This window comes from Populus trichocarpa, chromosome 1 (genome assembly GCF_000002775.5).
Source record: "Populus trichocarpa isolate Nisqually-1 chromosome 1, P.trichocarpa_v4.1, whole genome shotgun sequence".
In the NCBI taxonomy this organism is placed as follows: domain Eukaryota; kingdom Viridiplantae; phylum Streptophyta; class Magnoliopsida; order Malpighiales; family Salicaceae; genus Populus; species Populus trichocarpa.
The window spans coordinates 48936600-48998111 of record NC_037285.2 but is presented as its reverse complement, the minus strand read 5'-3'; the positions used below and the strand labels follow the sequence as shown (position 1 = coordinate 48998111).

The following is a 61512-nucleotide window of genomic DNA, read 5'->3' as shown; positions in this document are numbered from 1 at the left end:
ATTGACAAAGTTTCCACACAATTTATTGCCTCGTCCTTTCTTTTTTTGGGAAAGATAAATCCACACTCTAATTTCTAACATCTCTCACTTGTCACAAATGTGGTCACTAGCCAATGAGGCCATACTTCCTTATTTCTCACTTTCTCAAGCTTTTCATGCTTCAATCTCAATCACGAAGGCTTCTATATTAATCACTCACCGAGAAACAATGAAGAATCCAGGCAACCCCACCAATTCATGAGATCAAGCTTGCTTGGAGAGAGCATAGTAAGGCAGCACAGAGAAGAAATCATTGGATCTGCAAATCACAATTGAGCAAACTCATGCCATGGTGTGAGGACATGGATAGAACTTTTTCTGATATTGCTAGAAAGCTTGGTTGGGCTTAGTAGTTTATAATGGCCCCATACACAGATTCTGTTGGATTATTGTGTAATGTTCTTCAAGAATGACTGATTTGGGCCAAATCCCGGGTAAAACATGATGAACAAGAATAAGTTGGGTAGCATTTATCAATGGACTAGGCCTGGCCTAGGCGATAGAGCCTTAGGATGGTAGATGAAAATCTCGGGTCAGCTCCTCCCGCTTCTGTGAGGTTCAATCTTTTCTCAAAGAAATTTGAGAGAAGTGCTAGAATATCATCAATAAACAGTGAATCTATAGCACATGCCATGAGTTTCATCTCACTAATTTAGTTGACGAAATAACCTGATTAAATCCTGGATTTTATTCAAACATTACTAGCTTTGAATAATTTGTTTCAGGATTCTCTATATTTCTTTGATCCACAATTACAAAATCCTGCTCGTGATCTAGAGCCTGATTCAAGACCGATCCAAGACCGGGTTTGTTTTATGTGTGTGTGTGTATATATATATATATATATATATATATATATATATATATATATATATACCACCATCGTTTAGTTTAAAGAAACAAATGATATTTCTATTTTCTAACCTAAAACAACTCGGATTAACGCAAACAACATATGATTTGAATCAGTGTTACATTACCATTCCAAGTTTAATTGTATTTCTTAAGAAGCAACAGTGGTGTTGAAAGTTAAGCCGGTTACTTGTTTTTAAAGCTTCAGAGGTAAAGCCTGAGGTTATAACGAGAAGAATGAAGAATGAAGTAATGGAAGAAGTTTCTGTTAAAAGCAGTTATAGCAGTTAAAAAAACAGTTAAAGCAGTTATAGCAGTTATAGCAGTTTTTTCTGTTAATTTCTGTTACAAACCGTTTCTTACATGTGTAAGAATCGTAGCCCTCAATTGATGAATGGTTAAGATGAATTGATTCCTAAAATCTAGGATTCTGTTATTAATTACATGTAATGTGTATAAAAGCAGGATTCTTGCATTGGAAAATATATAGAAAATATATACAAGAATTTCTTCTCATCTTCTCTGCAAAACTCTTCTACAAACTCTTCTTTAGAAACCTGAAAATCAAACATGGTATCAGAGCTCTAAAACTGATTCCTAAGAGGGGCGTAAACTGTGAAAACAGATTGATTAAACTGTTGCTTACTCAAAATGGTAGGATCAAGCTCTGCTGGAGGAGATCTAAGAACTCCACAGTTCAATGGCACAAATTATGATTTTTGGGCTGTAAAAATGGAGACAATCCTCATAGCATTCGATCTATAGGACGTAATAGAAGATGAAATACAATCTAAACAATCACTTGAGGTTGCAGATGGATCAGGCAATGAAGAGAGTGATGCTGAGCAAACCACTTTGCAAACATCCACTACCTCCAGAGAAAACAAAATTAAGAATGCAGAGGCATTAAGCCTCATACAAGGAGCATTAACAGATGACCTTTTCCCACGCATAAGAAACGAGAAGACTGCAAAAGGAGCTTGGGACATTTTGAGAAGAGAATTCAGAGGAGATAAAAAGGTTAGAGCTGTGAAACTTCAAGCAATTAGAGCAGATTTTGAATACATGAGAATGTCAGAAGGTGAAAGTTTAGATGGTTATCTAGCAAAATTATTTGCAACTGTGAATAATCTGAAATCATTAAGAGAAGATGTATCAGAAACCAGAATTGTGCAAAAATTGCTAATGAGTTTAAGCAGAAGATATAAGTCCATCGTGTCTATCATTGAAGAGACACGAGACCTTGATGTTCTAAGAGCAGAAGAGGTCATTGCATCTGTCAAAGTTTATGATAAGAGGGAGGATCTGCATGATGAAAGGGACAAGTTAACAGGAACAGAAAAAGCCTTTAGCAGTTTAAAGGTTGGAAACAATCAAGCCTACAGCTCACATAAGGGTTTCCAAGGCAGATCTACTCAAAAATAGCAATCACAAGACAGGAGGGGATCAAATTGGACTCCAAACAGAAACCTGAATAGCTATAACAATTCAAGCTGGAATAACACTGTTGGGGGGAGCAGTCAAGCAGGTGTAAAACCACAGTGTCAGGTCTGCCAGAAGCATCATCATGGATTGTGCAGGCACAAAGAAAAACCAAGATGTGGAAGATGCAATCGATTTGGCCATATTGCAAAGGACTGTGATAGTCACAGTCACAAACAATTAGCCAACTATGCAAAGGAAGAAGGAGTAACCACAGGAACCATGTTCTATGCTTGTCATTCTGCAAGTCTGCAAGACAGAAATATATGGTTCGTGGACAGTGCCTGCAGCAACCATATGACATCTCAAGAATCTGAACTAATCAACATTGATAGAACTGTAACCTGCAAAGTAAAGATGGGCTCTGGAGATCTTATGCAAGCAACTGGAAAAGGCACACTGGTGGTGAAGACTCAGCATGGGAAGAGATACATACAAGAGGTGCTGCTTGTTCCAGGATTGGATGAAAGCCTATTGAGTGTAGGCCAGATGATGGAGCATGGTTATTACATCCTGTTTGGAGGTAACAAAGCAGTGATATTTGATGATGAAAGCCTCAACAATATTGTAGCAATAGTAACCATGGGAGGAAATCGATGCTTTCCCCTTTCACTTGAGTCCATGACACCTGCAGCAAGGAAAGCATCAGTGATTGAAGATTCATGGATATGGCATAGAAGACTGGGACACTTGAACTTTGCTAGCATGAAAAAGATGCAGCAGAAGGAGATGGTATGTGGACTTCCTGTATTGACAGAAGTGGAAGATGTGTGTGCAGGCTGTGCTTCAGGAAAACATCACAGGGAGAAATTTAACAAAAAACAAACGTGGAGAGCAAGCTATCCACTGGAGCTGATACACACAGACCTGTGTGGACCAATGCAGAACGAATCAGTTGGGGGGGGGAACAGATACTTCATCACATTCATTGACGACTACTCAAGAATGTGCTGGGTATACTTCCTCCGAAATAAATCTGATACACTTAATGTGTTCAAGAAATTTAAAGCTCTTGTTGAACTACAAAGTGGGTATAAATTGAAGAAGTTGAGGAGTGACAGAGGTGGTGAATATACCTCAAATGAGTTTCAAGAATTCTGTGTAAAATAAAGAATGGAGAGGCAGCTGACAATTGCATACTCTCCTCAACAGAATGGAGTTGCAGAGAGGAGAAACAGGACAATCTATGAGATGGCAAGGTCCATGTTGATAGAGAAAGAAATGCTAGTGAGATTCTGGGCAGAAGCTGTGAGTACAGCCGTTTATCTTCAAAACAGATGTTATACAACATCAGTTATGGAAAAAACACCATTTGAAGCCTTCACAGGAAGAAAGCCAGGAGTCAAGCACCTGAAAGTGTTCGGGTGTTTATGCTACACACATATCCCATCATCCCTAAGGCAGAAATGGGATAGCAAAGCTGGAAAAGAAGTCTTTGTTGGATATGGCAGTTGTGAAAAGGGATATAGAGTGTATGATCTGAAATCTGAGAAGATTATACTCTCAAGAAGTGTGATCTTCAGTGAGGACAAGTCATGGAATTGGGGAAGAAATCAGATGAATCAAATGCAAATGCCTCTCAACCTTGAAGGAGATGAAGCTGAAGGTGAAAATCCTGAAGAACATTCTGCTGCAATCCAACCCGATAATGTTGAATGTTCTTATCCAAACTCTACAGTTGAAGAGTTAGTTGAGAATACTGACAGTGATAACAATCAACAATCAACACCTAGCTCTACTCCAGTAAAGTTAAAATCCTTGGAAGATATATATGCAAGGTGCCACATGTGCATCATAGAACCTGAGAGTTATCAAGAAGCAGCTGGAGATAAAGCCTGGCAGGAGGCTATGAAGGAAGAACTGGAAATGATAGAGAAGAACAATACTTGGGAATTGGTGGAGAGACCGACTGACAAACCTGTTATAGGAGTGAAATGGGTGTACAAAACCAAACTTCATCTTGATGGAACAATACAGAAAAACAAGGCTCGACTTGTGGCAAAAGGATATGCACAGAAATCTGGAATTGACTACAATGAAACCTTTACACTAGTAGCAAGGTTAGATACAATTTGAACTCTTATTGCACTTGCAGCACAAAAGGGTTGGAAGTTGTTCCAATTGGATGTTAAGTCAGCATTCCTAAATGGTGTGCTTAAAGAAGATGTATATGTAGAGCAGCCTGAGGGGTTAGAAGTAAAGAATGCAGGACACAAAATCTACAAACTCAGGAAGGCTTTATATGGATTAAAACAGGCACCAAGGGCCTGGTACAGTGAGATTGATGCGTATCTCTCCATGTGCAAATTCAAAAGGAGCACAAGTGAAGCTACTTTGTATACAAGGTCTGATCGTAAAGGTAATTTGATCATTGTCTCAATCTATGTTGATGACATTGTATATACTGGTAATAGCGAGAGGATGCTGAGTGAGTTCAAAAAGGAAATGATGCAGAGATATGAGATGACTGATCTTGGACTTCTTCACCATTTTCTTGGCATGGGAACACTGCAAACCAATCAAGGAGTATTCATTCATCAAAGCAAGTATGCCAAATCCTTGCTTAGCAAGTTTGGACTTGAGGACTGCAAACCAGTCTCTATTCCTTTGGCCACTGGTGAGAAACTAAAGAAGGTGGATGGGAGTGAGTTGGCTGATGAAGGTCTTTACAGAAAAATAGTAGGAAGTTTACTATATTTGACAGCAACAAGACCTGATCTGATGTATGCTACCAGTTTGCTGTCACGGTTCATGAATGGACCTACCAAAATTCATATGGGAGTTGCAAAACGGGTTCTAAGATATGTGCAAGGAACTCTCAGCTATGGCATTGAATACGTTATAGATCAGTCAGCAACTCTTATTGGATTTTGTGATGCAGATTGGGCAGGAAGTGAAGATGACAGCAGGAGCACCTCTGGTTATGCATTCAGTTTTGGAAGTGGAGCATTCTCTTGGGCTTCTGTGAAACAGAACACAGTGGCATTATCAACTGCAGAAGCTGAGTATGTCTCAGCATCTGAAGCAACAGCTCAGGCAATTTGGTTAAGATTTGTTCTTGATGATTTTGGTGAAATGCAAGCCGAAGCAACACCTTTGTTCTGTGATAACATGTCAGCAATTTCAATGGCCAAGAATCCTGTTTTTCATCAAAGAACCAGACACATAAACAGGAAGTATCATTTCATAAGAGAAGCCCTACAAGAGGGAGTGATAAATATGCAATTCTGCAGAAGTGAAGAGCAACTTGCAGACATCTTCACGAAAGCATTGCCTAAAGACAGATTCAAGCAACTAAGATTGAATCTTGGATTTAAACCAGTAAGCAGCTTAGGAGAAGCTGTTGAAAGTTAAGCTGGTTACTTGTTTTTAAAGCTTCAGAAGTAAAGCCTGAGGTTATAACGAGAAGAATGAAGAATGAAGTAATGGAAGAAGTTTCTGTTAAAAGCAGTTACATCAGTTAAAAAAACAGTTATAGCAGTTTTTTCTGTTAATTTCTGTTACAAACCGTTTCTTACATGTGTAAGAATCGTAGCCCTCAATTGATGAATGGTTGAGATGAATTGATTCCTAAAATCTAGGATTCTGTTATTAATTACATGTAATGTGTATAAAAGCAGGATTCTTGCATTGGAAAATATACAGAAAATATATACAAGAATTTATTGTCATCTTCTCTGCAAAACTCTTCTACAAACTCTTTTTTAGAAACCTGAAAATCAAACAAGTGGTAGAGGAGCATGTTCCACAGCTGGAAACAAGTTTCTAAGAGCACGTTTTAGTACAGAGAGAAAGCAAGCAAAAGGAGCAGAAGGGAGTGAGTCAAGCATAATGAATACCATGTGCTTCTCATTTTAACTTCGGTTTCACGCCTGCGTCTTTTGTATTCTTTTTATAATATCACAAAAACCCCACTAGACTGCTGCTGGCTGCCTTCATAAGTGACTGGGGCATGCCTTGTCTCTCCCCACCTTCTCTCATTCTCCCTCGAGGGAGTGCCCATCTCCCATTACTCGGCATTTCCCATGTACTTTTCCACTTTTCAAAAACTAGGGGCGTTTAAAAAACCATATTGTTGTATTATTAACAAAAACTCCAAAATCCTTGCGTGTTTCATTGCAGCTCGAGACACCATTTATTCTTGATTGTTATACTGAAATTACCATGTTAATTTTTAATGGAAAAAATTGAAGTACCTGAGGATTGAGGTGTTTTGAACCATTACTCATTAAAAGATTTTATAAGAATATTTATATTTTTTTTAATTTTCCAACACGGTAAAAATATTTTTTTACCTTTAAAATCAATGAAATTTAAAAATGTTAACTAAAAGGTTTCTTGACTTTTCACATGATTCTTAATAACAAAAATAGTTATTTGCCCTATGGTCAAAACATTGTTATACAGTAAAAGTATATCTTTAACCTTGAAAAAATTTTAAAAAAAAAACTTTGCATTTGAGGGTATTTTTATATTTTCACATGAGTATTTTGTGTAATTGCCAAGGTTATAAGGTGCATTCTGATATTTCACATTGAATTTTTTAATGAAAAAAGCGGGTGGTGCGTGTTAACATGCGTCAGCAAGTGGGTGGCGTTTGCTCTATTTAAGTGGCACGCATGACGCCACTCGGTGGGTAAAATTGAATTTTCATTATTTTCCTAGGTGCGCCACCATGTCCTCTCCCATGTGGAGTAGCACGTGACAATTTACGGTGGTCGAATTATCACCGGTGATTATTTGATTTTTCCCCTTTCTTTTCTCTCTCTTGACAAGTGAATGCCTCCTTTTATCTTTATTACAAGTCAAGTGGCGGATTTAGATTTTTAAAACCCGATCAAACCGACTCAAACTCGTATACTTTATACTATATTTATCTTTATATTGATAGTTTGTGGATTAAATATTTATTTTTATTTTGTTTACAAATGTTTTAGCTTTAAAATTCTTGATAATAAGCTTTCTATTAGATTTTTTTAATGTAAAAAAAAATGGTTTGTTTTTTTTGTTGGAGGGAAAGGGAAAGTTACTAGAATTTAATGGTAATATAAAATATAAAAATTAGATCTAATATTGGAGATATTATAATACCTACATTACATGTTAGAGGTCTACCTCTAATGTGAACATGTGAAGAACAATGATATAAGTCTAATCGTGATATAAAAATTTATTCCAACCTAATATATCAAATTCATTTAAATCTAAAAACATTAAATTAATTAAGTTTATAATTTATAAAATATAAAAAAATAAATTAGATATAATTACATAATCAAATCGGATCCAACTAAATCCAATCTCACAGTGTCTGTTTGGAAGTGTGGTTGTGGTTGCTTTTTAAATTATTTTTCATGCCAAAATACATTAAAATAATATTTTTTTATTATTTTTAAATTATTTTTGAGATCAGTGTATCAAAATGATTTAAAATATATAAATAAATTAATTTTTAACAAATAAATAAATTAATTTTTATAAAACACGAATTAAACCGTGTTTCAAAACAGTGACATCTATCTATCAACTCCCTTCTAAAATCCAAAAAATTCCCGCTTTTTTCTATCCCATCTTGATTTTTCCACCAATGATTCTAATAATCAAAATGGGATTTGGGTCCCATTTAGGAAATATCCTAGTATGGATCCATTGATTGGAACTAGCCGTGTTAAATGTGGATTAGATCTTCACCTTTTGGGGCGGCTTCGATTGATTGATGGCCAAGAATGCTGGGTTCCATAATTTATAATTTATAATTTTTGGATTCATTGCATTATAATATTTTAAATTAATATTATTTGATATTTTTAAATTATTTTAATATATTGATATCAAAATTAATTTTTAAAAATAAAAAAATATATTTTTAATGTATTTTCAAGTAAAAACACTTTAAAATACAACCGCAATCACAATCCTGAACATTCCCTTATTATTATTATTTTTTTAATGGAATCCAATCATGGCCCTAAGGGAGGAATGCGTTTTATTCCTTTTTCTTAAACATTTTCTCCTGAATTGATCATCTCTACCAACACACATGATGCTTATTCTCAGATTTATAACTCCATCATTGTATTGTATTCATGCTTCAAGTTTTGAAATTTGTTTAAAATTAATTTTTTTCTTCTTTTTATCATATATACAAAGTCTAATAAGTCTTGCCTTGCATCCCGATAGAAGTTATTCCTTTTTCAATTTCCTAATTTTAGACCCATCATTTCTAAGATTTGAATCTATAAACTTTTTTAATAGAATTTTAAGTCTTAATTTGACTTTTTTTTATTGGGACATGTGCATGTTTGATATTATAAGTGTATTTTAAAAATATATTTGTATTGAAAAAATATTAATTTAATATTTTTTAATTATTTTTATGTGTTGATATTAAAAAAAATTATAAAAAAAATATTTTAATGTATTTTTAAATAAAAACATCATGCAAAATAAACTCTAAAACAACCAAAATCAATTATTAAAAAAACTTAAACAATCAATGGTAACCGTTCAAAGCACTTTTTTCTTAAAAAGTTATAAAATAGGCAATCAATGAATTTCAAGCACAGAGTTACAAAAATTAACTAAATTTAGCAAATAACTACCACCTATCATAAGGTTTTAACTAGTTAATTCAAGTTTATTAAAAACAAATTGTAAATAAAATTACAAAAATAAATTAAATTTAGCAAATAACCACAACAATCATGGTTTGAGTCATTAATTGAGCTAGTTAACCATATTTATTAAAAAGAAATAAACAAAACAATGTTTTTTGGGATAATTAAAAAAAAATGATGTTATTTTAAATAAAAATCATTGATTGAATCATTTAGATCTAACAATGTCAACTCCTTGAGTGATTTAAAAACAAAATTGACCTTAATTAGACATCAAATCCAAAAATTATATCAAATTAATATATTTTTTAATATATTAATATAAAAAATTAAAAAAAATATTTTAATATATTTTCAAATAAAAATATTATTTTAAAAAAATATTTTTAAAACACCTGCTGCACATTACCCTACACTATAAAAAATTTATAACAAATCCGCTTGTCGAGCTTTATTCTCCCCTGTAGCAGCCTCTTATTACACGTAAATACAAAGGACAAACCCTCCGAAACTCCAAAATCACCGCTCATGGAACAACACAAAAGACAGCAAAACAGAAACAAATCTTTGAAGTTCAACAAAGCTTTGATGTTCAACAACTCCAACAGTTCACACGCGCCAGCACAGTAATTTCTTAACATTTTCCACCGCGTTTCCTCTCACTATCCTTTTCTCTCTCTTGCTTTTGTCTCTCTTGTAGTTATAACTTATAATCCCCCTGGGTTTTTCTCCCTTGTTCAGAAAAATAAAGACTTTCATAGGATGCTTATAAGAGAACTAGAACACACTTATTCTCTTCGAATTCTTCACTTTTAGTGAAAATCCCCATCCGGGCATCCTTCAAAATCCAATCTTTTCTAACCCCAACATGCCTTTGCCATGGAAAAAGACCAGAGTTTCAAGATTTTCACGTCTTGTGGCAGATCTTCAGTCACCAAAAAGAGGGAATTCTCTTGTTGTTGAGACTGGTTTCCCTACTTCTCTTATTGATCTCTTTCACAAGAACCGTGAAAGGTTAAAGAAACCAACTGCCAAGAAGAAAAAGAGGAGACAACAGCAGTTGCAAGAGGTGGAGGAGGAACTTGTAATCTCTGATCCAATTCCTTTATCAAGTTCTCGAGACTTGGTGGATGTACCAGAGCCTATTCAGAATTTGGAGAATGTGGAAAGTTTTGACGCTTGTGAATTGGTGAGTCAGTTATTGCCTGTTGTTGAAGGTGTTGATGATGTTGATAATGTTACGGTTACTGATAAGAAATGTTGGGATGAGAAAGAGAAACGTTTGTTATTTGTGGTTTTGAAGATGTTTTTGGTGTTGGTTTTGGGTTTAAGTACTAAAGGGCTTGTTGTTGGGATAACAATGTCTGCTTTTGTGCTTATTTTTCTTGAATATGTGGGAAAACATGTGTTATGTTTCTTGAAACTATGTTTGAGTGTAGAGCTAGTCTTAGAACCTTTTGTCGAAAGGGTTTCTTCAGCATTTTTTATGTTGAAAGGGGTAAGGAAATGTGAAGATTCGAGTAAAGGATTGATCATTCAAGAAATAGATCAAGAAGAAGCTGTTAGTGGGGTTGATTCATGTGATTTGATTGAGACTCTTGAAATGAAGTCTTCTGTTGAGGAAATTCAAGCTGTAGAAGTTAATTTTGATATGATTGTGCCAGTCGAAGAAAATAGGGGAGCCGAATCAAGAATGGATTTACTCAGTTGTGATGGGAAAAAGATGAGGATAGTGGAGATAGAGGAAGATAGAAGTGGAGTTTTGGTATGTGAAAAAGAGAAGAGCCGAAACTCTAAGATCAGAAGAAAGATTATACAGAAATTAGTGCCCAAGAAGTTGCGTGCTGTAAAGAAGGCAAAGAAGAATAATGATAAGGAACCAGATTTTGGTAGTGAATCATCTAGTTGTTGGGGAGACGTTGAGGGGAGAATTGAAGAGGGAATAAATGAGAGAAAAGGAGAAGAACCCTATCAGGGAATTTCTAGTTCTAGCACTGGATGGCAGGCTAAAATGGAAGTGGTTGTAGTCGAAAAGGGGAAAACCGAAAAAAAGGGCAGTTCAGATTACCTGATTCTCTTTTTTGTTGCGCTTGCTGGACTTGTAGGAGGTCGGAGTCTATCCCTTGTACTTACACTTGCAGCATGTTTGATGATAAAATTGGTTGCAAGATATAGATGTGTAAATGAGCCTATGAATAGGTCCCCTGCTTCAATTTCAAGCTAGGATCTTTGGTGATCTTTTGTTCAAAAAGGGTCTTTCTTGTTTTTTACAATTTATTTTTGCAGTTTTTGCTTCTGGGGAAAGTGTTCTTCAAGCGTTAAAACTGTATCAAAAATGCTCAGTCTGGTGAGCATTTACAACCTTTTTGTTGGGATTCCAACTTGAGGTGTTGTATCCTGAACTGTAAATTTACAGACACATAATCAAGATTCATAAATACTTTCAATGCTTAATTTTTGGAAATTTTCTGCTTACATATCCTGGTTTTATTTCAGTTTAAGAAGCTTCATCAGGTCTGTAATTTTAGCTCTGTCAACTGCTAGTAGACCAATAGAAATGTTCAGCTCAGGTGCATTAAGCATTATCTATACTACAAAAGAACTGTCAAATGCACGTGTTTGAGGTGGTTCAACGTTTCTGTGAACACTTTCAGCCATATTTACTATTTAGTCGTCTTGAGCTTTAGAATTACTAGTTGCTCTAGTAGATTCACAACGTGTTGCAATCTGGTAAAAGGTAAGGACTGAACTTGAAGTTATAAACATCAGTTTTTCTTCAACGAAATGTCCTGCTTCTACACTCTGTAACATAAATCTATTGCTTAAATACAGGGAAAGAATGGAGTTCTGTTCTTCCATCTATCAACCACTCAATGCAAGTAACATTCACAGCTTCACATCATGGTTTTACATCCACAAAACTCATGCCAGGCGCCTTTCTTGTGTCAAATTCTTTTATGAATTTTCTAGTCTCTGCAACCTGAGCCCATTGACCTGCCAGGGCATAGAAGTTGGATAGCAGGATACGAGTTTCATGGCTATTAGAACTCAACTTCGACATTTCATTTGCAACCTTCTTTCCGAAATCAAATTCTGAATACTTCATGCAAGCACTCAGCAAAGTTTTATAAGCTATGAGCCTTTCCTCAGGTAGCAGCAACTGAATGAACTCTTCTGCCTGATGCAAAAGTCCCGCTCTACTTAGTAGATCAATTAGACAGCCAAAGTGCTCCATCTTCAGTTGCATTTTGTAATCACTGACCATACTTTTGAATAATTGGCAACCTTCTTTAACTAACCCAGAATGGATGCAAGCTGTTAACACTGAAACAAGCGTGGATTCATTAGGCCTAATTCCTTGGTTTTCCATCCGATTAAACATACTCAAAGCTTCATTCCCATACCCATTGTTTGCAAGCCCTTCAATCATTGCAGTCCAAGTAAAAACATCTGTGTATTCCATCTTATAAAAGGTAACCAAGGCCTCCTCCACGCTCCCACACTTCGAATACATAGTAATCAGGGCTGTTTTCAGAAAAACATCCTGTCTTACATTGCTATTCCGGTTAATGAACCGATGAAGAAGCCGAGCACACTGCAGGTCCGATATGCTGGCACAAGCTAAAAGAACACTAACCATTGTATTTTCATCTGGTATCACCCCCGCACTATCCATTTTCTCGAAAAGGTCCAACGCCTCATTCGGACACCGTGCCTTAACATACGCATGAACCATCAAGTTCCACAAAACACGATCTTTATCAACAATCTCATCAAAGACATCGCGAGCCAAATCTATCAGCCCCATCTCAACATAAGCATTGATCAAAATCGTATACGAGACAACATCTCCTTCATGAACAAATTCATCAAACATTTTCGACGCATCATCAATTTCTTTGCACTTAATGTAAAAATTCAACAACGCATTATCCACATTCAAAAAACATCCAAACCCCACTTTTATTACATAGCCATGGACTGACCTTCCATACTCTAGACCCTCCATTTGTGCCTGTGCACAAGCTGACAATACAATCACCAAACTGATCTTATCAGCTTTAACACATCCACACATCAACTTTTTGAACAAAACCATCACTTCAGTGAATGAATTATTGGTATTATAAATGCCCATCAGAGAATTCCAGCTTGCAACATCTCTGTCAGGCATTCTATCAAACAGAAAGCAAGCATCAGTTGAGTTGCCGACAGAGCCATAAAAATGGACAAGAGCATTTTGGACATAAATGTCAGAATCTAGGCCAGTTTTTATCACATGGGTATGCACTTGTTTGCCATTAGAATCAGTAAACAAACGTGAACAAGCCTTGAGTAGACACGGGTAGGTGTAGTTATCAGGTCTAGTTGAGCATGTTTTAATGAAGAAGTTGTAGACAAGAATGGCTTTGATGGGTGCGGTGGGGCTTCTAGAATAGGCTCTAATAAGGCAGTTCCATGTTGGGGTGGAATAAGTGAAGCCAGTTGTGATGGTGTGGGTGAGGATTTGATCAAGAAATTTGATGTTAAGGGCTTTTGTTTTGAGGGACAAGAGAATTTTTTGCAAGTGATTGTAGCACATTAGGATATTGTGATTGGTTTTTGCTGTTGTTGGGATAGGATTATGACAGTAGAAAGGTTTGTCAAATAATTTAGTGGATCAGCATACGTAGTGGAGGTGTCTTGTTATAAGTAAAGCTAAAACTTTCCCCCACCCATTGGCAATGGCAATATGAATTTCAATAGTAATCCGCATGAGTGTTGGTTTTTTTTTTTTTTAGCATTTTAACTTATTTTTTTCTTTGATTATTGATTTATTTATAAAATTTAATTTTTATATGATATGTTTATAAAAATTTAGAGTAGATAATTCATTTTAATTTATCTTTATATAGTTATTGTAGTGTTAAAAAACTATCTCATCATCGCGGTATGATCTATTTTTAAAAAAATTTAGTTAAATATAAAATAATTTTTTAAAATAGGTTATTAAACTTTGTGGAGTCAATAACTCGGTTTGCGAGATGGCAAAATAACCTTGGTTACCTCTGTTTGCGGGTTTAGCCGGGTACTTTTTTTTTCCTAATTGAACTCAATTATGTGATCGTCTATTTTTTTTTATTAAATAGTTACAAAAATAGTTTTTTTTTTTAAAAAAACATGTTATTAAATTTTAGAAAGTTCATGGGCTCATTGACGTGTATGGCGAGTTTAACTATTTTATATATATATATATATATATATATATATATATATATATAAATTTATTTTTTTTAATTTTATCATTTGATATTAGATTGATTGAGAATTAAATTTCATGATTTGTTTCGTTTTGTTTTCTTTGAGGTTATTATAGTTTTAAAAAAAGTCTCAGTATTGGTTTGAAGCTCGATTTTGTGATCGTTTATTTTTGTTATCATATAGTTAAATAAATAATGGTTTAAAAAAAACAAGTTATTAATCCCAATAGAATTTATTATCCGGTTTGTGGGTTTGATGTATTGACCCGAGTTACCCAACTCACGGGTTTAATAGATTTACCCATCAAACCTGATATGTTTTATTTTTTTTAGTTTTTAGTCATTTAATTTTTCTAATTGTTTTTTTTATTTCACTCTTATTTAATATTGGATTGGTTGATAAATAAAATTCATGGTTTATTTTTTTCTACTTTCTATAGGGTTATCACGATTTCAAATAAATATTTTTTTTTAAGATTGATGCTGGATTTTAAAAGTATCTAATATTATCATAAAATTAAATAAAAATAATTTATAAAAATAATAAAGTTATTAAACCTACTGAAGTTCACGACTCAGGTCGTAGGATGATCAAGGTTGATGTTGATCCAATCTGGCATCTTCTTAATATAAAAAAAATCAGCTTAAAGTTTTTTTAAAAGTCATGTTATATTTTTACTTGTCATTCAAATTATTTTTTAACCTATTATATTAAATAATTGATTTTAAATCAATTTTCATTTAATTTAATTAAAAACTTTAATTTAATTCAAAACTTGAGTCAGGTAAGAAGTTGAATTTATAAGTTTTAAGATTATTTAATGCTACAATAAAAAAATTTAAAATAATCTGAACTCGCAGTGTTTAACGAGCAAATTTAATAGTGTATTCTAAAATCACAGCTATTTCAATAATTCACTTCGGATTCTCATTTCTAGCAAAAAAGAAAAAGAAAAAAAAGATGGTGGTGGGTCCAGGTTTGAAATCAAAATAAAATAATTTATTGTATTTATATCTTTTATCTTTTATCTTGAAATAATAATCAATTACCATCTAAATATTTAGCTGCGAGATGGAGACGAAAACAAAAGGATAAATATGTATATGAAATGATTTTAGGGTGAAAATTTGTCCTAGCTAGCTCTATCTTCTTCTCCGTGACAGTAATCAAACGTGTCTGCAAAATGGTAAGGTTTATTCTTTCTACTGTTCCTAACTGATTGGTCTCTTTTTTTCTCATTTATATTACGGAAAACTTGGTATATGACTGGAAGAAATTCTTGCAGACTTCCATTTTGGCAATCAAAGTCAGAAGGCAGCAGTATATAAGCAAACTATAAATTCTGGCGAACTTTGTGGAAATCTTGCAAACATTTTGCAAATAAATTGCATAAATAATAAAAAATAGAATAAATGAGGACTAGACGAACATAATGGTAAGAAAGGAGGAAATCTTCTTCAGTTCAGGATCCATGACAGTCTAGAATTGAGCTTGAAGTTTCTCAACTACAGACTTGTCCACCTGGAAAGCCTTGGCTAGAATATCATTTGGAATGCTTGGAGTGGATCCAAATAGGGTATTAGCAACGAGAAGAACACCGGGGTTTTGGCTGCTCAAGGAAGAGATCGAGAAAGCACTTCCGAGGCCAACATTTCTCTGGAAGTGAACAAGTCCAATTGGAAACACAAACACATCACCCTTTTCCAGGACCTTGGTGATGAGCCTGTTATCAGGGTTAGAAGTCACGAAGCCAACAAGGAGTCTGCCTTCTAAGACGGTGAGAATCTCAGTAGCACGAGGGTGTGAGTGAGGAGGGATCAGGCCCCACGGTGCATAGTCAATGCGGGCCATCGAGATCCCAAGGGTGTTGAGTCCAGGTATTTGTCCTACGAAGACCGGTGTAACTGCTGAGCCAAGGGCATTTGATGTGTTTCCTGGAATATGGAGGCCGCTGAAGGAGAAGTGGTTGGCTTGTACCATCTTTGAGTCCAAGCAAGCTAGGCCATTAACTCTTGCTGCATACCAAGAAAAACGTAAGAGACATTGCATAACATTTTGATGTTTTTGGAATAGCAGAGGCAGAAACATACTGTAACCAAATTTTATGCAATTAAAGTAACTGCAGTATATCAGTACAATCCTGACCTGAGCTAGTAGGATCGGCAACGCAGAAATCTTGCAATGGACTGGGCTGAAAGGAAGCGACCATGGAAAAGGAAATGGCTATGAAAGTTGAAATAACCAAAATGCGATTAGCCATTTTGATTCTTCGGAGTATTGTTTGAGAGAAACTGATAAACTAGTACTGATGAAGTAAGTTTTTGATGGGAAGTTATGGTTACAGGAACTCTTATTTATAGTGATTGTAGAGTTGCAGATAGGCATGAGAATTAAAGTATGGATCCAGAATTCATGAATTAGTCTTTGAAGATATTAGCTACTATGCGATTTCTTCATGTGTTGAAAGAGTCTGCTATCTTCAATTCAATCTGAATATTTTAACTAGAAGTAAATGATTTTCATCCAGATGTCTTGTTTTCTGTCAGGATGCTCAATATAATATGGGACTATTCAAAAGACTATTATAGTATGTGTTACACATGTGAGTCCAAATTCTGATGCCTCACCGTCTATGGAAAATGGAAAATAATAAGCTGGAGTACTGCCATGGAGTCCTTGTTCTGTGAATCTAAGCATGGTTTGATATTGTCAAACAGTGCTAAAAACGATTCGACAGGCTTCAGGTTTGCCCCAAATCAGCACAAAGTTTTAACACATGCATGGAAGGTATTGGTGTGTGTCAAGCAAAAACTTCAGTTATGCTGCTACTGGTATGGATTTTTCACAGGCAAGTCTTGCTCGATGAATCAGGGAAAGGAACTGCCATGGACAAAAGAACTTTTTGCAAGTGATTGTTGCACATCAGGATATTGTGATTGAATTTTGCTGTTGTTGGGATAGGATTATGACAGCAGAAAGGGATAATTAGTGGATCAGCATACTAAGTGGAGGTGTCTTGTTTTTCAAAGTCACTGCTCTTTCAATAATTCACTTCGGAATCTCATTTCCGGCAACAAAAAGATGATGTTGGGTCCAAGTTGGCCATAACCATAACAAAATATACTAAAGCCGAAGAGGTACTAGGAACCCTTGTTTTGCTGTGGATTACAACAATAAAATATCTGTTCTTCCACTTAGTCTAATCAAATGTAGCGTTATTTAGACAGGTATTAGGGTTTTTTTTTTGTTTTTTTCTTAACAATAAAAATACTAAAATGACCTTGGAACCAAAAGATTACAAGTCTTTGATCCAGGGGTGTTGTCGGTTTTTTCAACTTTAGTATACAAGTGGATTACTAAAATACCCTTTAAATCACAATACCAAAGATTTTGGTCAAGGGTTATTGCTATTTTTCTTTTTTGTTGAGGGCATTGTCCTATTTAACTATAATAAAATAATAATTATTTTTAAAAAGTTGATGGTGCATGATTTACACGCTCTAGCGTATGGGAGACACCCGTCTATTTTAGATGGCATGTACGGCGCCTCTCGATTGTTTAAGCTATCCAACCACCGTGTAGTTAGATGCATTGCTGCATCCTCTTTCATCCAGTGCGGTGCATGACTTCAATGGTTGGTTGGGTGATTTATTATTGATGAGTTTTTTTTTTTCCTCTCTCCTCCCACAAAAAATGCAGATTGATCTTTTTTGTTTTTAGTATTTGTGTTTTGATCTTTTTTTTTTGTCCTTAGTCTCTAATAAAAGTTTTATTTCCTTTCAATCTAGTTTTTCAATTATAAATTTTTTATATATTATAATTTTTAATTTGGTCTATATTATTTATTTTGATTTTTTTTTAAGTTAATTTTTACAATCTCACTCTTTTATTCATAAAAGGTTGCACTAGATTTTCAATTTTTTTTGGGTTTGTCTCTTGTGTTTCATTAAATTTATGTATCTCTTCAGTCTTTCGTTGTCCACCAGCAACCACAGCAAAACTCCCAACCACCATCTAAACTACCACCTTGATCTTCTAGAATTAGCTTCTCAACTACCAACACATCCACCTGGAAAGCTTTTCAAGTTGAATTCGGACTTTAATGCGTTTCTGTGAGTGAGAGGATAGTTTAAGATCATCTATGAACACACTATGGTTGAACTTGATGGTTTGGCTAATTCTGAAGAGAAGATTAATTAATCTGTCAGGTTATAATGTTTTCTGCTGGGAATTCTTCTTGTTCTACGGTTAACAGTTTGAGGGAATCTAGTAGTCTGAGGTGTTATGACAACGAGTCAAGTCTTGCTTCTCTTACACTCTTGACATTTTAAAAATTCTATCTATGACAAAGCAGTATTTGTGTGGAATTACAGTGATCAAACATCAGTACTATCTGATCAAATTTTAACTGTTGAAAAATTTATGGAAATGATAGTACAAGCATGTTGCAAGTAAATGATACAAATCGTTGAATACGAAAACAAAAGAAAACTAGACGAACATAATGGTAAGAAAGGAGGAAATCTTCTTCAGTTCAGGATCCATGACAGTCTAGAATTGAGCTTGAAGTTTCTCAACTACAGACTTGTCCACCTGGAAAGCCTTGGCTAGAATATCATTTGGAATGCTTGGAGTGGATCCAAATAGGGTATTAGCAACGAGAAGAACACCGGGGTTTTGGCTGCTCAAGGAAGAGATCGAGAAAGCACTTCCGAGGCCAACATTTCTCTGGAAGTGAACAAGTCCAATTGGAAACACAAACACATCACCCTTTTCCAGGACCTTGGTGATGAGCCTGTTATCAGGGTTAGAAGTCACGAAGCCAACAAGGAGTCTGCCTTCTAAGACGGTGAGAATCTCAGTAGCACGAGGGTGTGAGTGAGGAGGGATCAGGCCCCACGGTGCATAGTCAATGCGGGCCATCGAGATCCCAAGGGTGTTGAGTCCAGGTATTTGTCCTACGAAGACCGGTGTAACTGCTGAGCCAAGGGCATTTGATGTGTTTCCTGGAATATGGAGGCCGCTGAAGGAGAAGTGGTTGGCTTGTACCATCTTTGAGTCCAAGCAAGCTAGGCCATTAACTCTTGCTGCATACCAAGAAAAACGTAAGAGACATTGCATAACATTTTGATGTTTTTGGAATAGCAGAAGCACAAACATTACTGTAACCAAATTTTATGCAATTAAAGTAACTTCAGTATGATCCTGTGTATATCAGTTCAATCCTGACCTGAGCTAGTAGGATCGGAAACGCAGAAATCTTGCAATGGACTAGGCTCAAAGGAAGTGACCACGGCACAAGCAATGGCTAAAAAACTCACAATAACCAAAATGTGGCTAGCCATTTTGATCCTCTGTGTTATTACCAGCAAGAAACTGATAAACTATCAACGTGGTGATGGAAACTTATTGTTACAAGAACCCTTATATATAGTGAACGTAGAACTATGTATAAGAATCAGTCTTCCAAGGAATTAGCTGCCGTCCAGAGTCTATAAATGTTGAAAGAGTCTGTCATCTTCATTTCAAGCCAATACCGTGAGACTCTTTCATGTCCTGATGCTGTTGTCTTACTCCTAATAGCCTCATATATTATGTGACTTTTGGGTACTATTACTAATTTAATTTGTTGACTTGATCAATCTACTAAGTTGGCTTAACACTTCAGTATTTCCATGCTTTTATAAAAACAAATATGAAAATTAATGATGGATTAATGGTTTTGTATCCCTATTTTGGACATGAGCTGTTGTCTGAGGGAGAATCTGAGTTTGGCTTGACAAATCTTGTCATAGTTTTCTCTGTTGGATTTATTAGCCCCTGGCAGCCAGCTTTTGCTTCCTCATCTAGCTTGGTAGGAAAATATCAGCAAAGCAAATATTTATGCTTAAATACACAATATCTTTGACCTGGTAATCTGCAAATATAACTGTGCAAAAATGGAGAGAGAATTTGGCAGATTATTCAACTGACTTTACTTGAGGCATGCCCCTTTAACAGACTTCACTTGAGGTATGCCCCCAAGCAGCCTCACTAACTACGGAACAGTAATTCAATAGTGTGGAGAAAAAATGTTATGGAACTGTCAAAGCCAAGTCTTCATCCAAGGAAGCAGGGAAAGGGCTTGAGTCTCCTGAGCATGTTAGACTTTTTGGAACTGTTTTATATTTGGCCGCTCATGATCGGGAATAACCCAAATTGCATGGAAAATAAGAGATTCACCTTTACATAAAATTAAAGGCCTTCATCAATAATCTTAATATTGAAGGATTCTTGAAGAGTGGAACATTGTTTTCACGCGTGTAGTCAAAACAAATTGTTGGTTATTTTTTTTTTTACATGGAAAACAGTTCAGTTTTAATCACAGCAAGATTTATAGGAGATTGAAAGGTATGTTTAATCAACTTCATACTTCCGCTTGCGAATATATGTTATTCTTCATAGCACAAATGTGATAATTCTAGACAATTTTCAGTAGAGCTAAAACTTTAGGATTGAAACTTTGAGAAGATGTCTTGAATATACCACTTTGCAATGTGCTTATGAGATTCCTGGGTCATATGGAGTCCATCCCAAGAGATATACTTTCGAGGATCTGAACATGACTGAACACCCTGAGTTCCACACTTCTTTCTGTGATCAAAATTATATTTACCTCCGGTGCCGCAACAAGCCACCAGCACAGATTCGAACCCTACGTAATGAAAATTCAAGTAAATATTTCATTATTACATTTATTTCTCAATGAGGATAGATGTCTTTGTATACTTACCAAGTTTCTGGTGATTATCCAAAACTGATTGCATGGCAGTATAATAATCACCAATCAATATGTGCACATCAGGGTGTTCCTTTCTCAGTCTTGAAATGGCTTCCCGGAGAAGATCATTGTGATACTTAATGAAGTCGTTGTAATCTTTCAGACAACCGAATTGATCGCGAGCATCGGAAGAATTCGAGCGCATTGCAAGCAAACTCGGTGCGCAACCTACGTGCAAGTATCCAGTGACAAGCACTTGAGTCGCCCCATAACCGATGATTTTCTGTATAATATATCAACAACGTAGTAAAAAACATCAATAAAAGAATCAAAAGTATGATCAGAAGAAAATAAATATGATTAAACAGACTTATTCTACCATGATGATGCAGCAGGTTAATTAACTTACTCTTACACCTTCTTCATTGGCTTTTATAACTTGAGACACAAGATCCATCTTCTTTAGCTCCTCAATGGTTTTGCCTCTAAGCATCGCGGTGAGATAGTCATTAGCTCCCATTGCTTCAATACTGAATAGAGATGATTTGAGTTTCTCTTTGCAATCTACTGGACATGAAAAAAATCATATGGACTAATCTTTGGTTAGATATATACGTTGCAGATGTTTTTGCAAGAGTTTTTTTAAATTGAAAATACATCAAAATTGTGATTCTTTTCAGTTTATCAGACTGGTCGAAAAACTACGTGAAAAACACTTTCAAAAAGTGGGGGTAAGGGGGAGAAAATGCTATGTGAATAATTACCTTTACTGTTATTACACAATGATTTTGCATAATTGCCCCACCATTGAAGTTGGATATCTAGAGAAATGTTAATAAATGGCTGGAGATTGAATTTCTCCAAAGCTTCACGTGGTAGGGCAGTAGCACCAGCAACTGCAAAATTCACCCCACCATGTGTGTCCTTTACATCCTTGTTTAAGTAAGGATTAAGAAGGGGAAGACAAGCTGCTTTTGCTGCAAATTAAAGTTCAAAGAACAACCAGCTTAGAGACAAACACTCCTCTAGTTCTCCTTGCTGTCAAGAAAAAAAAGGACATGGACGGGTGATTTTAATTCCTTACCAAAGTAGTCAATTACAAGGAATCCATCAGAGTATCTACCCTTTGCATCCTTAATGCTTCTTCCATAAGGAGCATTGAATTCTGATGCGTTAGGAGTTAGATGCATGGCGTTTCCCGTGTCTGACATTGAAGTTCCAAAATTGTATATCGCATCAAACCCACAATTCTTATGTTTTGTTGCATCACAGGAGCTCGAATTGGATAAAACAAGAACCAAGAGAGAGCATGTCACTATAAGAACACGGGAGAAAACCATTTTAGCGGTACCCATAAAGGCTTGGCTTGAATGAACTAAATGGGATTTTTGGTTTTATCAGAATATATATATAGGCAGGATTTCAAGCTGTTCAGGTACAACTGTATAATGAAGTAATCAAGCAAAACATTAAAATTTTGTTAATAATTTACTTTTCATCTTTTCTTGTAGCAATAATTTTCTAGTACTCTACAAAAATTCAGATGCTATCAGACCAGTTCGGCATGGTAATGCGAAACCTGACTAATTTGAAACCGATTAATCCGAATTAAAAAATAAAAATTTTTTAAAAAAAAAAATCAATTAGCCTAGTAAAAAACTCGGATTGACGAGTTAAAACCCAACTCTTAACAAATTTACTTAAAAAAAATTATCAAAACAATATATTTTAATCTTTTTGTGGTTATCTAAACCTTGTTCTTGGTCGTGTTTGATAGATGTCAGCCACAGTTGGCATTTCATTTGAAACCATATTCTGTGGTATTTATTAAGTGTAATTAGCTATCTATAAAATAACTGTTCCAATAAATTATTTTGCTAATATAGAGGTCCAACTTCATTAATGAAGGAGTACGGTCAAAACATTGTTTATATAAAATTTAAATTTTTTTATTTAAAATTAATTTTTTTAATATTTTTAAGTTATTTATATTTATTGATATCAAAATTAAATTATAAAAAATAAAAAAAATATTATTTTAAAATATTTTTATATAAAAAATATTTTAAAACGCAATATTTATCATACTCTCAAATAAACTTTAATATAATGAGAGCTGTAATTTTATAGAAATGTTTTTATAAAAAAATCAAAATTTATTAAGCAACTGTTATAAGAAAATTCGTTATGATTGCCCCTTAATTGCATGAAGTCACAAGACTTTATGTGCACTTTTAATTTCCCTTTAATTGCATGAAGTTACGAAACTTCATATAACCTTTTAATTACATACAGTTACAAAACTTTATATATATATATATATAAACCTTTCCAAATGATATTCGTTATAATTGCCAAACAATTTTTTTTTGGCATAATGTTCAAGTGTCAAAACACACATTTTAAAAAATAATAAAAATTCACGGGTCATCCATAAATACATTGGTTTTATTTTAATTAAGAGATTATAAAAGTAGACAAATACAATAGATTGACGAAATGTTTTCTTTTTTAAAGTGATCATGATAATCTAAAAAAAATATTTTTTTAAAAAGAAAACAAATAATATAGCTCAATTCTCAAACAATTAAAAATAAAAGTATGAATTAGGATAAAAAAAAAAACTAAAAAAATTGTCATTGTTAACATGAGTTAGAATTGTTGGGTTGGTTGCCATTAATGTGCAACAACCATTGACAATTGTAGCAGCTGCAGCTGGAGTTGCACCAACCATGTGCACTCATCTAAGATGTCAAAGGTTGGCAGCCACCATTGTTGAAGAAGAGCTGGAGTTGGCAGCCACATTTGTTGAAGAAGAGCTGGAATTGGCAGTCACCATTGTTGACAAAAGAGCTGGAGGAGCTGCCATGAATGCCTATAAATAGAGGCATACATTAGAGAGCAAAAGTGAGAGAGTTAAGAGAAGGAAAGTAGAGCCAAAGATGTGAGAGATGTAGGAGAGAGTGGGCTGCCAAGACAGCCAGCAGTAGCTGCCATTGCAGCACTGAGAAGAGAGAAATAGAGTGAGGTTGAGAGTTGCTAAAGAGGGGATAATTCCTCCTCCTCTATTGTTGTAAATCTTGTTTTCTCCCTATATAATGCAATGACTTCTCCCGTGGATGTAGGCGGTTTGCCGAACCATGTTAAATATTGTGTCAGTGTGCTTAGCCTCCAATAGGCAAATATCAGAGCATCACCGGTCGGAATTCCCTACAAGAATCACAAACCTATAACCCTAGTAATTAGAGCCGAGCCAACTTAAGTTAAGATGTCAAACCTAATAACTAATTTATGAGATGAGGATAACTCGATAAGAGAAAATATAAAAATAATCACAAAGCCCATAAAAACAGTCAATGTCAATCCGTGTTAACTTTTAAAACTCGTGATCTTAGTCATTAGACCAGAAGTACCATACATGAAAAAATCGTGAAACCCAATCCCCAACAAATCAAATATTGAATGGCAAAAAAAAAAACAATTACACAAAAGGATCTAATAAAAAAAAGCAACAATTAAAATAATGATGGTGAAAATCTAAATAAAAAATAAATTAAAGGGCAACTATAATTTTTTTATTGGAGGGTTAAATTGAAAAGAAAAATAACTTTAACAAAAGAAAAAAAATCAAAAACATTAGGATTAAATTGAGAAAAATAATACACCATAAATTTAGATTGAAGGATACGATTGAAAACCAATAAAATTTTTACAAAAAACAAAGAAAAAAAATTAAAAATTAAAAAAGTAAAAATCAAATAAAAAAATTAATATGTCAAATCAGAATAGATGAAAAAAGTATTTTTTTGAAATACCGGTAAAAACTTCCTAATGGATCTGCATGATTACATTGTTTGTTTTTTAAAGAACAATTAGCTTTTGTTAATAACACGGGGTATATGTTCTATAGGAAAAAGTAAAGTTTGGAGGGTTCGACGGGGAAGGGGATGGAAATTCAACCTCACAATTTGAAGGGGATGGATCTGATCGTTTGGTGACTTGATTTTCAATTTTCCAGGTGCGCCAGCCCATGTTCTCAAAGGGGCCCTTGGAATTTCCACCATCCAATTCCTCTCCTCCACAAGATTTTGCTCTTTGATTTTCAAATTTTTTTATTTAGACTTGTTTTTTTCACCATTGTCCGATCTTTAATGCTCGATTGAGAACGTGAGTATCGTTTGGGAACGCAGTGCAAACCGTATTTCTAAAAAAATCAATTTTTTTTTTGTTAAAATTTAATATATTTTGTATGTTTTTGATCGTTTTGATGTGCTGATGTAAAAAATAATTTTAAAAAAATAAAAAATACTATTAGCATATATTTTAACATGAAAAATTATTTGAAAAGCAATCGCAATCACACAGCAGACATGTAACGCATGCACTCAAGTTCTTAAAACGCCCTTCACAAATTTGTCAACTTCTTGCTCCGTTGTCATTGCCTCTAATGTTTCTATGCTTTTTATTCATGTCTACGTCCAAAATTTGCCATAACCCTATCCCTCATGCCTCGTCCACCCTCTTGTTTGCCCATAATAATGACACTCCTGGACAATATTTTTTAAGAAAATTTATAAGATTGAATTATATACAGTTACAAAACTTTATGTTCTACTAGCTGCAAAAGTTTCCTCCCCTGATTGACTAAAGCCATAAAAATCCATCCTGTCCCTGCTGATTCAAGGTAAAGATTGCTGGAATGAAGCTGTTTTCCTTTCGTTTCTTGCCATGGCGGCTTTCTGCCATTGTAACTGTGCTTGAAAGTCGATAAAAAAAATGTCGTTGAGGGGATGATCACAAGTGGAATGTATCATTCCCCTGCAAATCGAGCCACAGCACGATGCCGTGCAAGCTTTTGAGGCTAGCAAATTCAACATGGGGAATGGCAAAGAAGCTGGAGAAAAATATTGGAAAGTGTCATGGGGATATAAGGTTAATTTCTCCAAATGAAATGGATTTCTGCATTTTCAAGATATTAAATATAGGAAAACAAAATATATAATCTCTCTCCATGTTGTCTTTATTTATTATTTATTTTTTCTTTTTTTTGTCACGGGATACTAGATAAAGTATGGGTAATTAAAGGGATTTTCGGAATCACCCACCAACATTAGAGATAGAGGTCATCATTTTCGGTTCGGTTCGGTTTTATTAAAAAAATAACCAAACCGAAATTTTTTTAAAAAAAAATTAATCGGTTTTTTTCATGATTTGATTTTTTCAGTTATTTTTTTTAAAAAAAATTTAGTTTTCTCCATTTTTTAATTTTTTTTATTCACCCCTAATTAGAAATTAGAAATATTTATTAGCAACTGGAACGTGAGAGTATTTCGAAAGGGCCAGACTTGGGCCACCAAGTAGTCTGCTCATCCCTGGACAGGTTAGATCGGTTGGGGCCCATACATGAAATAGTCTTAGGTCCAAGATGAAAAAAGAATAAAAGAATAAAAGAGATCAAGGTTGGTTGTATAAATATGAAGATTATTCAAAGCATGGAGGGCTAAGACCCTGGATTTGAGAACCTTGAGCAGAGCACTCCAAACTTGGACTTTTTTTTTTCATATATTACAAAAAGGATTTTGGAAAATAATGTTAAGTCTCGCAAACACATTTTAAAAATAATAAAAATCCATGAGTCAAAGATAAATACATTTGTTTTATTTTAATTAAGAGATTATAAAAAAATAAAAACAATCACGAAGCCCATTAAAAAAAAAATCAATGTCAACCCACATTAACTATTAAAACCTATGACCTAAGTCATTAGACTAGAAGTACTATGCATGAAAAAAATGTGAAGCTCAATTCCCAACAAATCAAACATTGAATAACGAAATCAGAAAAAAAAAATTAATTACACAAAATGGTCTAAATTAAAAAAAAATAGCAATTAAAATAATAATGGTAAAAATTAAAATAAAAAATAAATTAGAGGACAACTACAAATTTTTTATTGGAGGGTTAAATTAAAAAGAAAAATAATTTTAACAAAAAGAAAAAAAAGAAAAAAATCAAAAGAATTAGCACCAAATTGAGCAAAATAATACACCAAAAATTTAGATTGATGGATGAAATTGAAAACCAATGAAATATTTACAAAAAGACCAAGGAAAAAAATCAGAAATCTAAAGAATAGGACAAAATAAAAAATATATATATGTCAAATTGAAATTAATAGATAAAATTAAAAACAAATAAATTTTTTATAAAAGGATCAAGAAAAAAAATCAGGAATCAAAAGAATAAATATTAGAGTTAAAATATCAACAATAAACATGACCAACCTATAATTTTCAAAGGATAAGAGAATATATATATATATATATATATATATATATATATATATATAAAAGAAGAAAAGTCTATTATCATTTATACATGTTGTAGTAGAAGAAAACAGACGTAATGACACTTTTAAAAACATGAAAAAAGAGTATATGTTTTCAAAGAACAATGTGATCTGCATCTAGAATGTTTTTTAAGGAAAAATTAGCTATTTTTAATAATTTGGGGTGTACGTTCTAAATTTTTTTGACCTGGTCAACACAAGTTAGAACGAGAAACTTGTAATCCTAATAATTTTAAAAGAATAGCTGAGGTTAAGTCGTCAAACTTGAAACTTGGGTCATAAAATCGGGATAATCCGACAGGAGAAAAAATAAAAACAGCCGCAAAGCCCATAAAAAAATCAATGTCAACCCGCGTGAACTTTTAAAACTCATGACCTAAGTCATTAGACCAGAAGCACCATACATGAAAAAACCGTGAAACTCAATCTCCAACAAATCAAACATTGAATGATAAAATTAAAAAAAAAAATTAATTACACAAAAGGGTCTAAAATTAAAAAATATATAGCAATTAAAATAATAACGGTGAAAATTAAAATAAAAAAATAAATTAGAGGGCAACCAAAAAATTTTTTATTGAAGGGTTAAATAAAAAAAAAAACTTTTTTTAAAAAAAAATCAAAAGAAAGAGATCAATTAGGGTGTATGCTCTAGAGGAAAAGGCAAGGTTTGGAGGGTTTGGGCATAATTTGATGGATGGAAATTCAACCATGTGCAAGACTTGAGCGCATACGTGATGTAATCCACGTTCCCAAAGGAGCATTAAAGATTGGACAATGGTGAGAAAAAAACAAGTTTAAATAAAAAAAATGAAAATCAAAGGGCAAAATCTCGTGGAGGAGAGGAATTGGATGGCGGAAATTCCAAGGGCCCCTTTGAGAACATGGGCTGGCGCACCTGGAAAATTGAAAATCAAGTCACCAATTGTCAACTTCTTGCTCCGTTGTCATTGCCTCTTATGTTTCTTTCTATGCCTTTTTTATTCATTTCTATCTCCAAAATTTGCCATAACTCTATCCCTCATCCACCCTCTTGTTTGCCTTAATAATAATAATAATAAACTCCTACACAATATTATTACAGAAAATTATTAAGATTAATTTATTCCATGCATGAAAAAGTACTTTTACTCGTTAGTGTGGTTATGGTTGCTTTTTAAATAACTTTTCGTGTCAAAATACATGCCAATGTTGTTTTTTTATTTTTTAAAAATTATTTTTGACATCAGCATATCAAAATGATTTGAAAACACTAAAAACATATGAATTTGAAGTTAATAAAAAAATAAAAAATTTACAAATTTTTTCAAAAGCACTTTTGAAACACAGAAACAAACTGGCCCATGACGACTCTCAATGATATATGTTATTTTTCATGACATGATAAAAAGAAAGTTTACGTTAATTTTTTTGAGTAACGCTATATTATTGTCTACATATAAAATATATAGGTGTAAGGAAATAAAAGAGATATTTCTATTTTATATTTTTATCTTTATTTTTTCAAATAATTACATTTATGTTCTTTCTATAAATATTCTTTTTAATTTTACCGTCAACTAAAAACAAATAAAACTCTTATTTATAGAGTTTAACAACCTATTTCTATGAAAGGAATGACAAATCTTGGATTTGGATTTTTTAAATAAAAAGAAGATATCTTTAAAGTGAGAAAATATTAAATTCAACATGAAATCCACGTAAGTCCTAACAAGAACATTATTCTTAGGTGATTCTAGCTGTTGATGTGCCACCATAAACAAATCATTCTTTCCATGGGCTATAGATTATGATATTAAAAAATAATCTAATTTTAAAATATAATTATACACGCTAACCCCCTGTCTTTCCATGTGAGATTGCTTATTTTATTGCCAAATAGATCTTATAATAAAAAGTTCTTCAGCATCATCTGGTTGCTATGGGCTCTGATTCGCAGTCAACACATGGTCTGATTGTCATCAACAAAATACAAATACCTTTTTCAACAATAATTTAACTATCCAGCAGGGGAGTAAGAATTTGAGACTAAAAGATTTGTTTTCCTTATAATTTCAAGTTTGAACCTTGTGGTTGCTAATAAGATAACTATTATAGGTTTACATGGTCGTTAACTTCAAGACTCGTGGGATTAGTCGAGGTACGTATAAGCTGACCCGAACACCCACGTTAATAAAAAAAAAATATTAAGTAATTTGTTTGATTATTAAAGAGATTTTATTTTATTATTTTCTTAATGTTCTAAGATTGGATTTTGAAGTTGTCGAAGAGTTTATTAAATTCTCCTAAATACACCCTCCTGTATTTTGAAATACTCATATTATTTTATTTAATTAAATTCACTTAATATTTTTATTTTTAATTAAAGCTACAACAATGCTAACCACATTACCGCGTAACAATCACTTCTTCAAATTCAAACCTTATCATCAACAAAATAACATTAACAACAGTAGAGATCCAACTAAGTTTCTGTAATAATAGCATTAAACACCTGGAACTTGCCAGGCTAGCACCTAGAAAAAAGGCCTTTGAATAGATTTCTATTCTTACAAATAAAGTTCCAGGCTGGAAACCTTTAAATTCCAACTTGATTTTGATTCTTTTATGTGGCATAAAAGAATCAAAATCGAGTTGGAATCTACCAATTTGATTTTGATTCTTTTATGCCCATAATAAAATCAACGGTCCACGTTTCTCTAATCTCTGCTATACTTGTCACTATATTTACTTCTTTTTCACTGCCACCCTTTCTTCCACTCATTTTTTTTGGCTAAACACAAAGGCAAAAGCTAAAACACCACAGCTTTGGTCTGGTTGTGGTGGTTTTTGTTTTTTGAAAGAGAAAAAGGTGAGAAACCCATTAAAGGCTAAGGTTTTTTGAGTCTAGATCCGACCCGCATTGCCTTTTTTCTTTCTAAAGTTTCTGTCTTTTTTGTTTTTTCTTTCACTTACTTATTTTTGGATCTGGGTTTTTGTGTTTGGATTTTCTCTGTAGAAAATTCATGGGATTTTATGGAATTTATGGTTGAAGTTGGGTTTGGATGATAAGTGCATTTTGGGTTTGTTTTGTTTTTGTTTTCTGTTTGGTTCCTGAGAAAATCTTGTGGTTGTTTTGTATTTAGAGAATTGAATGAAAGATGGGGTTTTGAATGAATTGTGTGGTTGGTTTGACGTCTTGAAATTGGATTTCTGTGCTGCATTGTTGGTTTGTTGATTATGGTGAAATTTTCTTCTTGTTTCCTGAGAAAATGTGGGAAAAAGGTAGAAATTTTGTATATTGTAATCAAAATTGATATTTTACTTAAATTGAGATGTTGAAGATTTTGTCTCCACGGTCCAATCTACTTGTATATTTATCTGTGTAATAGAAAATCTTTCGAGATATTAAAAAAAAAAAATTACAATCTTGAAGAATAAGGCTCATTTTTTAGGAGGAATGTGAGTTTGAATGTTTGTTATCAGGGTGAGCATTTCTGGCGTTTTTCTCTACAAGTCTTGTATATATGATAAAGCTATAATTGCTTTGAAGTTTCGTATCTAAGAGATTACGGTATGAATGTGAAGTTGAAATTCGATGAATGGTGGGCCCCTGAGGCTTAGAAACTTTGAAGCCCATTCTTTTCTTCTTTAGCATTTCTTTTCACATTTTGCTTGTAGGTTTTGTAATTTTCTTTTTTGTTCTTGTCATAATTTCAGCAGATATATATCTATTCCAGTGAGCTTTATTGACTATTATGAGGAATTGGATCTAGAAATACAATTATGTCAAATTGGATTTTTTTTGTACCAGAGACTATTTGCTTATATTAAAAAAATGTATAATTCCTCGTTGCATTTCCTGTACTCATGTAATTTTTTCTATTGAATCTATTCGTTTCATTTTTCCTATAGCTACACAACGAAGTCTCAAGATGGTAGCACAGGAATTCACTGTTGATCTAGACAAGCCCCTTGTCTTCCAGGTACAGTTGCACCGTCACTTCTTTTATAACTTAATCATATATGGAAGTTGCATTTGCGAAGCCAAATATGTTCTACTGAACTTTGCATTTTTAAGTTATTTCCCCCGTTCTTGAGCCATTTCTATCTTATTGGGTTCAAAATAAGAATCATCCATCTTACTTATTTTAGCAATTTAGTTCTCTCTTTTTTTGCCCTCTTCTGTTTGCTCAATGAAACTGCTTGCTTTAAACTTCCCATTTTGGCTTCAGCATGATTTCAGAAGCTTCTTAATCTTGTTTCTTCCTGCTTCATCTTTCAGTTTTATTCGCATGATTTATACTGAGTAACATTTTTTTCCTTCGTTTGATGCACTTTTCACACTGTCATTGTTAATTCTGTTAGTGATTAGAAGTTCTTGAGATTTATTGCAGGTTGGCCATCTTGGAGAAACTTATGAGGAATGGGTGCACCAGCCTATTGTAAGCAGGGAAGGCCCTAGGTTTTTTGAGAATGATTTTATAGAGGTATTGCTGCGTTGTTTCCAATCTGTAACATGATCACAATTCATCCTTGCATGTATATACATGTTAGAATTTTCATATCAGGCATTTTAATTAAGGTTCATAGAATGCATTTGTTGAGAATACATGACTGCATCTTTGACACTTGACACTTCTATTTTGGAACAGTCCTTGACACGCACTGTTTGGTGGGCGATTCCTTCAATTTGGCTGCCTGTTGTATGCTATTGCGTCTTAAAGTCTGCAAAGATGGGGCATGCGCTTCCTGAGATAGCCTTAATGGTGGTTGGTGGTGTTTTCGTTTGGACATTGCTCGAATACACTTTGCATCGCTTCCTTTTCCACATAAAAACAAAAAGTTATTGGTTAGTCCTCTCTCTACTCGCACCCATGCACTGAATCTTTTATTTTCTATACAGTTAAGCTCTGGTAGACTAGTCTTCTGATGATGTGAACTTGCTTTAGGGGGAACACAGCACATTATCTTCTTCATGGTTGTCATCATAAGCACCCTATGGATGGTCTCCGCCTTGTTTTTCCTCCAGCAGCAACAGCTATTCTCTTGGTGCCTGTATGTGTATTTTGCCTTGCCTTTACTGTGTCATATAGTTGATAAAAAGTCGTGTTTGAATGCTGAGCACTTTAATTTTTCAAACTGTGAACGTTCTTCAGGATATTTCCATGAATTTCATCAGGAGGATTCTGTTCTTGCTCACTTGTTGCATTAAGCATGGGTTTTAGATTAACTGGCTATCAGTCATCATGTGTGCACGCCTTTTTTACAGACCTTCTTATGGTTACGTGGGGGGTTCTGAGATGGGAAATGCCCCACTCCTGCAAGTTTAGAATGTTGAGTTATGAATAAGAGAAATGATGAGCATAGGCCACCTTGTGAAAGTAGAGTATTACTTTATGCTGACATATGGCTGAGATGAGCATAATGTTGGTTCCAAGCGTAATCATAATTGAACTTTTTGTAGCAGATGTCATGGTTTCAAGTCCTGTTATAATTATACCAAAAGAATGGCAGATGATTCATTTAGAAAAGTTTTTGCTGGGCAGTTATCATTTGTTATGTCCTGGCATGAATGTATCCGAGCCTCAATATTGAAATGAGTAATTTCAGAGCTTTGTTAATCTGTTTGTACTGTTTTTGTGCATAATAGCTGCTCTGTATACCTAATCACACTGGTTTTTACTGTAAATTTTTCCTTGCCAGTTCTGGAATATGGTCTCGTTGTTTGCCACTCCTTCAATTACTCCTGCTCTTTTCGGAGGTGGTTTACTGGGCTATGTGATGTATGACTGCACTCACTACTACCTGCACCATGGTCAGCCTGCAAATGATGTACCAAAAAATCTCAAGGTAAGAGCAGCGTAGCCACCTATTTACTCTTTGATTACCAATCATATAATCTTGTAGAATGGTTACGGTAATCTATTGGTGGTTCTACATGGTTACGCTCAGCCCCATAAATAACTACTGCCTTTAGTTCATAGAAGATTTGTAACCGGATACAGTTTCACTTCATCAGTGATCACAAAAAAAATTGTCAATGAGATTAAAGCTAGCATACATTGAGGATTTAAAGTTTTTGCTATGTTTCTTTCTTTCTCTTTTTTGTCCCTTTTCAATTTGTAACAAAGGGTGCTGATGAAAACCAGTGCTCCATGAGCTTGACTGATGCTCTTCTGAATTGTGTTCTACAGAAATATCACATGAACCATCACTTCCGGGTCCAAGACAAGGGATTCGGAATCACTTCCGCGTTGTGGGACAGAGTTTTTGGAACACTTCCTCCATCAAAAATGGCAAAGAAAATGTAGATAATTTAATTGAAAGCATAGCATTACATCTAGCAAGGGTCAACGTGGAGGGTCTGAAATTCATTTTTCTTTGTTCGTAAGTTCGTTCATCGGCCATCCATTGATTTAAATCGTGTTAATCCAAGTGTTGTCTACCAGGGTTTTAGACTTGACATGGACGTTATCAATTTTTGTCGTGCCCATTCCCCCCCACCAGGAAGTTCTGTATAAATTAAGCTTGCTTTTTTATCAATTTGTTCTTGAGAAAATCTCCTTGCGTATATTGCTTTTAGTTAATTCCTTGAACGCTTTGTGTTTAAAAGAGAGTATGGCTTTGTTTTCCTGTATTTGTCATTGCTCTTTCAATTTCGGATCAAATATGATCCGACTTCGATGTAATTTAATGGATATGGTATTTCATATTTATAATATTCTTAAAACTTAAACAAAATTAAATATAAAAAAGGTAAGAAAAAAACATGGCACTAGGGTTACATTTAAGATTTATTTATTTTAAATGCTAAATGATTTTTGTACTTTTGTTTCTTTTATTATTTACATTGATGACTATTCTTTCAAACAATCTCATGAGACCTTTTTATTCATTTTTTCAAGTCTTAAATTAATTTTCGAGAAAAAATTCTATAGACATGAAAAAAAGTAATGAGTTATTGCTTAAATTATGTCTTGATCTATATATATATATATATATATTCATTTCAAGCTTGGTTCTTTGTAAAACATTAGGGTTTTCTTTCATGCCAATTAAGTTGTTCCTAGGGGGCAAGCATTTTTAGTTGTCATACTTTTTGCCTAATTTAAATTATTATTTTTTTATTCTTACCGTACCCTGATATCTTCACATCTTTTTAAAGAATGAGACTAGTCCCGTTCGGGGTTCGTGGCTGCTCCTCTCAATAAATACACTTCCTGGAGATCGAACTTGTGTTCTCATTCTTATAGGGATATAACAGTGTCTTAATCGCTAATTAGTTTTGAACTTATATATAATATTTTATTAGGATTATTTGATTTAATTATTTTCAATGACGTGACATTTTGATTTTTTTTTATATAAAAAATTAACATATGAAATATAATCATGACATTTTTTCTTGTACAAGTGATGATTAAAACTCATTCCACGTTAATACATGATTTTGAATGCAATTAATATTTTTTTAAAAAGAAATCAAACAAATTAACCAAATTTATTATTATTCTAATTTGGGTTGCCAAATGAAAAACTCAATTTAAATTCATAAACATTGGATAAATCTTTTTCTAAAATAAATTGAAATTGAATTTACTACAATCTGATCTGTTTGCTGACAATCCTAAAAATAATTATTAATAGTTATTGTTATATCTACTTCCTGGAATCTAAACTTAAGATATCTAAAACTTGATAAGTAAAAAAATTAATTAGTGTATAAAAGTTGATAATATATTTTTTAAAATATATTTTTTCTTAAAAATATATTAAAATAAATTTGTTTTAGATTTTTTTCATATTTTGACATCAAAACTAAAAAACATTAAAATAAAAAATACTTTTAAAACACTACTTGTCAACCAAGTGAAACAAAAAGAAAGAAAAGTAGAAAACCCTAGAAGAGGCCCAAAAGTCGGCTCAAACTTCTGACAATAGATGGTAGAGTTAGCCCATCTAGGCCCATATCCGTATCCGATTAGGTTTCTTATTTTTACATATTAGGATTTATTTTCCTCCATCTTTTGAGGGTTTATTTAGGGCTTTTCTTCTCCCCTCGAATTCATCACTCAAAAATCAAATAAAAACCCTTTTATTTATTGATAATCTAACAAACAATGCCTCCTTGATTGGTCGTTGGTTTTTCTTGTAAAACCATGACTGCTGATGTTTCAGTAAAGAAGGAAGCCACAGTGAGTAATCCATGCTGCAATGTGGTAAGTCATTGTTATATTGAATTATAGATTTTTATTTGGTTTTTGTTGATTTTTTCAGTTTTGATGATTAATTTTTTGTGGGTTTGTTTTATTTTTTTTTTGAATGTAGTGGAAGGAGAAGTGTAGGAAGTTGGAAGAGGGAAGGAAGAGTTTGAGGCAAGCAGTTAAGCTTTTGACAGAACAAGCCGATAAACTTCAGGCTAAGAATGTTAGTCTCAAGAAGGGTAAAAGTTTCAATTTTTTTTAAAGAATCTAATTTGATTTGGTAGTTAAATATGTGTATGGGGTTTTAGGATGGATTTTCTTTTTATTAGATAATTTTGTTATAATGTTGATTTGTTGGGTTGGCTCTTGATTTTAAGTTAAAATTTTGATGACCAATTTTTTGATTCGGTAGAATATATCTATCTCACTTGTTAGTTAGTATTGATGATAATGCCACGTTTGTTGATTTGGGCAGTGGATCCATGATGATGGAATGAATGATGAGGCGAAAACTATATTGGATTTTTGTTTGATACTAGTGGGCATGCTTTTTTGCTAGTGTTGTAGAAATTTACATTAGTGTGGGTTTTTTGCAGCATGTGAGGAAGAGAGAGTGAAGGTGGAGGCTGAGAAAGGGGGGAAAGAGAAAGAAGCAGCTTTGAGAGTTATGTTGGACAATGAGATTTTTGCTCTTAAGTCTGAAATATCCACCTTACAGCAGAAGGGAAGTGCAAATTCAGAAGATGAAAATGGAGAGGTTAAGCTGCTTCAAGATCAGGTTTTTGAAGGAGAGAAGGAAATCAGCAGGCTCAAGGAGCTTCTTGAGGGAGAGAAAATAAGAGCAGATTCTGAAAAGGAGAATGCTGAGGTGGAGAAGAAGAGTGCTGCTGATGCATTGAAACATGTCAAAGCTGAGGAAGAGGGGAAAGAGAAAGAAGAGGCTTTGAGATTTTCGTTGGAAAATGAGATTTCTGCCCTTAAGTCTGAAATATCCACCTTACAGTGGAAGGGAAGTGCAGTTGCAGAAGAAAAAAATTGGGAGGTTAAGCTTCTTCAAGATCAAGTTTCTAAAGGGGAGAAGGAAATCAGTAGGCTCAAGGAGCTTCTTGAGATTGCGAAAACAAGGGTGGATTCTGAAAAGAAGAATGCTGAGGTGGAGAAGAAAAGTGCCTCTGAAGCATGGAAACATGTGAAAGCTGAAAAAGCTAAGGCTGATGAAGAGAGGAAGCATGCTAGTAGTGAGGGGCTGAAGGTTGAGGAATATCAGCTTCAGTTGGAGGCGTTGAAGAAAGAAGCCGGATTAGCAAAATCAAAGTTGGCTTCTGAAACTTTGAAGTATGAAGAGGCAAACAAGAAGTTCGAAACAGAAAAACTCAAGGTGACCAAAGAGAGAAAGCGTGCTGATTCAGAGATGGCGAAAGCAGAGGTGAAGAAAAAGCTTGCAGAAGCAAACAGGAAGAAGCTTGCTGAAGAAAAATCTCACACTGAAAATCTTTCCAAGCAGTTGGAAGATGTGAGACAAAGAATTGAGGAACTACAGAAGGCTGAGGAATATCAGCTTCAGTTAGAGTCTTTAAAAAAAGAAGCTGCTGAATCAAAATCAAAGTTGGCTTCCGAGACTCTGAAGCTTGAAGATGCGAACAAAAAGTTAGAAGCAGAAAAAGCTAAGGTGATGGAAGAGAGAAAACGTGCTGATTCAGAGATGGCTAAAGCAAAGGAGCAGAAGAAACTTGCTGAAACAAATGGAATGAAGGTCGTAGAGGAAAAGTCTCATGCTGATAATCTTTCTCGGCAGTTGGAAGATGCTAGAATAAAGATTGAGGAGCTGGAGAAGGGGATAAATAGATTCATGCTCACCAAAAATATGGGTGGGGCTTTTGATGATCAACATGAAATTTTGAATGGTGAAGCTGCCACAATTAGGTTTAGGGATTTATTGGAAAATTTGAAGAACAATTCAGATCAATCAAAGCTGGTTTTGGAGTTCTTAAATTCCGAGAAGGCTAACAAAAGGTTAGATATTGAGAAGGCAAAAGCTATTGCTGAGAAAAAACGTGCAGATTTGGAGATGCTGAAAGCAGAAAAGCTTAAAAAGCTTGCAGAAATGAATAGGAAGGTGGCAGCAGAAGAAAAATCTCGTGCTGATCAGTTGTCTCAACAGCTAGAAGAATATAAAATAAAAATTGAAGGATGGCAGAAGCAGATACAGGAACTCCTGTCCTCCAAAAAAATGGTCGTGGCTTCTTCAGGTTTACCTGACAAAGTTCTGAATGTGGAGAAGACAAAACTGAAGCTCTTGGAAAAACAAGTGAAGCTTGAAAAGAGGCGATTAAAGCATGCCAAAGAAGGGGCTAAGATGGAAATAAACCGTAATGGTATTCTACAGCAAGAACTAGCTTGCTTGAAACTTCATTTTGGTCAAATGCTGTTTCGCCTGGATGTACTGGATAAATATTTCTCATGTAGCAATGGGGGTACAGAGAAAATGGAAAAGGTCAGTCCCTCTTTTGAATCAACTACAACTTTTTCTTTTGAACTTTTAATTTGGAATAAAAAACACTTGTTTTGATGACAGTGGCCATGCAATTTATTTTTGGAAAGTAGCAAACAGGATTTGACATTTGTTGCTATACTTAACAACTGTTTTATTTTTCTGTACTGCCTGGTTACCTGATGCCTCTTTAGTGACATTTGTTCTCAATACTAATTTATATTGAAGTTTTAGGATTGATGTGGCCACTGTTTTACTATTGACCAATATGTATTGGAATTGTCTTATAGGTTAGAAACATTCATTCTCAATCATTTCATAAAGTTCACTGTTTCTCATGTTGGAGTGTTAGTGCAGGCCATAAAGCATGGGGGACAGTATGTTTTAGATTTGAATTTTTATCTAGTGATGAAAAAAGGATGGTGAAAGTTTCTCATGTTCAGTTGATGTTTTGAGTTAGCAGTTATGCATCTTTCCATGGCTGTTGTAGCTCACATTGATTAGCTTTTCAAATGTTTAGTTTAATAATTATCATTGGACTTGAAAACTTAATTCACAGTGTTATTTTGTCTTTGCTTAAATATTCGTTGTTGTTTCCAATGCATTTGTTCTGTTCTATGTTACCAAAATCTGCACAAGCCTTGGCTAAATAGTTTGCTAACTGGACTGTTTGATGGACTTGGCAGGTTGGGAACCTCGGAACCATGCAAAGGTCAAAGTTGAAGAGAAAACTGTGTGCAGAAGAACCATTTCAGACGCATCCTAATAATGAAAGTGAACTTCTGAAGCCTAGCTGTTTGGCTATGACCATCTCTGAACCTCTCACGCAGACACTTAACTGCACAGCTCCATTGGTTTCACCATCTGGTGGGAACTATACTGCATCCATCTCAGGTATTGATTCTAAATTGGAGTCTCTGCTTGGAGGCTCTAACCGAAAATTGTTACAGACTTCTGCAATAAATTCCAGTTCGGCATCTTTTTCTGATGGTCAGTTGGTCGGCTCACAGGAAAGGGGTGCGCTTGTTCCCACATCAAAGAACTTGGTAGAAGAGAACTTTAATGCTCAAACAACAATTTCCAGCATGTCTGGCGATGTCACTAAAGTACAGCATGATGAAAATCTTGCTGTGGTAGCGGAAAATAGTGTTAGAAGTCCTCTTAGCATTGACATCATTGGAAGAGTTAATGGACACAGTAAGAAGAGGAGGATCCTTGATGCAGTTGAATCTGTTGAACTTTTGTGTTCAGAGGGTAAGAAGCTGCACCTGCAGATGGAAGAGAAACTCTCTGCCTTGCATGGTATGTTTAACAAACAAATTAAAAAATCACACGAAGATGCCATTGTGGAACCTAATATGCCAGGTGGTTCATATGCTAAGCATGAGAGGACTCATAAAACAAGAAAGGTATCTTATGAAGAGAATGTAATTATCCACTGTTTTTCTGGCATAAATCAGCTAGAGAAGACCAAAAAAATTGGGAAAGAAGTCCTCGAAGATGCAAATGCCTGCGGATATACCTCCAATCCTGCCAATCTTATAATGGGAGCTTCAAAAGCATGCTGGGAAGGTTTGAGTGATTCTTTTGAAAGTAGCCCCGGAGATATGGTAAGTTTTGAGGAAGTAGCCAATGGGGATTTCATGAAATTGCTGGACTTGGATAACTCTGCAGATGAGGAATGTTACAGGAGAGCAATGGAAATGCCTATGTCCCCAACTCTTCCTGAGATAGGGTCTTCAGGTGCCGAAATATCTGCTAATAAACCCTTACTTGTTGAAAGCTTCCTTGGATGTTTACCAAATGGAAAGGAGTCTTTAGTGCCTTCTTTTAGATCAGATGCCATTGATGTAGAAATTAGTTCCAATCAACTGAAAGACAGATCCTTTGGAACTTCCCGTGCTGATTTACTGCATGAAAATGAAGGCCCTGCAGATTCCTTTGATATTCTAGGCAATAGAAGTGGCACTTGTAACAGCATGGATTCTGGAAAAGTTTCTGATGGTTGGACCAGGGATCCTGGATCTGATTTGGACACTGAGATGCTGAACATACCTAGTTCTAGATATGAGGGCCTGAAGTTTCCAATTGAAGGTGAACTTGGTTCTATACATGACAATATTCCTAAATACTGTGTGATGTTTTCGGATATAAATGACACTATAAGCATGTCTAGAGTATTTTTTGCGACTCAAACTTGTTTGGCTCGCTGTTCTTTGGACATTCAAGCAGATTGTATGGTTCAAAAGATCTTGCGTGCTCTTAAAATGGAAGGGAAAATTTTACCCAAGTGAGCAATTCATCTCTATTAAAGCATATCATATCTGCACTGTTGTAGAGTCTTACATGAGTTTAATTCCCAAATTAATTAATAGAGTTTGGGTGCTTGGTCAGATAATGACATCGGGTTTTCTCCTTGTTTTCTGTCTACATCTTTTAGGGAGAAGGCTTGCACATTTTTCACTTTACTGCTGCTGAATTTCTCTGCTAGCAATTGGGGGAAATTTCGAAGCTTTTCGGATCCGGATTTTCTCCTCGGCTTAGATTCTTTTGCCAGAGACATAAATGCAGGTATTTATTTGTTATTGATTTTTCTTCTGATACAAAAATACTATAATTTTTTTTTTGTCTGCACAATCAAATTTTTCTCGATGTTTTTGTTGAGCCTGACTTTTGTGTTTCCTTGAATGCAGTTGTTTCTGATGTTGAGGCAAGAAACTTGTTTGCAGAAGTATGTTGTTTGGATGAGCTGCTTGGCCTCATTGAAGAATTCCTCCTAGATGGGAAATTGATGGTATATGCAGATCTATCTTCTGAACCATTGAGTGGATGTGATTTGATGATAGACATCCTTCTGGATGGTGTAAATATAAAATTTGCCTCCAAATCAGCTTCATCCAATCTTTTGGTGGCAGGGAGTATCATACTAGCATCAATATGTGCAGCAATTGACCACATTGGATTTCTTTGTCAGGCTTCATACAGTCTGTTGCGGATGCACAGATGTGATACTGTTTTTGCACTTACTATTCTTCACATTTTTGCTTACCTGGCTGGAGAGAAGTTTTTATCCCCGAGGAAGCACAGTTTGACAATGACTGTGTTGAAATCAGTGATCATGTTTCTTGAAGGAGGAGATTCATCAGTTGCTTCAGCAGCTTCCAGTCTTACCATGTGTAAGGGCGGAATGTTCCATCCATGTGCTAAATGTCCCTTTTCAACTGATGTTGTCTCCATAGATATTGTTACGTCAATGCTTTTGGAAAAGCTTCAAAATTGTGCTGTTTCTGGAATCATGCATCATCTGATGGAATCACCCAGCTTATCAAACTCCAATGTACTATGCTGTAAGGATATAGCTAAACAGAGTTTAAGTCATGAAGTGATTACTTCTGTCCTTGATTTGAATTGTGATGCATCCTGTAGTTTAAACAAGTGTGTGATACCTGCCCAATCAAATTCTATCATGAATGGGATCTTGTGTGACCTGAGTGATCTTCTATCGTTGGTCGAGCTGCTTGCTTTCAATATGGTATGTGGTTTCCTATTTTGGTTTTATATCAGTGTTTCCAATTTTGTACTTCCATTGTGTTCATTACTTAATTGTTTATGGTCCTGAAAAATGTGGCAAAGCTGATTTTCACCTGTCTTTCATGTCCATATGCAGAGCTGGGAGTGGACCTGTGGAAAAATTATAACTGAGCTGTTGGAAATGCTAGAAAGAACAAAGTTAGACAGCTTTGCTGTTGCTGTGGTTACTCTCCTCGGTCAACTTGGAAGGTATGTTTACTTTTGGGGAGGGATACATTTTGTTTCTCATGCTATGGTTTTATGGCACAAACCCACGTAGTGACTTTTTCTTGATTTGTCTTGGACAGTGTACAAAAACGTTTCTTGTATTTTGCATGACTAACTACTGAATAATTTAATCTACTATGTTGATTTAGGCTTGGAGTTGCTGCTTGTGGCTATGAAGATAAAGGAGTAGAGAACTTGAGATATAAATTATCTGGCTTTCTTTCATGTGATGCTACCATCCAAATGGCTCTTCCTGTTCAAATTGCCCTGGCCACTTCTTTGCTAGCGCTACTTTCTCTAGAATTTGAAAAGGTTATCCAGAGCAATTGTAACCTTCCAGCAATTGCATGTCAATCCGTTTCCATTGATCATATAAGAAGCTGGTTTTATTCACTGACCAAGGAGCGGCAAGTATTGTCACGCAGCCTCTTACAATCTTGTGATGTCCTATGAATTGAGGCAATTGCATGGTTGCAATAAGAACATATTACCATCTGCAACATTGCCCATTCAGTTCGAAGTAGAAGTTTCTCAGTAGTGAGAGGTTATCAACTTGTCATACGGGTTAAAGTGAGAGTAGAAATTTTGACGGGGTTCACATTTAATAGGTTTTCCATTCTGAGATGGAGTTCTCCATACAAAAAGTCTTTTCTTTCCTTTTCTTTTGAGTTCTGAGCAGGTAGAAAAAAAACAACACAAATTTTGAGACGTAGCTTGTGTGAAGGCCTTTCTGTATGAGTTCTCTCCCTCGCTATTAAATTTGTAAATTTTTTGAAGCACCGTCTATAGTTGCATTGTTTCTCAGCTTGCATGATTTAATGAACCATTTCAATTTACAATTTACTTTTTCTGGTAAAAGAATGCTAATGCAGCGATGAGCCCAGGTGTTTTATATGAAATGCAGATCTTGATGAAGAATTCTTCAGTGCGTTAAAAATTTCTCCATGGTTCCTTGCTGGCTTTTGTTAACTTGGTTGGCTTAGTTGCACAGGTGATAGTGGAGCATGCTTTGCTTCTATAGTCGTGTACAAATCCTTAATTACCTTATTTCAATAGCATCTTGCAATTCACGCTCCTTGCAAGGCCATCGTTTAGTATTGGAGTTTCTCTTTTTTGACGTGACACATAGCCATGCCAAGAGTCTTTGGGTGCTGCATAGTGCGTATATTTCCAATCCCGAGGCACTGCTCTCAAGTACTTTGTCGAGAAATTACTACAACTGCGAGGTAAGTCTCCCTCTCCCCCTCCCCCTCCCCCTCCGCCTCTCCCTCCTTTTCTTTTTAGAGAAAGAAGGAATGTAGAAATTTTACAAAGTTGTGTGTCACAAGTTCAATTTATCGGAGGGACTATTTCCCCTTGCTGGCTCCCTGATCTAAAGCCTATGGTGTCAATTAACTCGAGCCTTGCACTCACATGGAACACATTACACATCGTTTCTTTTTCTTTTTATGTAGTCCATGTTGGAAAAAGACCTCATTTTGCAGGACTGTTTATGTACTGCCTTCTCCTTTATGTATAAATGCTCGGAATACTTTGTTCACTTCTCTGAAGAAATTATAAGATTCAGCCTTGCTTTTCACCTGATCCAATTTCTTGAAGGACTTCATACCCCAATCCCTAGCCTCAGAATAACTAGTGTTTGCCTGATTGTTAATGCCCCAAGTCAAGATCTCTGTAGATAAGATTGGCAGTCCTCGGGGATTTGGAAACAATTTCATGTGTGATGCTCGAGCCACATTGTCATCCCACTTCACCAAGTATTGAATGTCGTACAAATTTGCTTCCCTGTGAGGGAAAAGGAATATGAGATTCTGGAGTCTCATTCGTTCTTCCCACCACAAGGATCCATTATCATGAACAACTACTCCTCCAAGAACCTCTCCCGAGTGAGTTCATTTTTATAACCAAGTACATATATGTAGCATTAAACCAAAAAAAAAAAAAAAAAATACAAAACAAAAAGGATTAAAATCCGACCTGCCGGATTCGAACCAGCGACCTAAGGATTGGCTGCTGGCATCACCACTACAGTCCTCCGCTCTACCAACTGAGCTAAGGTCGGCCTCTATTTTCTGTAACAGATAATTTCATAATTCTAGTAAGAATCTTGTATTCTTGTGACTTTTTTAATAGACTTCCAGACTGCTTTTGTCATTGCGTTTTACATTTGAGTGTATTTTAAAAATGCGTTTAATATATAAAAGATTAAATTGATTTTTTTTTATGGTTTTGATTTACGGATAATAATAATAAATATTTTTTTTAAAATATTTTTTTTAATATATTTTTTAATAAAAAAATACTTAAAAAAAAAACCATGAACCACTATAAAAAACACAAGTTGTTGGAGTGGGGGTTAATTTCATAACAGGGGGTTTTGGGCCCTTTGGGGACCCTCAACATATTTAATATTAATATTTATTTCAAATCCTAATAATTAACCAAGAAGCTTGCTCAACCCTATAAATCTCCAACATAAGAAACAAAATATAAAAAAGCCAAAGATGTGCAGTAAAATAATTAGCATTGTAATTCATATAGAATGCAACATCTTTTTCTTCATTCCACTTCCCTCTTTCCTTCACTCAAATTGAGGGGTGGTAATGGTATGCTTTGTTCATAAGCAAAAAAATTGCAAGGATCAACCATACCCTTCACAATCTCCAGCCTCTCAAAATTGTTCTTGAAATACTTATGACCCCATTTTGCAGCTTCATCATTCTTACCCAAATCCAAATCTCTGTAGTTCACGCAGGCACCCCTTGGATTCTTAGACACATATGGTGTCATGTTCTCATATATGGACCTTATCCAATTTATGTGCCTTTGTGATGACATGATATTGTCCCCGTCTTCCCACTTGACAAAATACTGTATGTTGTACAGAATTCCTTCTCTATACGGAAATGGAGTTTCTGCTTCTGATATTTCCTCCATTCTTCCACCATAAGGTTCCATGATCAATATCGGCTTCTCTTCTTCCAAACACCAATTCCATAGCTTTTCCAAAACAGGCTCTGCTATAGGATGCTCAACAAAATCTGTTGTCGCCTTGAAGAAGCCTTTTGGTTCGGGTTTCCTATTTACAAGGGCTTCCAGAGTTTCCCCTTCAGGGTACACTGAGAAGTAAAGGATGGACTCAATCCAGCTCATTTCAGTACAATCTATACTCCTTAAGCCCAAGTCAGGAAAACTTTCCTCCATTCTTTCAAGGAGCTGATCAGTTCTTCCAAGAAACAAAGAGTTAAAAGTTGCTTTAATATTTAAGAAAAATATTAAATAAAATTGTTTTGAATAAAATTATGAAATTAGATTGACAAAAAATGATATGCAAGTTGACCAGATTATCCAACAAACCAAGCCCTAAACCGAGTCAAACTTTAGCCGGCTCTGACAATTATGAATTTATTTTTTGAGGTAATTCTTCTCTTTGTCTAGTGTTCATTCAATTTACCAATAACTCTTTAGCTTGTCATGTGCTAGAAACCTGTTAAAAAGTTTCGACAAGTTATCAAGAATTCATTGTAAATTGGAAGCAAGTTGACGGGGTAACAATGTTAAGAAATTTTCTAGCATAAAGGACCCAATTAAATAAAATTTGTTGAATTGCCATAAATAAAAAAAAAAAACAAATACATGGGTCAAATATACGACTAATCCTATTTACTTTTATCAGTACAGATTAATGTAAAGTCAACAGACCCTTCATTGCTTATACAGTTTAACATCTCCTATGAAATTTCAGTGTGGTCAATTGCGTCACCAAATGGATTACATGCAAAAGTTTCTACGAATAATTATACTTTAATAAACAATAAAAAATAAAATTGGGCAGCAAGGCCAGAATTTCTTTCCTATAATTTTTAATTTATTAAATAACTTTGTCAAATCACTGATTCATAGTTGAATCAAAATATATAGCATTAGAGAATAATATAAATCTATTTTTGAGATTACATATAATTGAGATAGATAGTTTTTTCTAATAATATCAAAGTTTTAACAATAAAAATATAGGTTTTCCATTACCTATTATAATCTCAAACTTTGAAGCTAGTATTTAGATAAATTTGTTAAATATATTTAAATGTATCATGTTGATATTAGAAATATACTTTTAAGATCACTCATAAAGGAATTTAGTCTCGGTTAATACATAAATTGATCAAAGAATGCTTCTAACATTAAAAAAAAAGTACCTTACTTGATGTGTGAGTTTATCATTGCTGGTTTTTTTTTTTTTTTTTAATGATTAGAGATTTTTGGAAGTTAGGTTTCACAAAATAAAACTAAATTCCTTTCATGTTTTGTTTAAATAAATTTATTATTTTTTAAATCTTTTTTCATCAAAATTTAAAATGTTTATACAAGGAGTGTATCCATGCGTGTTTATTTAGAGTCTGCAGAAGAAATCAAGTCTTAATTGACATATAAATTTGTTAAAAATATTTTTTACCGTCGAAAAAAAAAAACAAAAACTAAACTCACTTTATCAATTAAAACAAAATCTGAAAAATCGATCATACTTCATGAAATTAGTATTGGGAAGTACCATAGTTTATTGCATGTTAGCTACCTCTCTATGCCTTGTATCTTGTGAGAGCAGGGCTCACGGATGAATTCAATTGGATCATATAGGTAATTAGACTTCAGGTTAATTTCATTTTACACCCCTAAGTTTATATTGTCTATCAATTAACCCCCTAACATTTCCCCAATCTAAAGAAGGGAACGTTTGGGAACGCGGCTGCGGCTGCGTTTCCAAAAAATTTAATTTTTTTTTTACTAAAATTTAATATGGTTTGTATGTTTTGGATCGTTTTGATGTGCTGATGTCAAAAATAATTTTTAAAAAATGAAAAAACATCATTGACATGTATTTTGGCACGAAAAGTTATTTGAAAAGCACCCGCAACTATACTGCCAAACACGTTCTAAATGAAGTAGCTTGTTTTCAACATTTTATGTTCAAACCTGTAACTTGAACCTTGTGGACGGAGTTTTATTTTTATGCTTGAAGCCTATGTAATTACTTTGGTCATTTATTTCTTGTATGAAATTATGAATGTTTATTTTTGTCTCCTTCTACAAGTGTTTTTTTCTGCAAAGAGTCAAGTTCTTATTCCTGTTTACAGAGCCAATCAAGACAAGAACATGGTGATCCATAAAATCTATCTCTGGCCATCAATTTGTCTTCAATTCCCTTTTCTCGTTGAAATCGAAGAGGTTGGATGCTTTGTTCATGTCCGAAGAAGTTGTCAGGATCAACTTTGGTCTTCACTTTTACCAATCTGTTGAAGTTATCCTTAAAATACTTGGTACCCCATGCACTTGCTTATGTAAAGCTCGTGTTATTGTTCTTGTTCATGCCCAAATCAAGGTCCCTGTAATTGACGTATGCTTCCCCTGGAGACTTGGAGACGTACGGGGCCATGTAATCGTATAGCTTCCTAATCCAGTCAATATGTTTTGTGGCTTTCTCTGAAGGATCAAATTAACCAGCCAGTCAAGTACAAGATCATGAAGACGGTGCCTTTTCTATGAGGGAAAGGAGTCTGAGATTCTGCTCATCATTCCACTATAAGGAGTAAAAACTACTACAGCATTGTCTTCTGCAAGCAACCTTTGCCACAACCCTTCAAGTGCAGTTTCAGGAATGGCTTCTTTGGCGCGATCTGATTTGGCTTTGAAGCAGGTGCTGAAGGTTCTGTTTCTTTGAAGTAAAATTTCAGGAGTGGCAGTGGAATAGCCAGCCAAATATACTGCAGAACTGATGATCCAGCTTGCTTCAACGCAATCCTGCTGAGTTAAACCCAATTCTGGAAAGCTTTTCGAGCCCGTTTACGCAGCTGTGGCTGCGTTTTAATTAAACAAGATTTACTGTTCATAGGTCCCACATTATTTTTGCGTCCGAAACACAGAGAAAGAAAAGCAAGGAATTCATGCTTTTCGCGCACTGTTCATGCTAATTGCACTGTTCACTGAATAGTGCAATTAGCATGAATAGTGTACATTGATACACTGTTCATGCTACACTGTTCCGGTCGGATCAGTTCCGGTCGGACCGCGTCCGGTTCAAAGCTCAACATGCATTGAACCGGGTCCGACCCAGTAAAATAAAAATTATTTTTAATTTTTTAATTGTGTTTTATTCGAAAAACTAGTGTTTAACATTATTCAATGACACTACGTAAATTAGACAGAGATTGGTTGATGACGTAACATTTGCAGAATTTGATCACTATTCCAGTTTTGTTCCTAATTATATTTTACCTGATGTTGTCGCACGCTTAAGAAACCAAAAAAACTGTAGTCCTTGTCAGATATATTTCGTACGTGATGAAATTGTATAACAATAGTTAAATCTACAATATTTAAATTAAAAACCATAAATATTAATATATATTTTTTAAAATTATTTTATAACCTCAATTTCAAAAGCATTATTAACTAAACACGTTAAACTACTTTTTGTTCAACCTCAATTTCAACCACAGTTTTAACCAAACATACATAAATACCAAATCAACCTCAACTAAAAGCACTTTTTATAAAACAACTTTTTTCAAACCACAACCACAACAGCTATCACAATACCAAACACATTGATAAAATCAAGCACAAGATAATATGGATCTATGCAAGTTTCAAGCCCAAAGGGCTTTCACTTGAGGGGGTGCGTTAAAGAATAATATAAATCATATCTTGGGACCTCACCTAAAAACTTATATTATTAGGTTAAGATGGTTCTTTGACAAGTACCATTGCTCTAAGGTCTTAGAAACAGTAAACACTGTCACGGTTGATGTTACAGGAACCAATTTGACCTTCCAGGCAGTAATGATTCCAAAGCTGCCTCCTCCACCTCCACTAATTGCCCAAAAAAGATCTTCCCCCATGGCCTTCCGATCAAGAACTCTTCCACGAGAATCAATTATACGAGCATCAATGACAATGTACGCACCAAGGCCATATTTTCTCAACATGGCACCATATGCACCTCCTGTAATGTGCCCGCCAATACCTAAACTTGTCGCAGTACCGGCAGGGTAGCCAAGAGTCCTACTTTTCTCAGCAATTCTGTAATAGAGTTCGCCATTTGTGGCACCTGCCTGAACCCATACGCTATTATCATTTATATCAACGCTAATAGAACGAAACTGAGTAATGTCTACAACAATGAAAGGAGTTTCAATTTCAGAAACATAAGAGACTCCCTCATAGTCATGACCTCCTCTACGGACTCTAATGTGGATTCCAAGATGTTTTGAGCAAATTACAGCAGCTTGGATGTGAGATTCGTTCAAAGGAGTGAAGATGAACTCAGGTTTCGGTACAGAAGGCAATGTAAGCCTGAGGTTGTAAGCAGAAGATACCAATATAGGTGTGAATGAAGAGTTGTTTGGTGTATACTGTTAGGAAATACATTTATTTTATTTTTTTCTTTTATGTTTGTATTTTTTTTGTGTTAATTTAGATTGTTTTAACATAGGATTGTTTTCTCTCTTATGTTCGATGATTCAGAATTTCTTGCATAGAAAACTATCCTGAATTGGTATTTTCCAATTGCTACAGCAGGGCAACATGGGTAATTTGCCTTTTGTTGTACATTTAAATTACAACAATGCTCTTTAATTTTTTTTTGTTTTTTCCTTATAATTAAGGTTATTTTTGTATTTTTATGTTATGGATGTACAGAAATAACCTTTTTACACTTGAAATAAAAAAAACAAACAAAAAGATGGAGGGCCATTTCATTATCTCCCATTTAATTGCACAGTAAAATAACCTCCGTGCCCTTGATGCCAATAAATTTAACTCTAAGATTAAAGGGTATTCTTGTCATTTTTTAATATTTTGTTTGTAATTAATGAGTAGGGGTTGGGTTATTTAAGTATTTTTTTTTAAAACAAAACTGACGTGTGACAGATACACGTCATTAGCTCTGTTGTCTTTGAACGACGAGTGCGGTTGATTAAAACGATCAAAACAGCCGTTTCGGGGTGGCATCAATTTCGTCTCAGCATCCCTTCCCTGGATGTGTGGCTCGTGCACCAATAGGATCTCTGGTTTGTCACCGACAACTTTTTTTTTTTCTTTCCTCTCTCTTCCTCGATGTTTATGTCCTCCCACCTGATTTTTCAAGTCAGCTCCTAAACTTCTATTTCTTTGTAATTTAGTCCCTTTGCTTTTGTTTCTATTTTTTTTAAAAATAATTCATTGAATTGGTTTTTTGTTTCAATTTCATCCTTATTGAATTTTTAGCTTTGTCAAATGTGGTTTTTGATCTTTTAGTTGCTAATTTTTGTGGTCTAAGATAATTTAATTTTTAGAATTGCATGTTTTTTTACGATTCCACCCTCCTAAATTTTCTCATAATAGATTTAATCCTTATTTTTTTTTATTGTTGTTTTTTTTCTTTGCAAAATTTTCAAAATTGAAATTGTTTAACCTGATTCAATTCTTTAAAAATTGGATTATCATGGTTTCATGACCTGGGTCGATGGTTATCTCGGTTGCCTCGAGTTTATTTTTTTTTTCAATTTCATCCTTTAATATTAGGTTGATTGAGAATTAGACTTCATAATTTCTTTCGGTTTGCTTTCTATGAAGTTACTCCGGCCTCGTGACTCGGATCACGGGTTTGGTCGATTAACTTGAGTTGACTCATGTGGTTTTTTCATGTAATTTTTACTTGTTTTTTTTTTTTTTTTGCAATTTCATTCTTCAACATTGAGTTGATTGAGAATTGAGGTTTATAATTTATTTTAATTTTTTTTCTATATTGTTATCTTGGTCTCATGATGAAGGCTAGACAGGTAACCCGGGTTGACTCGACTCATTTTTCTAATTTAATCTTATTTTTAATTTCATCCTTCAATATTGAGTTAATTGAGAATTAGGCTTAATATTTTTTTTTTATTTGCTTGCTACATGGTTATCAGTGTCTCATGACTTGGGTTGAAGATTTGACAGGTTAACCTGTGTTGATCCGAGTCAATTGGAGTTGATTCGAGTAAATCTAGGTAGATCCAACATGTTGTCGTCTTAACATTTAAAAAGATATCGTCTTGTTTTTTTTAGTTAAACTACATTTTAATCGGTTGTTCAAGTTGTTTTTGGACCTGCAAAGTCGACTATGTAATATCGAGTCAACTTCTACATGATTTAATTTTTTTAACATATTAACAACACCTAAATATTTTTTTTTATATGTTTAATAAAAAATTGACCCAACTCGCTGTGGAGTACAAGCAATTATCTAGTATTTTACTATATATATATATATTTATTAAGAAGATCCGGCACCTACCAAAATATTTATTTATATAGTACGTAGCCATGCCATGATGCATCATGTTGATTTCATGTAATATTATCACCTCAATGAACAATAATGTCGGTGCAATCAGTGCTTTAATTTATTGCTTAAAAAAAAGTTGCGATCTGATAAGTATTCTTGATAATAATAGAGAAAAAAACGTGAGAAGATTGGATGAAATATTGAGGCAAAGAAAAGAGAAAAACTCTCCTTGAAACTTTGCGCAAGTAAGAGTGTTCTCTAAGAAAAAGAATAGCAAAAGCAAACATTAAACAATTACTAGCTGCTAGCTGGGTAAGGTCTTCGCAAAATAGCACCCTAAAAAAAGAGTCAATTCAAACCCTTGGCATTAATTAATAATTAGTACTTAATATATATATATATATATATATATATATATATATATATATATATATATATATATATAGCCTTGAATTCCTCTTCAACTTTTATTACAAGGTCCAACATCTTTTATTGACTGTCCTTACATGCATGGGGATGGAGTTATGGTAGGGGCTATGTTCTTCACCATAGATTTAAAACTCGATAACTATTTGACCTCCTATTCCCCATAAAAAATAAAAATAAAAATCAAGCCCACAAAGAATGAGATATTATTCCTTTCTCCCTGCTGAAAGTTTTTCTTCTTAATTAATGCGACTCCCCCCAAAATGAAGTCTTCAATCTAAGATCCATCCCTGCGCATACAACTGGAGTGGACCAACAAAGGACAACCTCAATGATTAATTTTGGAGGCACGGGATGCGATGCAATTAATTAATATATATATCTTGTCAATAGGTGAACTTGATGTTGATGAACTGCCCACGGGGCCTTATCTGCAACTATTTTATTCAATTTTTTTGAACTTGTTCATCGAATTGCTGTGATAATTGAGATCTGAGCATCAAGTCTTCAACTACCACGATTATTTATAAATTTTATAGCATATTTTGAACACTACTTGATAGAATAACTTGCTTATTACACATCATTCTGCGACAGGAATGACAGTCTACTTAACCAAAATATTGGAACAAACATAGGATGCTGGTCCAATCACAGACACATAAACATGGTGATCCAACCACCCTTTTTCCTGGCCATGAATTCCTCTTCATCTTCTTTACCTCATGTGCAGTGGAAGAGGTGGAATGCTTTGTTCATGCCTGAAAATGTTTTCAGGATCAACCATGCTCTTCACTAATGCCAATCTGTAGAAGTTATCCTTGTAGTACTTAGCACCCCAAACCCTTGCCTTCTTAAAGTTTGCGCGAGTATTTCTGTTCATACCCAAATCAAGATCCCTGTAATTCACATATGCTTCCCTTGGATTCTTGGAAACATAAGGTTTCATGTACTTGTAAAGCCCTCTCATCCACTTTATGTGCCTTCCAACATTCCCTGAAGCATTTTGCCAGTTAGTTACATAATGGATCATGAAAAGGTCACCCTTTCGATGGGGGAAAGGAGTCTCTGACTCAGAGATTTTGCTCATCATTCCACCAAAAGGATTCCATATCATTAAAGGACTATCTTCTTTAAGAAATCTCATCCATATCCCTTCAAGTCCAGTTTCAGGGATAGGTTCTTGGACAAAATCTGACTTGGCTTTGAAGTAGCTCTTCAAGATATTCTTTGCTTGAAGTAAAACTTCAGGAGGCGTAGTGCTTGGATAGCCGCCAATATATAGCACCGATCCAAGCCATGTAGTTTCGATACAATCCTTTGGTGTCAAACCCAATTCTGGAAATCCTTCTTCCATTACCTTGAGGAGTCTATTGGCATCACCAAGAAACAAGGCATTATAGGAAGTCGAAATAGTTCTATTACCCTTGTTACCAGCTGTTTGAATGATAACTCTAATGAAGAGATCTTCGTCGAGTTTGTCAGCAACTTGCTGCCACCGATAGAGGAGCTTAGTGGCACCTTGTTCCAAGGTCTTACGAACAGTAAAAACCGTCACATTTTCTGGCACAGGGACCAATTTTACTTTCCAGGCAGTAATGATACCAAAGCTACCTCCTCCTCCTCCTCTGATTGCCCAAAAAAGCTCTTCCCCCATGGCTTGCCTGTCAAGAATCCTTCCCTGAGCATCGATTATGCGAGCGTCGATAACATTGTCAGCACCAAGGCCATATTTCCTCATCATTGGACCATAAGCACCTCCTGTGATGTGCCCTCCAATGCCTAAACTGGTGCAAAGGCCAGCAGCGAAACCATGAGTTTTACTTTTTTCAGCAATCCTGTAGTAAAGCTCACCATTTGTGGCACCTGCCTGAACCCAAGCGCTACTATCTTCGATGTCAACGTCAATAGATCGTAGCTTGGCAAGGTCTATAATTATGAAAGGCGATTCAATTTCAGAGACATAAGAGACAGCCTCATAATCATGGCCTCCACTGCGGACTCTGAAGTGAATTCCAAGCTGTTTACAGCAAACAACAGCTGCTTGGATGTCAGATTCATTGAACGGTGTGAAGATAAAGTCAGGCTTTGGCACTGAAGGCAAAGTGTACCTGAGGTTTTGAGCGGTAGAAAGTAAAACTGTGGCGAAGGAAGAGTTGTCAATTGGAGTGTACATGGCAGTGGAGAAAGGATAGGAGGAATGTGAAGTAGTTGAGAGACATTGTAGAAACCTATCCTGAATTGTAAATGAAACTACAAAAGGAGACAGAAGCAAGACTACGAGTATTGAAAGAATTGAAGAACTTGAAAGCACCATTTTTTGCTATCTCCTTGCCTTGTGTTTGAAGAACTCATGTCCCAAGATTACTTATATAGTAATTTGATGAGTACATGAAAGAATTATTCAAATCCCAGGTGGATAGTTTTTATTATATTTTTAACAACCTACACACAGCTTGTGGCCTAAAAATTGGCTGTGGAAAACTGTTGCCATGTGAAGACGATAACTTAGCAAAATATTTTAGCTGACTTTCTGCTACAGGGCATTTAGAAACCGAAGAGCAACCTGCCCTGGCCACCATTTCAATTCTCATTAAATTATACTCCATTTCACATGCATGCTCTTTAGCCAAGTGAAGTTCCAGGAACCATGTTAGATTACTAGGGTTCAGACTGTTACCTACCCTTTGAGATTCTGAAACAACCGACTCTCTGCGATGCTGGAAACTTCAGTGGTAGGAGAACATTAATTACGTGCTTACATAATAATTTCTTCTTTGCAGCCAATCAAGACTTATTTTTGTAGGTCCTGAGGGCTGGCAAGGATTCGATTCCATGGCCAAGCTGTAACAAGAAAGAAAATTATGAATCTTTTAGTTTGAGTACATCTATAAATTTGATCACATCAATGAATTTAGTTTCCGTATAATTTATTATATTGACCCAAAGAAAAACACAAGTTGCAACATAATTATATTACTTTTATAATGTTTCTTGTAGTTTTTTTTGTTTGACAAATAATGCTTTGAATTTTGCAAAAGTCTCTCAAATCTGGGGTGATGAGTTAAGTCAGAATTTTACCTACTTCTTTATGTGTGATCTAATCGAGTTTTTTATTTATTTATTTATTTATTATTATTTTAACGTGAAGGTATTTTTATTGTTATTGTATTCTTAATTGAATAATTGAATGCTTAGAAAATTTTTTGTATTTTGTTTGGTTATTAATTATTCCAGGATAGAAATAGAATCAGAAAAGATAAAAACATGCTTTGTCAGAGGAACATAAATAAAAACAAAATTAAATTTGTTTTTAAAGCAGTTTTAAAGTGATTTTTTATTTTTTAAAACAAAAAAAATCAAAGGACATGTTTTTTTTTTGTTTTGTTATCTTTAAGACAGTTTTTGAGTGAATTCTTATTTTTTAAAACAAAAAAAATATCAAAAGACATTCTTTCTAATTTTTTTTTTGCTAACTTTTTAGTCTTAAAATAGTAACTAAACAATAGCTTATAATTATTTTTCATATTATTAATATCATCTCGTAACAAAATAATTCCTTACCAATGTGAGAATATTTAAGATTCGTATGGCCTTATTAACATCAACTAACAAAAAAATAAAAAAATATTTTCGAATCTGTGAAGGTTCAAGACTCAAGATTTTAAGCCATTACAATAATGAATCTCTCCAGAAATAAGAACGCACTCCTAGGTCCAATATATTTAAAGAAATTTAATGAATTTATATAAATATTAGTCTTAAAATTCAAATGCAAGAAGTCAAAAATGAGACGTATCAGCAATCTTTCTCGGAACCTCTCATCTTAGACAGACAATACTTTAAATAAACATTTTAATTAATACGCCACATATTAAAATCATTTCTACTATTAAATTTCTCTATATCAAAGCAAGATTATTTTTATCGAAAGTCAACTGAAAAAACTTACAACATAAATTAAATGGCAGTGAAATTGGTCTTAAAATAATTATTTTACCAACACTTATAGCTAATTATGATGATTAATTCTGTGTCGCAACCCATATGAAGAACGACTCATCCCATGATTGATGATGGGAAACGAAGGGAAATTTCATCTTTAAAAGCTCTCCTTAGGTATCTTGATTTCCCTGTAATTAAGCTAATGCTAATGTCAGCTTGGGCAACTTTGATCATTTGGTCAAGGAGTATTTAATTAAAATTCAGTTTCTAGGGATTGTTGATTTTTTTTTTCATGGAAAGACGGATTATTGAATCTAATGGTAGAATGATTTGCATTAAATATTTTTAAACGCAGACATTGAAGAACAACTCAATTTTTCTGTTTTCGATAAAATTTTATAATATTTAGAGACTAACTAGTAGTATGTTATATTCTACCATCAAGCCTATCACATGCTTCAATTTTTTTTTTCCACCATGATAACATGAGTCTAGAGATAAATATATATTATGATAATCAATTCAAAACTGATGTTGCAATGATTTGCATTGGATCTAATCTTAGCTTTTTTCTAATCAAGTTTAAGAGAAGTTCATAAAAAAAATGATGAATATATCAATATAAGGAGCAATTATAATTCAATAATAGAGGTATTTTCAGGTCAACTTATAAGTTATCTAGAACTAAACTAGATAGATAGCTTGCATTTTACTGTGGGCCGGGCCAATTTTTTTTGCCGCGTAAAAAAACAATGCCCAAACACTATTATTGGATTTTAAAGAACAAAAAAAAAATCCATGACTTGACACCATAGAAAGAGAGCTAAAAAATAATGATAGTCAATCCCCTATAATAAAAATATAGAAGGATAAAATAAAAAAAAATCTATGAAAAAAAATATTAAAAAACAAAGCACAAACAAAACCAAGTGAGGTTGTTAAAATCCGCGAGAAGAACCAAACAAACAATCATTATTTGATAGGTGGCTTGCGCAACGCTGCGGGCCTATCATATTTTTTTTATTGCAGAAAAGATATTGAGACGATGCATATTTTTTTTAAAAAGAGCAAAAATCCAAGATTATGATTATTGACTCGAGATCTAAAAATAGAAAATTAAAAAAAAAAATTCCTTCAAGTATTGCCTCAAATTAAATGTTAGGGATGCAATCAATAAATTTTATTTAATAAAAAAACAAAATAGGGCCAACCATATTTTTCATCAGAGAAAAAAATACAAAACGATGCAAAGTTTGTAAACTTGAGTTAAACAACAAACCCAAAATCTATTAAATTGCTGACCCGGGTTCAACCCAGGAGCTCAACATCTGCAAAATTAAATGTTGGATGAGGAAATCTATTAATTCAATTCAATTCAAAAATAAAATTCCTTTAGAAAATCTAAATTTAATAAAGATAAAAAAAATATTAATAAAAAAAGATTAGATTTAACAGGAAAAAAACAAATGAATGATGAAATTGTCAAAAATAGCAATAAAAAAAACATGAACCAATTCTGATAGGTAAAAATATCTATTGGGGGTGAAATTAAAAAAAAAAACTTAATTTAATAAAGAGAACAACGGTGAAATTGGAAAAACCTTTTAATTCCATAAATTCTTTTAAAATTTTAAAAACTGTAATGAAGAGAATAAGGATAAAATCTTAAGTATAACAAATTTTAGGGGTTGATTCGATTTGTTTTACTATCTTGCACTCGGGATAACCCCGCATAAAGAAAGGTGGAAACAATGACAATGCTTAAGGGTCAATAATTTAATGGCAAAGTATAAAACCAAATAAAAAATCAATCTAAAAAAATCAAGTCAACCTATATTAACCCTACCAACTTGCGATGCGGGATATAAAATGAGGATAACCTCACAAAAGAAAAATTGAACAAATCACAAAGCTCATAGCGCAATAAGTCAATGTCAGATGATAAAAATAAAAAAATAAAAATAATAAGTCAATGTAAAATGATAAAAATGACAAAAAAAAAAAACAAATTAATAAGTCAATGTCAAATAATAAAAATAAAAATAAAAAAAATTCTAAAAAGAATTTAAAAAATACCGAACCCAAACCAAGTAAATTATTGAAACTAGTAAATCAAGTCATGACAATATGACAACCCTATTAAAGGCAGAAATAATCACAAAGCAAAATCCTCAATTAAATTTTTTTTTTAAAAAATAAACAATGAGGACCAAATCTTGCACAAAAAATAATTGAAAGAAACTAATTAAGGATTAAATTGAAAAGGAGTAATGAAAAAAAACGAGGACCAAAATTTGAAAAAAATGAATTAAAATTCTAAAGTACAAAATCAAAACAATAAAATAAATGCAAAGGATGAAAAAACAGGATTCAAAAGAATGAGGACCGGATTGTAAACAAAAAAAATTAAATTAAATGCTGAGAGGGATGAAATTGAAAAAAACAATAAACTTCAAGAGACATTAAAATCAAAGCAAATAGAAATCAAAAGAATGAGGACTAAACCCAAAACAAATACAAAATGGAGGACAACTAAATTTTTCAAGGCCTGGCATGAAAACCAATGCCCGAGAGAGAGAAATGAAGGGCAGGAGAAAAAACCCCATCGTTGTGGAACCGTCACCTGCCTTGTTGAACACGCTACTCCAACAGCTGTATCACATTCTTGTACATTGGATGAGACGACGATCATTTTTTTTTGCCACCGTAATTGTCCACACAAGCCTCCAAAATAGTAAGAAGGACTCTGACACGTGCATGGCATGCGTCATTATATTTTACCAATTTATGAATATTTCAATAAGATGAATTACAAAGAAAATCCCAAGAGCATATCATTATTAAAAAAAAAAAAACCCATGGCGCAAAGACAAAAGCACCTTCAGAAGTCGTCCTTTAAATTCAAAAAGTCAAAAGTTAACAATGTAATTTTATTGTATAAAAATAATGCAAAGACATACCCCTTCCTGCAAGGCCTTTTTTTTATAGAGCACCCAAGATTATAAGTATTATTTTACTGTGCAAATTAAAAGAAAAAGAGGAAAAAACCCTTAACAAAAGACCTTTTTTTTTTTTTTTCAGATTTCAAGGGCAAAAATGTATTTTTAGTATGCATTATAAAGATGAACGATAACTTTACCCGATCAATTCTCAAATGCATTTGGATCTAGTGGAAAATATTATTTTGCCCTAATTCCCAAGGTAATTATTAAGAGGAATGATAGTAAATCTCCTTACATGCTAAAGTAAATCACCGATATCTTTTATTTTTTTATTTTTTTTTGTTAATCCCTCTCAGAATGATCTTAAAAGACTCACTGTCATATAATTTGATGTATTCGAAGAATTCTTAATAAATTTTTCTGGATGCTTCTTTAAGGTTTAAATCTAAAAAAATTATTTTCTGTAAAATTAAGGATTTTGTTGCTTCGCTGGGTTTCTGTTTTTTTTTCTTTTTCTCTATTTTGAAATACACGACTCATAACAAGAAAATTTCTTCCTAAACTTAAAAAATTGGAGACAAAAACTGATACTTTGAAAAATGCAAGAATTTAATTAAAAACTATGTTTTTTGTATTTTATTTTCTTTTATTATTGAAATTGAAAACTAAAATGTATTTCAAATGAAAACTTCATCTTTGTCACAAAATTATTTTACTTGCACTCTCTGTGCTGTTTCTTAAAAGGAAATACACTCAATAATTCTTAAAAACAAAAATTACAACGAATATTAAAACTTAAAAATCATCCTTTTTCATATAAAAAAGGATTTCATGAAATAAAGAAATAACCAAAAATTATATTGAATTTCATTGTGCTATTTATTTTATATTGTTGTCCATTTTGATATTATCAAAACAGGATATAATTCCAATTATAGTTGTCTGAGACAGTAGTTCATAAATCAACCCATGAGTTATTTGGTCAATCCTTTTTTTTTTTAAAAAAATAAAATTAAAACTACATTGTTTTATTTTTTTTTTGAAAAAGAAAAATCATTAGTTTTGATTCAGTCAATTTTAAAATCAAAAGTAGGATGGTGCCTAAAGTTAGAGTAAAAGGGTTGATTTAAGAAATTTTAAAAATTGACGGACCACATGATGAATTTACCCAATTTTATTTGCTGTTTTGTCTTTAAACTCAGCCGTCCCTTCCTCTTGCGTTGAAATGGTTCAAATTGAATATTTTTCTTACATTTCATGGAAGTATAATATCCATCCAACTGGTATAATTATTTTCCCATAGATTTCTTAACTGAATTTTTTATTTATTTATTTTATCAGAAGAGGGCATGGTTTCGATTAGACTGGGCTCATGTTTCCAACTCCCAACACAAAGGTTGAGGATCCTGTAAGATCAAGATTTTGGCCCACCAGAGAGGAATTACAGAGAATTTATGTCAAAATATCCCGAAGATCTCTTCACAAGCCATCGTGGTGTCCAGGGGCGGAATTGGCAGGAAACGTTTCAGCCCCCTTCCTTTAATAAATTAGATTTTTAGTTTTAAAAATAAACAATTTTAAATTTTGGAGATCCTAAATTGTTTTCTTTGATTTGGCCCTCCTAAACTAAAATTCCTAGCTCCACCTCTTAGTCTCCAAATAACAACCAATTCATGCCGGGGAAATGAGCAATACGGTTCCATAACATCGTTGCAAAGTTGGGATCACAGAGCTTAAATTTAATAGCGTTTTTAAGATTGCTGTTGAGGGTATTTTTCATTTTTTTTTAAATATATTAAAATAATTTTTTTTTTAACATCAGCACATCAAGACGATAAAAAATATTAAAAAATATTAATTTTAATTTTTTTAAATTAAAAAATTTTAAAAAGTGCAGTCCTAAATAGTTAAAAGTACACAACTAATTTATTTTTGCCAAAATTAGATTTCGTCTTGTCTATTTATTTATTTATTTATTATTATTTTGTAAAAAAGAGTCCATGAGAAGCAAAGTTGTGCATTGGATAACAAAGGGAGTGTCAATATTTTTTTTTAGTTTAATGTGGGTATTCGGGCTAGCTTGCGCCACTACAACATTATCCAGTTTTACCGACGGACTCCTTCCGTCGGTGACAACAATGACATCCGTCGGTGAAAATAATACCGACGGACTCACCGACGGAACACGTCCGTCGGTATAACAGTCGTCGGTAAATCCCATTTCCGTCGCTAATTCTGTCGCAAATAAAAAAAACCACCCACCGACGGTAATACAGACGGATACGTGCGCGCCAAAAAAAAGTTTTCCTCGGGAACATTACCGACGGAATAAATCCGTCGGTAATTGCAAGGGTAATTGCCGACGGCATTGCCGACGGAAAATCCGTCGGTAATTATGGCATGGCTTGTAATTTTGTTGCAATTTTCTGTGTAATACCGACGGATATTATCCGTCGGTAATGCCGTCGGTATTTAATCACCGACGGATATTATCTGTCGGTGATGCCGTCGGTAATTATGGCATGGATGGTAATTGTTCGGCAACTCTCTGTTAAATACCGACGGATATTATCCGTCGGTATATCCGTCGGTACGTATTTAAAATATATATAAAAAATAATTTATTAATTGTAAAAAACCTTAATAAACAAATAAAAATGCATTAAACATTAAAAATGTAAAAGTAATAATATTCATTACAAATTTAATGTGTTTAAAAAACAAAATTAAACTAGAATAGCGGCGGAGCTGGAGGAGGAGGAGGTTGGTTGTTCCCGGGACCATACGGCCAAAAAGAAGCTGCACAAGTATCGTCACCCATCTTTGATCTCATCTCCATGACTATTTGACGGAGCTCATCATAATTCATCGAGAGTTGTTGATATTGTTGTTTCAACGCAATGAACTCCTCAGACTGGGTGTTCGATACTGATGGAGAGCTTCCAACAGTTGAGACACTACGAGTCGAACGCAAGTTGTCAGCCGTAGTGTTGGAGAGCCCGTAGACCCTATTTTTATCGGGTCCACCAGACGATCCCGCCTCCATCCACAAATCTGGATCGAAATCTGGATGGGTCGAC

At 34.1% G+C, this 61512-nt stretch overlaps 9 protein-coding genes and 1 non-coding gene across 15 annotated transcripts; 3 read left to right on the top strand and 7 right to left on the bottom strand.

Moving 5' to 3' along the window:
• Positions 1-9691: 9691 nt before the first annotated feature.
• On the top strand, positions 9692-11444 carry LOC7480415 (uncharacterized). The gene has a single exon (XM_024589820.2). It carries the CDS (start codon positions 9859-9861, stop codon positions 11212-11214), a length of 1356 nt encoding a protein of 451 aa, XP_024445588.1. The 5' UTR covers positions 9692-9858; the 3' UTR covers positions 11215-11444.
• Positions 11445-11740: 296 nt separating this feature from the next.
• LOC7480414 (putative pentatricopeptide repeat-containing protein At3g15930) lies at positions 11741-13710 on the bottom strand. The gene has a single exon (XM_024589813.2). It carries the CDS (start codon positions 13570-13572, stop codon positions 11890-11892), a length of 1683 nt encoding a protein of 560 aa, XP_024445581.1. The 5' UTR covers positions 13573-13710; the 3' UTR covers positions 11741-11889.
• Positions 13711-15554: 1844 nt separating this feature from the next.
• Positions 15555-16675, bottom strand: LOC18096031 (putative germin-like protein 2-1). Its single transcript, XM_006370716.3, has 2 exons — positions 16377-16675; positions 15555-16246 (listed from the first exon to the last, which is right to left on the bottom strand). The coding sequence occupies exons 1-2, from the start codon at positions 16489-16491 to the stop codon at positions 15711-15713; spliced, it is 651 nt and encodes a 216-aa protein (XP_006370778.1). The 5' UTR covers positions 16492-16675; the 3' UTR covers positions 15555-15710.
• Positions 16676-18588: 1913 nt separating this feature from the next.
• Positions 18589-19623, bottom strand: LOC7480413 (putative germin-like protein 2-3). The gene is made up of 2 exons (XM_002299004.4): positions 19462-19623; positions 18589-19318 (listed from the first exon to the last, which is right to left on the bottom strand). The coding sequence occupies exons 1-2, from the start codon at positions 19574-19576 to the stop codon at positions 18783-18785; spliced, it is 651 nt and encodes a 216-aa protein (XP_002299040.1). The 5' UTR covers positions 19577-19623; the 3' UTR covers positions 18589-18782.
• Positions 19624-20603: 980 nt separating this feature from the next.
• Positions 20604-22351, bottom strand: LOC7471683 (acetylajmalan esterase). The gene is made up of 5 exons (XM_024596820.1): positions 22076-22351; positions 21756-21968; positions 21401-21555; positions 21004-21274; positions 20604-20925 (listed from the first exon to the last, which is right to left on the bottom strand). The coding sequence occupies exons 1-5, from the start codon at positions 22344-22346 to the stop codon at positions 20720-20722; spliced, it is 1116 nt and encodes a 371-aa protein (XP_024452588.1). The 5' UTR covers positions 22347-22351; the 3' UTR covers positions 20604-20719.
• A 7619-nt stretch (positions 22352-29970) lies between these two features.
• Positions 29971-33865, top strand: LOC7471682 (dihydroceramide fatty acyl 2-hydroxylase FAH1). 3 transcript variants are annotated; one of them, XM_024597891.2, is made up of 7 exons: positions 29971-30215; positions 31235-31305; positions 31717-31809; positions 31975-32171; positions 32272-32377; positions 33026-33172; positions 33517-33865. In XM_024597891.2, the coding sequence occupies exons 2-7, from the start codon at positions 31255-31257 to the stop codon at positions 33631-33633; spliced, it is 711 nt and encodes a 236-aa protein (XP_024453659.1). In that variant the 5' UTR covers positions 29971-30215; positions 31235-31254; the 3' UTR covers positions 33634-33865. The 3 variants fall into 3 exon arrangements, with proteins under 3 accessions (XP_024453659.1, XP_002300560.1, XP_024453651.1); XM_002300524.4 differs by having other exon boundaries at positions 29977-30191; XM_024597883.2 differs by lacking the exon at positions 29971-30215 and adding an exon at positions 30271-30604.
• A 1483-nt stretch (positions 33866-35348) lies between these two features.
• Positions 35349-42591, top strand: LOC7480412 (uncharacterized). Of its 4 annotated transcripts, none has more exons than XR_002978342.2 (8): positions 35349-35541; positions 35651-35765; positions 36123-38020; positions 38704-40307; positions 40458-40588; positions 40711-41364; positions 41444-41549; positions 41685-41726. XR_002978342.2 is itself a non-coding variant. In XM_052456683.1 (8 exons), exons 1-8 carry the CDS (start codon positions 35482-35484, stop codon positions 42266-42268), a joined length of 5040 nt encoding a protein of 1679 aa, XP_052312643.1. In that variant the 5' UTR covers positions 35349-35481; the 3' UTR covers positions 42269-42591. The 4 variants fall into 4 exon arrangements, 3 of the variants coding, with proteins under 3 accessions (XP_052312643.1, XP_024443069.1, XP_024443080.1); XM_052456683.1 differs by adding an exon at positions 41965-42591 and having other exon boundaries at positions 35349-35517; positions 40711-41549; positions 41685-41797; XM_024587301.2 differs by adding an exon at positions 41965-42591 and having other exon boundaries at positions 40711-41549; positions 41685-41797.
• A 1195-nt stretch (positions 42592-43786) lies between these two features.
• Positions 43787-43877, bottom strand: TRNAY-GUA (transfer RNA tyrosine (anticodon GUA)). The gene is given in 2 exon segments: positions 43787-43822; positions 43841-43877. It is a non-coding gene; the product is annotated as a tRNA-Tyr (tRNA).
• Positions 43878-44266: 389 nt separating this feature from the next.
• On the bottom strand, positions 44267-49755 carry LOC7480410 (berberine bridge enzyme-like 15). Its single transcript, XM_052449954.1, has 6 exons — positions 49736-49755; positions 48917-49168; positions 48578-48754; positions 47439-47614; positions 47211-47296; positions 44267-45073 (listed from the first exon to the last, which is right to left on the bottom strand). Exons 1-6 carry the CDS (start codon positions 49753-49755, stop codon positions 44375-44377), a joined length of 1410 nt encoding a protein of 469 aa, XP_052305914.1. The 3' UTR covers positions 44267-44374.
• A 2289-nt stretch (positions 49756-52044) lies between these two features.
• Positions 52045-53907, bottom strand: LOC7480409 (berberine bridge enzyme-like 15). Its single transcript, XM_002299000.4, has one exon. The coding sequence runs from the start codon at positions 53860-53862 to the stop codon at positions 52264-52266; it is 1599 nt and encodes a 532-aa protein (XP_002299036.1). The 5' UTR covers positions 53863-53907; the 3' UTR covers positions 52045-52263.
• Positions 53908-61512: the final 7605 nt, after the last annotated feature.

Coding starts and splice junctions, on each gene's coding strand:
- LOC7480414 (XM_024589813.2), bottom strand. CDS start 13,572: ATGTGCTACAATCACTTGCAAAAAATTCTCTTGTCCCTCAAAACAAAA.
- LOC7480415 (XM_024589820.2), top strand. CDS start 9,859: ATGCCTTTGCCATGGAAAAAGACCAGAGTTTCAAGATTTTCACGTCTT.
- LOC7480410 (XM_052449954.1), bottom strand. CDS start 49,755: ATGACGTGTATCTGTCACAC. Junction 49,169..49,735: donor ATGACGTGTATCTGTCACAC/GTCAGTTTTGTT, acceptor TTACAACCTCAG/GCTTACATTGCCTTCTGTAC. Junction 45,074..47,210: donor AGTCTCCAGGGGAAGCATAC/GTCAATTACAGG, acceptor TTCTTAAATATT/AAAGCAACTTTTAACTCTTT.
- LOC7480409 (XM_002299000.4), bottom strand. CDS start 53,862: ATGGTGCTTTCAAGTTCTTCAATTCTTTCAATACTCGTAGTCTTGCTT.
- LOC7471683 (XM_024596820.1), bottom strand. CDS start 22,346: ATGGGTACCGCTAAAATGGTTTTCTCCCGTGTTCTTATAGTGACATGC. Junction 21,969..22,075: donor CCTTGTAATTGACTACTTTG/GTAAGGAATTAA, acceptor TTTAATTTGCAG/CAAAAGCAGCTTGTCTTCCC. Junction 21,556..21,755: donor ATTGTGTAATAACAGTAAAG/GTAATTATTCAC, acceptor CATGTCCAGTAG/ATTGCAAAGAGAAACTCAAA.
- LOC7480412 (XM_024587301.2), top strand. CDS start 35,482: ATGACTGCTGATGTTTCAGTAAAGAAGGAAGCCACAGTGAGTAATCCA. Junction 35,542..35,650: donor GTAATCCATGCTGCAATGTG/GTAAGTCATTGT, acceptor TTTTGAATGTAG/TGGAAGGAGAAGTGTAGGAA. Junction 41,798..41,964: donor CTCCTCGGTCAACTTGGAAG/GTATGTTTACTT, acceptor ATGTTGATTTAG/GCTTGGAGTTGCTGCTTGTG.
- LOC18096031 (XM_006370716.3), bottom strand. CDS start 16,491: ATGGCTAATCGCATTTTGGTTATTTCAACTTTCATAGCCATTTCCTTT. Junction 16,247..16,376: donor TGCCGATCCTACTAGCTCAG/GTCAGGATTGTA, acceptor CTTGGTATGCAG/CAAGAGTTAATGGCCTAGCT.
- LOC7471682 (XM_024597883.2), top strand. Junction 32,172..32,271: donor ATAAAAACAAAAAGTTATTG/GTTAGTCCTCTC, acceptor AACTTGCTTTAG/GGGGAACACAGCACATTATC. Junction 32,378..33,025: donor CAGCTATTCTCTTGGTGCCT/GTATGTGTATTT, acceptor TTTCCTTGCCAG/TTCTGGAATATGGTCTCGTT.
- LOC7480413 (XM_002299004.4), bottom strand. CDS start 19,576: ATGGCTAGCCACATTTTGGTTATTGTGAGTTTTTTAGCCATTGCTTGT. Junction 19,319..19,461: donor TTCCGATCCTACTAGCTCAG/GTCAGGATTGAA, acceptor CTTGGTATGCAG/CAAGAGTTAATGGCCTAGCT.